The sequence below is a fragment of the Anabrus simplex genome, chromosome 3, assembly GCF_040414725.1.
Source record: "Anabrus simplex isolate iqAnaSimp1 chromosome 3, ASM4041472v1, whole genome shotgun sequence".
Classification (NCBI taxonomy): Eukaryota; Metazoa; Arthropoda; class Insecta; order Orthoptera; family Tettigoniidae; genus Anabrus; species Anabrus simplex.
Window position 1 is genome coordinate 343,228,667 of NC_090267.1, and position 72,089 is coordinate 343,300,755.

The window sequence follows — 72,089 nt, forward strand, 5'->3', positions numbered from 1 at the left end:
CAAATGTGATTTGGCCCTTTTTCCGGCCGGATGCCCTTCCTGACGCCAACCCTATATGGAGGAATGGATTCACTATTGAGTGTTTCTGTGTTGGTTGGTAGTGTGGTATGTTGTTTGAATATGATGAGGAGAATTTTGGAGTGGGTACCCAATCCCCGAGCCAGAAGAATTAATCAGAAGCGATTAAAATCTCCGACACGGCCGGGAATCGAATCGGGGACTCTCTGAACCGAAGGCCAGTACGCAGACCATTCAGCCAACGAGTCGGATATCTAGTTTTATGCAACCTGGAGCTTTTATTACATGTCTGGAATACATCGGTCCTTTCTCTAAATCGAGGTGATATAACGAGATGTGTGGTTGCCGGCGAAAAGACAGCAGGTATCATGAGCGCCACTATTAATTCATTATGGGCAACTCGAATGAAACCGTAAAACTAGAACGGATACCAAGAACACGTACCATGCAACATGCGGTTCACACACAGACCAGAAACAGGTATCGTATACGCCGGGAACTCACCGCTGCATGCCATGCGGCGCAATAGGTAACTTTTCGAGGACGCGTTCAGAGATGTGATAACGGAGAGTGCTCGAGGTTCGAATCTCGCGTAAGTAATTTTTTATTAACCGCCTTTTACCAGGGATGTGGCAACATTGCATACTTCATAGTTTCTACGGATTGATTTTTTTATTTAGCCCTGTAAAGGGCCGTTGGTATCGTGCCATATTGTGTGAAGCAGGGGTGGAGAAGGATGAGAAGGTGATGGATTTCCTCGTCACTTTTTAGAGCCATGTTTTATTGTAAACAATGTCATATTTTATTGTTATATTAAACATAACATAATTTAATTGATACGCTTTATTGCCATGTTTTAATGCATACAATGTCATAGTGTGATGTCATATTTCTTTTCTTAATCCGTTTAGCCTCGAGGGTTGGTTTTTCCCTCGGGCTCAGTGAGGATTCCCACCTCTGCAGCCTGAAGAGGAGTATCCTAGAGCGTGAGAATATTGGGACGGGGAATGAACTGGAAAGGAGAACCAGTACCTCGCCGAGGCGGCCTCACATGCTATGCTGAACAGGGGCCTTTTGGGAGGATGGGAAGATTGGAAGAAAGAGAGAAGTAAGAAGGTAGGGAGCGGCCGTGGCCTTAAATTATGTACCATCCCGACATTTGCCTGGCGGGGAAGTGGGAAACCACGGAAAACCATTTCGAGGATGGCTGAGGTGGAAATCGAGCCCCCCTCTACTCACTTGACCTCCCGAGGCTGAGTGTAACCCGTTCCAGCCCTCTTAAAACTTTTCAAATATTGTGGCAGAGCCGGGAATCGAACCAAGGCCTGCGGGGGTGGCAGCTAATCACACTAACCACACAACACAGAGGTGGAGCGTATTTTATTGTCGTGTTTAAAATGACATATTTTACTGGCATATTTTATTGCCTTGTTTAACATACAAGCACACGTTTGATTGTTATAATCAGCGTCATATTTTCTGTCAGTTGCCTTGTATTGGCATTATTGCTGTGGTTCATTGTCAATCTCTACTTGATATATTTACGTCACGTTTTACTTCCATTTTTTAAAGACGTATATTACGTCAGATGTTTACTGAACTGCTGTACGAAGTCTCTTGTATTCGTTGAATTCACACATTGTGATCGTAGAATCTTTTGATTCTCAGAGCCACAGAGGATGGTTGCCTAGTTGTACTTTCTCTTAAAACAATAATCACCACCATGACTAATCTCTCAGAGCCACAGCGGGGTCAGGCTTTGCTTACACTTGCAGTACTTGACCCGTGTTCCTGTCTTTCATCTTCCCTTTCCGACCTCTCCAGGGTCATCATGTCATGTTTCCCACACCTTCCATCACTCTTCCCTTTCTTTTAGCTGCAACATTCATTCCACAAATAATTTGACTTCCTACTTACGCTTACCGCTAAAAGAGGCTGAATACTGTATTATTTTTGCATTTCCAACAGTCACCAACGTGACCACTCATTATCACTATCCTGTATGCCATGTTGAATTGTTCTTTGTACCTATCTCCGTTTATAAAATTCTAAACTGCATTTTCACTATCCGGTCTATTGTTTCTGCGTTTTATCGATACGAGTATTGTCTTTAGTTATGTTAATGTTGTTGTTGTCTCTGACGGCCACGTCGTAAATTGCTTTTGTAACTCGTGAGACATCAGACCTATCTTTTGAGTTAATGACGTATGTGTCCACTATCTCTCTCTCCCTCGGATCAAGGAAGGGTGCATCAGTTGTCTTGGTATGTATTCGAAACGTCGGTAACCGGTACATCGAGTTCAAAAACTAACCAGTCGGCCGAATCAGAAGGAAGAAAGTGGAATTGGCAAAAGACCAAGGATCACCATCTCTACGCTCTGTCCTCATTTCACCTACAACTTCCTTTTATTCCTGGCGGTGGCTAGCACCAAGAGTAGTTCCTGCCACTAATCACTGAGTGTGAATGCCGAGGAAGAGGCTGTATTCCATATTAATTACAGTGCCAAGTGCCTATCTCGTTGCAATATGGGACGACTTAATTTATACTAAACCATATCCGATTGAAGGTGCCAATATTTTGAGCTAAACACCTTTGAATCGCTAATAGTTTAACTTTATAATTAGTATGGTTCGTATGGTACTGTAAACGCTATGTAAATTGTATTATGTAATATTTGGCACGAACGATAAAACAGAACTTCATTCAGAACGTACCATCTTATCCTATATAGTTCGTTCGTCATATTATTTTACAAAGCGTACCAACCGAGATAATTCAAAAAGTAGTATTCCAAGTATATGCGTAGTCAAACGTCGCATAATGATATTGATTTTGACTTTTTATATAGCAAATTTGGTGGTAGCGGTGGTGGCTATGTAAGATGAAATTGAGGAGTCCGGTACAAGCAAATGGAAGCAACGCCAGGCTCCGCTATGGACTGCGTGGTCGCCAGTCCACATTCCCAATTTCAGAATCGTTGGGAGTTCACCATTTTAGTCGTCTATTATGACAGGCCACGGATACCGTAGGTGTATTCTGCAGCCCCCACCAACAGTGGAAATAATAGGGTTAAAAAGATGGGATAATCGGCACCTATTGCCAGTAATCGTGATGGAAACATGAAGAAGTTCGATGAACGAAGATACCGGGCAAAGAAACTCGAAAGGTAATGAGAGGTGCGAAGGTGAAAGATACTCCCGACTTCGCAAACTTTGTACCTTTAGGGTTGTAGGAGGGGAACAATGGACCAAGGAAGTTCGTGAGGATACTAACAAAAGAATTGGAACCATTTCAGCTAGATATTTTATGGTCGCTATCTCACTCCCTCAGATTGAAAGAGCGGGACTGAGTGGCTCAGGAGGTAGGCACTGGCTTTCTGAGCCCAAGTTGGCAGGTTCAAGGCTAACATAGAAAGAAAACTTTGTGCCTTTGTAATCAACTGAGGTGGCGTAGAACGTTAACCCTGTAATTCCCTGTGTGCACCGTCTCATCCCGTGGGACCGTGGCTTCCTCACCGAGGCGCCGCTCTGTGGAATAGTACGAAATGTCCTCCTTTTTTTCCTTCATTTTCCTGAGCAATACAATAGAATGTCCCATGCAGCAGTTCGGTCATGGCCCAGTGATTCAAATTGTGATGACTCTCCTACAGCCGCTACTAGATGGCTTTCTTCAATAATTGTATATATTTCTGTTTTCTTCCAGAAGCTTACCAAACATCCGCTGTACGTTTTATTTGTAGAAAAATAGTTATTTCCACGTGGTGCAGAGTTAGTGTTCAAAACAGTAAGTCATTGGTGATTAATCCGGCACTATGGCTAAATGGTTAGCGTGCTTGCTTTTGGTCACAGGAGTCCCGGGTTCGATTCACGGAGGGGTCAGAATTTTTAACCATAATTGTTTAATTTCGGTGACACGGGGCCAGGGTGTATTGTCGTCTTCATCATCATGTCATTCTCATCACGACGCGCAGGTCGCCTACAGGGGTCAAATCAAAAGACCTGCATCTTCATTTTTTTCATTAGTGATTAGAGAGGCTTAACAAAACATTAAGTCAATTAAGTGGTGTTCTGATTAAACATATTGCAAAGTCAGCTAATTTTAAAAATAACCATTGTTGGATTTTTAAAACGAACTGGCTTTCATTGAACAATAAAAAATCCACAGTTCTAGCCCTTCAGGCAAACAACTCGATGTTAAAAACATCCCGAACTATGATGGTATTTATATTAACTTGCCTTACGTTGTTCGTACTAACATGAAACACTACCACCTTCTCGTTCCCCTCCTCCTTCTCTTCTACATTTCTCAGCATCTGCCTCAGCCTAATTCCTGGATAACTCTCGACCCTGGTTTCCTTTCCTCCACACACTTTCCCCACGTGTCTAACGATGGAATCCCTCATGATCAGAGCCTCAACACTTCCCACCTCATTTGATCCCCTCCCTTGCTGGTCAGCCCTATGTTTCCTGATAGCTGCAGAAGCTACTTCCTCCTCCCTATTCTCCCTCCCATGACCCTGTTCCACCTGTCTTTTCCTATCCTCTACTGTACATTTCCCTTTCCTACCTTTTCTCTTCCTTCTTATTTGCGCGAAGCTTGATATTTGCGGTCGCAAGTGTTAAACAGTATCAAGTGAGTTAGTTGATTACTTGTTCCAAGAACAGAAAAGATACAACAAGGAAATCAACACGACATGTTCTGGGCGATTTCCGACAAACGAGTAAAGTTACGAAAATGTTACAATCATTGGGTTGGGAATACTCGGGGGTAAGGGGACGAGCTGCTCGACTAAGCATTTTAACGTCGCACTAACACATCGAAGGCGTCGCAAAAAATGGGAGAGGGCAGGAATATGGAAGGAAGCGGCCGTAGCCTTAATTAAGGTACAGCCCCAGCATTTGGCTGGTGTGAAAAGAGGAAACCACTGATAACCATCTTCAGGGCTGCAGATTGTAGGTTTCCAACTCGCCATCCACCGAATGCAAGCTCAAGCTACGCGACACTAACGGCAGGGCCAATTAACTCAGTAAGGAGAAAAGGAAATGCTGGGGACGTTTCACATATATATTGTAGAAGGATATTAAAAGGAAGTAAGAAGACTTCTGGATTGATTAACAGGTAAAAATGAAAGAGTATACATAATTTGTAGAGACAAAAGCAGGGCAAATTTTGACATAGAAAGAGGAAATAGAATTTGTTTCGGACGAAAAAAGTATTCTTCAACATTACCGAATATTAGATTCACAGAACTAGCTGGGGGAAAGATAACATGAAAAAAATTAAGTTCGAAGAACGGTGCTAGATATAGAAACAGTTGCAAGGAAGACAAGATGCGGTAAAGCACCTTAACTAGATCATGCAGTGGGCCCATTGGGAGTACTGTACTGTAGTTGTATAGTATATTATTTGGGATATGGATGAAAAAATATCTCCTAGAAGATTGGAGTACGTGTCTAATAATCTCATTGTGCAAAACAGGTAACAGCAATGAATGAAATAACTGCAGATAAATATCCTTACTTCACATGTAGTCAAGATATTCGAGAGGATACTAGAAGTGTTAGGATTTAATTATATAAGAAAATGTAAGAAGTACATTATGAATAACATTACATCCCGCTTTTCATACTCAAAAAAACCAATATATTTTCTTTACCCCGTCTGTCTGTTGCTACGTGAGCATCCATGATTCCCGTTATTACCACTTCCTTGTCCGACCCATTGGATGAATGGTCAGCATACTGACCTTCGTTTCAAAGGGTCTTGGATTCAATTCCCCGCCGGGTCGGGGATTTTAACCTTCATCGGTTAATTCCAGTGGCTCGGGGGCTGGGTTTGTGTGTGTTGTCGCCAACATCCCTGCAACTCACACATACCACACATAACACTATCCTACATAAAATAGCGCGCAGTTACCTACACATGGCAGATGCCGCCCTCCCTCATTGGAGGGTCTGCCTTACAGGGGCTGCACCCGACTAGAAATAGCCACACGATAAAAAAAAAACCACTTCTGTGCCCTCCATGCGCCGCTCTATTTCCTCCAAAAACACACTTGAACACTCTGTTGCAGTACCCATCTACGGTGCATACACCTGTATGAAATATGTTCCACTCCCAAATTGAAGTCTGATTTTACGTAATTATTCTGTCGTTTATCGGGATAATTTTACAACATACCACACTAGGTTTTCTTTCAGAATAACACTACTATCACCGTTGCCTCCACACTTCTACTCCAGTACATACTACATCCTTTCTTCAAACCTTTCTCATCCTCTCCTCTCCGCTTAGTCTCGCTCACTCCCATCATATATTCTACGTATCTTTCTTTTCCACATAATTCACCAATTTCTCTGCCTTGTCAGTGAGAGGCGATACATTAACTATTGCAGTTGTTGTGGGATCTGGTCACAGTTCCCTCAGGACGCCGGGAACTGCGCGTCGCCTTCGGGGGACGTCATGGCATTTCCAGAGTCCTTGGTTCACCAAAATTCCATCATATAGGCTATTAGTTCGATGGGCCCAACACACCTAAACGTATTTTAGAGGGACCGCTAGCAGCTGATCAGGCTGCTCCTAACATGGAGGACAGAAGCCACTCGGAGCTGCCGCTAACAGATGCTGCTTCGTGGGTTCCAGAGGTATTTCCTACAATTAGGAGACCATCACTCCACGTATTGCAACTCGACCTCATACGCCCAAAGCCGTTGGTCTCCTCATGTGGTTGGGTTATTTACCGCTGCCCAACATTCGACGATGAGACGCTGACAGAACGGTCTAATTAATTACCATAGCGGGGTAACTGGCCAGATAACCCTACGCTTCGCAAACCTAATAGGTCAGCTTGAAGAGAACAGTAATTGACCAAGGAAGGTCGGATAAAAAGCTGAGATCGAGGAACATGGCACTAGTAAGCACAAGCAATTCCAGAGTAAGGCAAGGCTCCTTTAGTGGATAACTCAGGCTCCCAGTTTCCGAGTCCATGAGGGTTTCCTCTTCGCATCACCTCTTACGAGAGGCAGAATAGTAATATTTTGAACATATACTATGAATCCCTGCCACGGAGGAGGAGTTAAGGGAATCCGACACAAGAGAATAATGCACCCGGCCATGGAGGGTAAGAGAAGCAGACAAAGGCCAAGCTAAGGATAGTTATACTCAGTTTTTTTTATCATCGACAGTTTACAGTTGTGTGACTAAACGAGAGGGAGCGTTAGTTGCGAGCACATGATGGGGAAAACAGATAATTCACGAAAGATCGTCGACTGAACACTGAAATGCGTAGCAGCCTATAATAAAGATGAATATCACACAGGATCCCCGCACAGTTCTCAGAGTCATCGGACTCGGAGTCATTCATCATTTCTCGGAAGACACGATTTCTGTAATCTGTACTGAAAGGAAAACTCAAAAACGTGCCATACAACCTGAAGTCAACAGCAAAGATTCCTGTGTCTCACTTCTGTACACTTCCAGTCCATTACGTTTGCAGAGTACACAGGACTGAGAATTTTTTTTTTTTTTTTTTGCTAGTTGCTTCTTTACATCCCACCGACACAGATAGGTCTTATGGCGACGACGGGACAGAAAAGGGCTGGGAGTGGGAAGGAATCGGCCGTGACCTTAATTTAGGTACAGCCCCAGCATTTGCCTGGTGTGAAAATGGGAAACCACGAAAACCATTTTCAGGGCTGCCGACAGTGGGGTTCGAACCTACTATCTCCCGAATACTGGATACTGGCCGCACTTAAGCGATGCAGCTATCGAGCTCGGTGAACTGAGATCTCGTGCACATCCCTTGTAAGTCGCGGCACGTTCTATTATCACCGATCCTCTCGTAAACTCAGTTCAGGTTTGAGAGCGATGGAGACATAAACCCAGCCCACATCCTGGTACAGACAACACAAAGAGCAATAGTTTTCTTACTTATTTAGTTCTTATTACCAGATAATAATACAAATCAAGGCCTATGACTAAGGACGAGTTATCCAAAAAATTATAAGTCAGGGCTATACTTCGCCTCCACCCCACCCCATTCTTTTCAATATTCTATTTAGAACACGTGGTCAAGGAATCAAAGATGAATTTGTAAATGAAATCAAAATTTAACGTTGAAAAGTCAAAACGAGCGGATTTGTCGATCATATTTTTTTGGATTCTACCGAAGATCTCTAAAAAAAATTTTTGGTATGGGCAGAATCTTTGATAATAAGCACATTAAAAGAAATAAACCAAAAACAAAAGTAATAGAACGCAGGAAATTGTGGATTAGGAAGTAAATGAATACTGTCACTTGGGTATCAGAGTAACTGACGGTAGCAGAAATAAAGTGGACATAGAATGCAGAGTAGCGCATGCCCGGAAAACGTTTATTTGTTCATTCAAAGCTGTAAATCAGGAAGATCTTTGTGTAGAACGTGACATTGTATGAAAGTGAAGCATGTGCAATAACTAACACGGAAGGAAACAGGATAGAATATTTTGAAATGTGGTGTTACAAAAGAATGTTGATGATGAGACGGGCTTATGGAATCACAAATGAGATATGGAATCGAGTTAGTCAGAGGATAATGAATTGTGGCAATTTGAGTTTAGTCTAATTCTAGGAAGAGGGAGAAATGTATAGTAATCGCCACGTAACGAAATACCCCAGAAAGTAAATATCGTCGCCCGATGCTCTTCTTTTCTCTTTTTTGTAATGGCTGATCACTGCTGCCAACCTGCCTGGTTACATATTAAAATCACCAGACATAACCATAACAAACTAACCTCAATGTAAACACCGATAATAAATGTTTCCCTACCCTAGTAAATAATAAAAGTTAAGATGAAATAAATCAAGATATTCATAATTAAGTCGGTTTCCACGCTCAATGAGAAATTAAGGAAATAAACACCCTTTCTCACTCAAATTAATGTTACATATATCTGTCTTTATTTTGATATGCAGTAGGCGTACTATAACCATATTCTTGAAAAGAGGGGCGTGTTAAACGATGCAATTTGTTTAATAAGTCTTTGCAGTGTGATTTTCGAAAGTCCAATGACTTCCCTTTCTTTTGCGCGAACATTTCCTTCTCTCTTCAATACCGGTAACCAGTAGCCTAAGGAGAGAGATTGGGCATATTTTCAGCCTGCAGGCTGGTTATATCTTCACGGTTATCAGGAAACATATAGGAATACTAATGTGCCAAGCTACGTGAACGGAAATTAGGTCAGCTTTCAAGCTCACTGCAGAATTGAATATTAGTTCTACTATCTACTTCTATCGTTTTCACATACATCGAGGTGCCAGTATTTCGTCCCGCAAGAGTTCTTTATGTACCAGTAGATCTAGACATGAGGCTGGAGTATTTGAGCACTTTCAAATACCGCCGAACTCGAATCCGCCAACCTGAGCTAGTCATACATTCTCTCCTTCACTCGCTTAAATTAATGTTAAACATTTCCTGCCTTTATTCTGATGTATGCATTACTATAACTGCATTCTTAAAGGAAGGGGGGAGGGAATATAGATTGTATAATTCATTGCGATTTCTGCAAGTTCAAGGACTTACCACATAAGACATATGTCCTTCCTTTTAATAATAATGCTAACAGCTTTACATCCCACTAAGAACTTTTACGGTTTTCGGCATTTGGCATTTTAAACATATTTTCAGCTTACAAGTTGGTGTATCTCAAGCTTTCAACATTACGGAAACCAATGTACAGGAGCACTATGAGTCAAACAACATTACCAGATTTTTACATATATATTGGCTTAAATCACATGAAGACAGGTTGTGATGCAAGAATTGGATAGGAAAGAGGGCTAGGATTTAAAATGTAAATAAGCGTACAGACATAGCACTAGCCTGAAATGAAAATGACGGGCAAAAAAAAAATTCAGACCTGCCAACTGTGGGGTTCGAATACATCACCATCTCCTGAAACCAAGCTCACAGCAATGTGATCAAACTGCACAGCCAGTTCACTCAGTTTCCTATGTCGCGTAATAGGCCTACCACATGGGCGACCCACTTACCTGTGTATGGATCTTCAATTCTTCAATTATACATGTATGCAAAAACATTATGCACCTTAGTAAGAGGTACTTCCCTAGTTGGTTCTCTGATTGGTGCACGTATAATAAATATGTTTGGGAAGAAATACTTTTATTTTGATATTTATTTATATCATAAAGAAGTCATGTTGTCATAGCAAAACGAATATGCAACGAAGAAATGAATCCGAAGAGATAAGCATTATTTACTGCATTAAATATTTGTTTATTTACATGTTAAGCGATATGTAGTAGTAATAATAATAATAACAACAACAAACGTGTGCAATAAGGAAAAAGGAAATGAATACAAGTAAATATAAATATAATTTACAACATTTACCATTCCATGGTCACTGAATTACAAAGCAGGGGTATGAATAAACAAACATAATAAACATGAATACTAATATTTAAAAAGCAAAAAGCAAAGTCATCTCCGTACAAACCTTGAAAGCCATTGGAAGGGGGGAAGGTGAAGGCTTCCACTATCCATGACGTTGGCACTTGGTGGGGTGGGGTAGAGTGGTTAGCTCAACGCATGACCGCCTTTGCCCCCAATAGTTAACTGGTACTCATTTATCATACGCAAAACATTCCTTCCAAATTACGTTAAACCCCTGTCACTCATTATTATTATTATTATTATTATTATTATTATTATTATTATTATTATTATTATTATTATTATTATTATTATTATTATTATTATTATTATTATTATTATTCAATTGCAAATGGGAAATACCCCGGTGGCAACGGTCACTTACAGTAATGTGATAATAAAGTTAACATTATTACCCAACTACAACAAACAAACAAACAAACAAACAACAAGAGTACAAGAAGCAGATATATGGAAGGAAAATATAACAAGAATTACTGCTAGTTTAATATTCTAAATCGAGCAACATCATATACAAATTCACACACAACTTAAGTATTTACAGTGCTTAACAATTTGGCTTACAATATTATAGGTTGACCTTACTACTAGCTTAACATTATAAGTGATAATAAAGTGAAGTTAAACCGTAATTACCCTACAACAACAACATTACAACAAGCAAGAAATACTACTAATTTAACTTTCTAAATCCAGTGTCATTATATGCATATTCACACACAACTTAAGTATTTCCAGTACTTAACACTATAAATTACAATACTATAGATTGAACTTACTACTAGCTTAACACTACAAGTGATAATAAAGTTAAATCATACTACCCAACAACTACAACAACTCAAGTACAAAAAGGAATTCCATGGAAAAAAATATTACAAGAAATACTACTAGTCATTCTAAATCCAGCATCATGTACAGTTTCATACACAATTTAATTATTTCAAATACTTGCCACTGTGGCTTACAAAACTACAGATTGAGCTTACTACTAGCTTAACGTTACAAGTGATGATAAAATAAAGTTAAAAACATTGTTAATTAACCAAGAACAACAACAATTACAAAAACATGAGTACAGCAAGCACTTCCCTGGAAAGAGAATACCACAAGAAAAAGCCTCCCAGTTTCACAATCGAAACCAAGCAGAAAATCACAAATTCAGTGCCCGTAATTTACAACTTTTACTTTTCATTTTACACAAATGGTCTTCTTAAATGACTTGATACCAGAAGGGAATCTATCAAAGACTGCCGCAGGTAATTTATTCCAATCCCTTACGGTCCTGTTGACGAAGGAAAACTTGCCCACAACCGTATGCTGGTTTCTGGCCCTAATTTTATGCTTATGATAATTTCTCGATAAGTATGAGGGAGGTTCTAACCTATTCCTAATACAACTCCAAGCAGCCCTTCCGGTATAGCTCTTATAAAGACCACACAGGCGAGCTCTAGTTCTTCTAGATTCAAGACTTTCCCAATTAATGGTATTCCTTCTATTCCCAGTTACGAAACGCATCGCTCTTCTTTGAACTTTCTCTAGGGAATTTATTAAACCAACATGCAGATCCATATTCGAGAATGGGTCTTACAAAGTATTTATAAGGTTTATTTAAACCTACTAGGGTGGTGAGCACATAAATAAGAATTCCAATGAAAGTATTTTCCTTCTGGACCTTCATGCCAGACAGATATTTTTTTAACAATTTTTTTTCACTATAATATGATTTATCTATAGAGCGAAACCGCTACGCAGTGTGCGTATCATAGCAATCGAGATGGAATTGGTAATGTACTATGTATCTGTAGAGCCTATATACGACTTTTTACAATTACTTCTAAAGTGAATTTCAGCTGTGTGACAACGCTAAAAAGACTATGGACTTCGAGATTGGCATTCCTGAAGAGGGTTTTCTACACTTCCCCATTTTCACACATTGATTCAAGAGTCTGTATTGACTTGTGACAAAACCACTGTATTCTTCCGAAAACCACTGATAGGGACAGGTTTGGTTGTGATCCACCGAAAACAAATTATAATGACCAGTTAGGTAGTGATCCATCGAAAACCACTGATTGTCGCAGGGTTAGGTTAGGTTCGACAGGATTTGTAATTGAGCGACTGTTGTCATTGAAAAAACTGTCGTGACGACTGAAGGCAATAAACATACAACTGAATCCATTGGTCTACAAAGTTTTCATTCAGTAGATACGCTAGGAACTGGCGAACCAAAACCGTACATACAAAGTTTACAGGAATCAACGAAACAGGATATTAATTCGTGGTACTCCAGTCAACAATAGCTGCAGTGAACATGCTTTTTCACTATTATTGTCTGGCCCCATGGCTAAATGGTTAGCGTGCTGGCCTTTGGTCACAGGGTGTGGGTTTGATTCTCGACAGGGTGGGGAATTTGAACCACCATTGGTTAATTTCTCTGACACGGGGGCTGGGTGTATGTCGTCTTCATCAACATTTCACTATTATTGTGTAAAATAGAAACTTACTAGTTTTGACAAGTACAGTATGTTCAACAGCGACTCCTGAATGATGACGGGCAGGATGTCCAACCTCACTAATCTATGTTCCAGACTATTTCTACTTAAAAAATTGTATTTGCCCTTTAATGTGATTTTGCAATTTTTGCTGAATATTTATGTGGCTGAAATGAAGGTGGATAAGCTACATGGTCTCCTTTATATAGGAAGAATGTATCGTGGAAATTAAACTCAATTTCGGTTTCATGTACATTACAGTTTCTCTAAGATATACTGATAGTAATTCAGTCATGTACGACGACGATGTATTTCATGGTAAAGACAGCTGCCTCTGTGGATCAATGGTAGAGTGACGGCCTCCGAACCCCAAGATAGCGGGTTCAAACCCGGCAGAGGTAGTCGGATTTTTGAAGGGCAGAAAAAAGTCCATTCGACACTTCATGTCGTACGATGTCGGCATGTAAAAGATCTCTGGTGACACATTTGGTGTTTACCCGACAAAATTAATTAAATCTCAGCCATAGACGCCCAAGAGAGTTTCGGTTTACTCGGTCTGCCATCTAGTGGGCCTAGAGTATAACGGAACGTCAAAATTGACGAGCAGTCAGCCAGATGGCGTCAACTTGAAATGTCTGCACATGGTAGCTGAGGCCATACGATTATTATTATTATTATTATTATTATTATTATTATTATTATTATGGTAAAGACGAATTACTTTGCAATGCTATCTATCTTAATGGTAATGTACTATGTACCTCTACTAGTGTAGGCTACTGAGTGCATGATTCGAAGCAGTGTATCGATTCATTCAAGTGTCCGAGTGAATCGATTCACAGGAACGGCAAGCTCACGGCACACAAATCATGCACAATCGCAGCTCAGTGAGCCACACGACACACACGGCTCCTTATAGACACACTGGACACTGGCGGGGAGTCGAGCTTTCGCTGCAGCGAGCCTCAGTGAATCATGGCACACTGAAAGAATCGTACGCAGTCACGGATCAGTGAGACACAACACACACACGGTTCATTATCGGTACACTGGACATTGGCGGGGAGCCGAACTTCCTCTGAAGCAATACATACAGAGTCATGGTACACTGAAAAAATCGTATGCTATAATGGACTCTCGAGCTCAGCTCATTTGAAAATAATACCTATTCGCATTCACTGTCCTCTTCTTACAGGGAGTTTTAAACAATACATGGATTTATTTGCAGTGTTAAAAAGATAGAACACAATTCCAAAGTACCTAGGTTGTAAGTAGGTAGTCAATTACGTTATTCTAATTACTGTATTAGTTTAATCAATCAGTATCTTTATAACTAGTTGACGTTCGACAATTACTTAAACTCAGCTCTCTAGCCTCCACGCCTGGCTGAGTGGCTCAGACGGTCGAGGCGCTGGCCTTCTGAACCCAACTTGGCAGGGCCGAGCTCAGTGCGGTGGTATTTGAAGGTGCTCAGCCTCGTGTCAGTAGATTTACTGACACATAAAAGAGCTCCTGCAGGACTAAATTCCAGCACCTCGACGTCTCAAAAAAAACCTAAAAGTTGATAGTGGGACATAAAGCCAATAACATTATTATTTAGCCTACCCTATGACTATGAGTCATGCTCATGACCACTCGAAATTGTCTGTTTTATATTTGGAAGAACCACTCGGTATTCTCTTAGTTTGTATGTCGCATCATTGCACAATACTTCAATAATCGAATCACGAGGTTACCGATGTACGTGGACAGTGAGTATGTAAGTAGACTGATGCAATAGCTTAAATAAATGATGTTTAATCAGAAAACCAGTGGGCTACTGTACATCTCCTGCAGCCTGTACAAAATATGACGATTTTAGAAAAGCCTCTGCTGATAGAAAAAGACATTTTCAAAGATGACCGAGTTAGCTGGCCGTGCGTTTAGGGTCGCGTAGCTATGAGCTTGCATTCGGGGAATGGTGGGTTCAAATCCTACCGTCGGCAGCCGTTAAAATGGTTTTCGGTGGTTTCCCATTTTCACACCAGACACATGCTTGTGCTGTACCTTAATTAAGACCACGGCCGCTTCCTTCCCACTTCTAGCCCTTTCCTCTCTCTTCTATCCTCTTTGTCGCCATAAGACCTATCTGTGTTGGTGCGACGTAAAGCAAATTGACTTATATTTAATATGTGGGCTACTTATTGTGGACACAGGTATTTTTATATGTAATTCTCTCTATATATATACAGTATATGTGAGTTGTGACTTTCAGAGAACTGTGGAAAACCATTAGATATTGTATAAAATTTGAGTTATGTCAGTATTTTAACAGGCGTACAATGTTTACATCGTGTATTGGTGACAGAGTTCTGTCTCCCTCTCTCTCTCCCCCCTCGCCCGCTCCTCCTCACATTGCGCCACAGCAGTTCTAGATAATTCCACTCCGATTGGACACTGATCCCCACCTGCACATCTATACCGCCCTGTAACTAGTAGATACACAATTCCCACAATTTTGAAATGTAACTTCGTTATATCAGAAAGGACGGGGCAATCAGAAATGTATTATTTCCCAGCAAAGTTATAACATTCTTAATCTCATGGAATGGCTCTTACAATGGTACAGCTAACTCCTCGGCTTCTGTTCTTTCTTCTTCTTCTTCTTCTTCTTCTTCATCTTCCTCCTCTGATTCACTGCTTCCATGATGAATGACTAGTTCCTCCACTTCAGGAAGACCTCTCACCTCATTATTGTAGAACTCGACAATCTTCTTCTCAGTGTGTTTTACTTCATTTCTCCACATCTCTGCTGTCACCTATAAGATATATTGAAGTATCACAACCTGACAAGTATATTATAAACTCCACTTGCCTATATCCAACAAATAACATTTCCACTTGGCCTACCTGATCAAGAGATTCTTTCCACACAGCTGTAGCTCTGTCCAATCCGTGACCAGGTCTTGAAGCCACTGTTTTGTTATAATACTGTTTTGCCACAGACCATACAAATTCGATGGCATTGAAAAATGAGTGGTATGGAGGAAGTCGTAAGACAGTATGGCCTTCACTGTGCAGCATCTCGTCAACAATGTACCTGGTTTTAAAGAAACAGAGAAATATTGTTATGCATACATGAAAGTCAAATACACGAGTGTAAACAACATTATCTAAACTTATGTTTACGTGCTTCTGTACCTCTTTAAGTGACTTCGATTCATATTACACAACCTTTGCAGCTCATCTTTTGTAGCATTTTCTGGTGGAGAAACTCCATTCTGCCTTAATCATGACTGTAAATTAAAGGAAAAATAAAAATTATTTTCTGTAACATCATTAAACATCATTCAGTAGAAGGATATATTCAATTAAGTATAATTACCACTAATTCATCCTTCCTCCATTTCGTTGTTGGTTGATGCTCAACCAGCTTACAGTGATATGGTGCATTATCCATTACAATAACACAGGGTCCTATATTTCTTAATCCTACGATTAATTGCGTCTTCACCCACATCTGAAATTTCTCGCTGTTCATAGCACCATGGTAATCCTGATTTCTCTTCAAGTTTGTAGCAAATATCAAATCAGCACCTGTAAGAATTTTAAGTTTTAGTATGAAGTTATTTCTTCTAAAAAAAGTAGTACCTCTCTAAGGTTAATCATTGGCCTAAAGTGAATACCTGCAAGTCTTTTGAATAACCAAGAGATCCCTTAACAGTGGAGAAGTCAAAATCAAAAACCACGCACAGAGCTCAATGAGCGGTAAGTTATAATGCCACTTCCGATCTAGTGCCAGTCAATTTCAATCAATCAGTCACCACTGATCTGCACTTAGGACAGTCGCCCAGGTGGAAGATGTAGTTTCAGGGATAGCCCTAGTATTTTCTTCAATAATTGCAAAGAATTTGGAAATTTATTGAACATCTCCCTTGGTAAATTACTCCAATCCCTAACTCCCTTCTTAAAAAAACAAATATTTGCCCCACTTTTCATCAACTTTATCACTGTACTGTGATCTTACCTACTTTTAAAATACCACTGAAACGTATTCGTCTACCAATGTCATTCCACACCACCTATCCACCGACAGCTCGGAATATACCACTTAGTCCAGCAACTTGTCTCCTTTCACCCAAGTCTTCCCAGCCCAAACCCGACAAAATTTTTGTAACGCTACTCTTTTGTCAGAAATCACCCACAACAAATCGTGCTTCTGTCTTCTGAACTTTTCCAATTCTCAAACCAAGTAATCCCAGTGAGGGTCTCATACACAGGAACTGTACTTAAGTTGGGGTCTTATCAGAGACTTATGTGCCCCCCCCTACATCCGTACTACAAATCCTAAATACCCTCATAACTATGTTAAGAGAGATCACCTCACTACAATAAAATGAAGTAAAATAAAGTAAGAACATACCAGGTACAAAGCCATCTTTCGTTCCAGCATGAACAATAACCAGTCTTCCTCCCTCAGACACAGGTCGACGAATTACTCCTTGAACATCATGTCCAGATTTGTGTGGTTTATTCCAGGAGTATGTGGGTGACCCTGAAAGAGAAATGCACAATTGAAACCAAAGACACCTGATGAAGATAAATTATTCCAAGATTTTTTATATAGAATGTAATATATAACATATATATTCACCATTCATAAAAATTCAAGTCTCATCCAAGAAAACAACAGGTTTTGATTTCTCACTGTCCTTATTACGCGTGTATTCCCTCAGAAAACAGGATCTCTTAAAACAAATGTCTTCATTTTCTCTAACATACGCATAGGGATCACCTTTACTCCACACAAACCCCATGGCCTTCAAAATTCTTCTTAATGATGTTTCGGAACCCTTGTACAAATAAGTGTCATAATTTGCTTTCATGTGGTCGAAAACCTTTCTTACAGTTATGACTTCTCCTGTGGGAAGAAAAAAGAGAGTTACAAGGGACTCAAAAGAGCTGTATGACAATACATGCACAAAACATTTCTGGGAGCTTATCTCACCTGCGTGCCAATTTCTATAAATAATGTTGCAAAAAATTCCTTATGAAGTCACCTTACCTTTATGTAATTTATCATAAATAAACCTTGCTATCGCTTCCTTAGAAAAACTGTCTATGCCGGTCACTGGATGTTCACGCTTTCGGCGTTTACCTGGTGTAGAAAATTCAACTCCCTTCTTGAAATTTCCTATTACTTTCGGACTAAACCGAAACTACACTGTAAGAATACACACACAGAAATATATTACATACACATATACCGTAAGTCAACATGAATACACAAAGGTTAAGTCTACAAACCGTATCGAAGTCGACACAAGACATGGTATAGGCCTAGGCCTACATGATCAGGTTAGGTTAGGTTAGGTTCAGAATGAAATACTGCTCCATTTCAACTGATTGTCATTATGCCAGAAACTTATCATAGAAACAAGATAAAAACGAACACTTACCCCAGTTAATAATGCAACTCTTGCCATTAGCTTCGTATCACTACGACTGATACCTTCTTCGTCGTCTTCCTGTTTCAATTGCTCGTAGCAATGTACAAGCATTTCTTGACCTGATGCTTGTAAAGGACGTAACCTTGGTTTCCTTTTCGGAGGAGTTTTTGCAGATTTTTCTTCCTTCTTAGACATCCCAATCGAATCCTGTTCGTATAAGTATGGGACGAAATAGGAACGTAATTAATAAAATGATGTGCTCATCATTTCACACAAACTATGTTATTAAATGCATTATCCGAACATGCCACAATTCTACTTACCTGGTATTAGCCAAATAGATTTACAATTCACGCGCAATCACGTTTTCTACACTGACAAGATGTATTTTTGGGCTGGCATAAAGCACGTAGATTTTCACTTCACCATATCAGTTCAGGATTCTGCATGTCTAACACAAACGTAGGCACTTTTTACTTGTTTTTAAATAAATATTGGAATGCCCCAAGAACAGTTTTAAACTATAACATTCAACACAGCTCAAAAATTAGAATTCTGCACTCAGTGAATAGTACTCTATTTGCATAATGTGATAAGATTTTAACATTGAACAATCTTCCTCCAGAAAGAAAAGGAGAAAGTTTTTTAGCCAACAACAAGAAATAGAACTGTTGAGATTTTCATTTGTTTTAAGGTAGATATTTTATGTTAAGGTGTTATGTGTTGTAAATTCGAGCAGAACGCTTCTGGGTGTAGTGGTTTGTGGGGATTAGCTGGCACACCCGGAGCCCCAGTTCGATTCCCGGCTCAGAAACAAAATTTGAAAACTGGTACGAGAGCTGGAACAGGGTCCACTCAGCCTCGGGAGGTCAAATGAGTAGAAGGGGATTTCGATTCCCACCTCAGCTATTATCGAAGTGGTTTTCCGTGTTTTCCCACTATCTCTCCAGGCAAATGCCAGGATTGCTGCTTACTTAAGGCCTAATCAGCTTCCTTCCCTTTTCCTTTTGTCTATCCCTTCCGATCTTCCCATTCCCGTACAAGATCCCTGTTCAGAATAGCAGGTGAGACCGCCAGAGGCCTCCCCAGTTTTATCCCTCAGACCCCAAGTCTCACCCTCCAGGACACTGCCCTTGAGGTGGTATAGGTGGGGTCCTTAGCTGAGTCTGAAGAAAAGACTAACCCTGGAGGGTAATCGGACAAGAGAGAAAGAAAGAAATTTAGGCATCTCCGTAGGGATTTTGATTTTTTTTTAATTATCGCTGAAGACGAGAATTTATGATGGTTTATTAGTTAAATTATTAAACAGTGTATACTAATTGTATTATAAATTGTACTGACAGACGGACCTTTCTTAGCCCACTTTCTCACAGGTTGGCGATTCATTAATAGTCAATGCGGATCTAATAGAAACCGAAAATGGTCAAGTTCATTCAAAGTAATAATCATTATCACATCTGTTGAATCTCGTGTAGAAATAGTGCAGTAAGCAGAAGATTGTTTCAGTTTTAGACAATTGTATGACAAGAGACTTGAGATAGGGACGGGTAATTTCATTGAACAAGACGTTTTGGAATGTATTTGAGATGTTATAGGTATGTGAGTAATATTTTCTGGATGAAAAGAGATATGGGATTTCTACGAAGCTGTTGAATTTCTGAAATTATGGAATCAACTGACTTTTCTGTTTCATTATTGATTTTAAAGGGAATTATCGGAGGAAACAGCATGAGTTTGTGTAAGCAAAGTTTCCATAGTTTAATCATCGTTTAAAGGGAACTGAATTATCAGAGGAATAGCCAAAATTTGTACAGTTGAATCATCGTATTCAGAATTGTGAAGCTTATTTGAATCAATTGTTTTTGAATAATGCATGATTATTTATATTCTTATTTATATTTTGTACTAATTTGAGATCAGTCAGTTTGTGTTTTCATTATAGAAAAGGAAAAACTACTGTGGACTTGATATTTTGAGGGTAGGAACTGATGAATTTCAGTTATTTTATGGACAGACTTTGTGTAGGTGTGGTGAAAGGAATGGCTGTATTGTTAATGTGTGGACGGGTGTTATTAGAGATACATATATTGTTTGGGACTCATATTCACTTCGGGTTTTGTCAGGATGTGTTGTTAAATTTGTAACAGAATAGGTATATATTTATAGTAACAGGAAGGACAATCTGGAACGATTGATGAAAAGTAGAATAAGGGGGTAACTTTGTTGACTTCCGATTAGTCCGTAGTTGATGGATAGAAGTGATTTAGTATAAAACGAACAAACCACATGGCACAACAGCCCGGAAGGTCCATGGTCAACCAAGCGACCACTGCTCAGCCGGAAGGCCTGCAGATTTTGAGGTGTCGTGTGGTCAGCACACCTTATCCCCTCGGCCGTTATTCTGGGCTTTCTAGAACAGGGCCGCCATCTCACCGTCTGATAGCTTCTCAATTGTAATCACGTAAGCTGAGTTGACATCGAATCAGCCTTCATGTCCAGATACAAATCCCTAATCTGGCCGAATATGGAACACGGACCCTCCGGGTAAGAAGCAGGCTCGCTACCCCTACACCACGGGGCCGGCGGTGATTTAGTATAGTAAAAACATATTCTGTATAATCTTTGTCGGTAGGTTTTGGATGATTAATGCTTTACTGTACCTTCAATTTAATTATTTTGATCCAAAACTGGTCCAGAAATATAAAAATAATTCTGCATTCTTTCATTGCATTATCAGGAATTGGAGTCGGTGGTAAAATCATAAAAGCGTTTGCGTTATTGGTACATGAGGCAGTGTAGAATGGTTTATCTATTAGGGGTACACTTAAATGTTCAGAAAGAAGACAAAGGGAACTGGAGCCTATATTTTCAAGAAGAAATTTAGAAGAAGGAGACTTAAGTTTGAACATGACATTACCGAGTATTTTTCCCAGCTAGGAACGTAAGAATCGTCACTGGACTTTTATGGAATAAATATTAGGAATATGATGGAATATATTTATGTTTATTGCGAAATAATAATAGTAATAATAATAATAATAATAATAATAATAATAATAATAATAATAATAATAATGGTAATAATAGTAATAATAATAATTCTTATTGCATCAAACACAATGGCTGGGGTGGGGATATTTGTAAATAAAAACTATGTGAAAGAAAAAGACTGGTAAATTTGTCTTTAGCAGAAGGAGATAAGGTTGTAGTGAAGGCACGATATACCAGTTTACCAAGTAGGCCTGTTGCGAAATTAAATTATTTTTATATTAATGATTGGCTGAGTAAATCTGCTCTGGCTGCTGGGCTCGCTCAGTGTTTTAACTTAGCCGTGCGACACGACGATTACAGTACCTCAAGATGGTAGCATTACTGCATCTCCTGATACCGAGGTCACACAATGGTTTTTCCTCTTGATAATGAGGTATTGAACACTGTCATCTCGTGTGTTGTGTAGATATATCTTTTGTACTTACCTTCATAGTTTTGCTAAGCACCCCGGCCCAAGTACGGTACCGAAACTACAGGCTTATGCTTCTTCAAAACAGTAAAACATAACATGAGCACATGTGATACATACCCAGTCGTGTAAGTAAGCTCACTGCTGGTAGAGTGATTAATTAGTCCTCAGAAAGCTGCTGCATCAGTCTATTGGAGAATGAGACAGATGAAAGCAACTTGAGGAGAATCCTACTACTCTGCGAACATTGCCACTTGCCGTTACCAAAGGCTTTAATGGCGTTAATGAGAATACTGTGAAAACTTATTTATAAAAGGAAGTAAATTAGAAGTAAATCAAGTTTAAGAATTCAAGAAAAGAAAACAGAATAATATTTGAATTAAATAAAAGTGGAAATGTGGAGGAATCTCGGTTGTATCTAGCTTTTTATTCAATTCCAATATTATAGCTACTTTTTCGCATAAAAGGAAAAAGAACAGAGTTGTTTAAGCTACAAATGCAATTCGTTAAAACAATTTAAAATTCCTTCCATCCATTCGATTCTCGTTACTTTTCTGTAGTAACAACTGTAAATTCGATGTATTTACTAATCAACTAGTTTACCCATTCCTAGCAGCAGGTTTTGAGGTGCGAGTGAAGTAGGTCTAGCATGAGACTCAACCTGCGATCTGTTAACGTAAACTGTGGCTTCATTTTATTCTTTAACACTTGCGCTGCTATTGTTACACTGTTGACATTAAGCGTGAGTGCGTCACGCGTCACCGATGTCTCATACCATACTTCGCTGGGGTGCGTCACGAGGCACATGTGATTCGTCCTACGGAAGAAGTTTTGCGGGCTGACGGTGGATGGCGGAAGTATGATATTACTTCGAAATTATTTGATTGACAGCTGGAAGTCATGTCTAGTTCTCACGTTCCTCAGCAGGACGATCCACCAGCGCTCAGTTTAGCGGCAATAATTATTTTAGTCCACGAGTCACCCGTGCCTCGCGTAACAAGGAGCAGAGCGTTAACACCTCTTTCTGCATGTTGGTAAAGGTTGATTTACATGAGCATAAATGCACTTTTACACACAAAGAAATGTATATCCTGTGGTTACCTCACAAGATTCCTTTGCTGGCGACATGTAGTGTTTACAGTCTTCTGGTATGGGCTATGTCAAATTAGTTACTTTCATTGACCTGTCTCAGTCTCATCCTTGGCTTTGACAATACGAAAGTGCCTGAGGTATGAGTGATGCTAGTAATACCATTACTTATGCAGCCAGTCCCTGCTAAGAACGGTGTGAAAATATATCTCATAGGGTCGGTTGGTGCATGCATTTCAGTGGGCTTGGCAGACTGATATGTAATAGCAACAGCTGGCTCGGTGAGAAAGCAACGGGAAACTACCTCACTCCTCATTTCCCTAGTACGCCTCTTCAGTGACGCGTAGGCTATTTATGACAGCTGTTGGCGGAGCTGCAGAGGATCAAACCAGCCTTGGGGCTGAGTACCCAACATACACACGCCTCACAAGATGACAAGGTTATTCACTCGCTGCCATAACAGATTTCTGCCAGCCTACAATGACGGCTACAGCACGATAATACTTGTTCAACAATGTATAGCCCTATTGTCCACCCCAGTTGAGCGGGACGTCTAGTAAAACTGCGAGGCACTGGTGACTCGTATAGCAAATAGTAAAAGCTGCATTACATCCATGCGTCACGAGTCACCCGTGCCTCGCGGTGTAAGGTAGTTGTTAAACGTAGACCTATGCCATAGAACAACATAGATACCTCCTGTGACTCGCTGTCGTACTGTTAGGCGAAGTTATTATCGTAGCAGCAAAGGAATAAAATGTGTAATTTTGTCCAGCTCCACATTTATGTGCTGTACGAGTCACATGCGACTCGCAAAGCAGGGAACGTGTTAATTATATTTATTTGCTAGTTCACCGTCCGGGCACCAACATTTATTGTACATTTTGTAGGGTCACAGCGTCTACCTGCAGTTGTACTTACAACTTTATGTTACAGGAATCTCAATAATCAGTAACGACTGAGTCGTTTCACTATTCAGTCATAAACATATTTATTCATATTTAGGATACATTGGTTTTAGTTAATGAAAAGTATTCACAAGAATTATGGTGTCTCGCCAGGATCTCTTCCGTATTTTCTTCTCAGGATGCACGTTCATATTCGGCCAATTAACTTCTGTGGAAGTACACAAGGTTGAAGCTCTAAAACATATCAGAAATTACATATAAAGCTTAGTATTTCAGATTTCTCATACACTGAAGATCAATGTTTACAGAAATGGATTATCGTTGGGAATAATAAAATAGGATTTTGAACATAAATAATACAATCACAAACCACTGACGAACAACTGGTCCAATATTTTTAATATGCAGTGTTACTGTAGGTTATACACCATGTACACCTGTGGTTGGTTTCCATAAATGCTGAGGACATAATACTGTTGACGTCCTATTACTGGAACTCTGAGATATTTGTTGAATATAATATTCCTGAGTTTTGAATTTGAAGACATTCTTGAGATCATCAATAATAATTATTATGATTATTATAACGTGTGGCGTCTAGAGAGTCCAGGCGTAGGTTTTTCGACTAGACGCCCTATAGGTGAACTGTTAATCTATGAGGATGAGGCCCTTCCTCCGAGCCATCGGAATTAACCAATGAAAGTTAAAATCCTTCTACCGGTCATGAATCGAACCCAGAACCCCTTGGACTCAATTTAACCATGGAGCCGAACTGTAAGATAGTTATTCTTTACCATTTGACCTCAGATACTAGGACACAGAGATTCCATTTAAATAAAACATTCCGGTACCGAGGGACTTGGTTGTGCAGATAGGTGCGCGCAGCTGAGAGCTTACAATCGGGACATAGTGGGTTCGAACCCCAATGTCGGCAGACCTTAAGTGGTTTTCTGTGATTCCCCATTTTCACACGAAGCAAATGCATGGGATGTACTGTAATTAAGGACACGGCCGTTTCCTTCCCACTCCAAGCCATTTCCTCTATATGATTTTTCACGAGAGTTTAATCCTGATGTAAACAAAAAGGCGGAGCACCTTGGCTTTGCACGTGGACATAGACGTAGTTGATTGGAGAAGCAACCGTCGCACTCACTCGACTGTAGGACTATGCGAGCTCGAAGAAAAGTAGTACGTCGCGTTAATTTAATTTTATCTTAGTTTATTACATTTAGATAGTCTGAAGGAGTACATAATCAAATTAAAAGATGGTTGTCATATATACCGGTATATATCTATATGTTTTTTTTTTAAATAAAACAGTGATTAAAGAACGAGATATGAAGGCAGAAGGCGTGGTGTAATGCAGGAAGTCTTCTCATAGTGAGGGAAAGTCCCAAGCTGTACAGTGTGAAGATAAGGTGTTGCATCTTGCAGCAGCTGTCAGTGTCAGTATTCATAGTGAGAGAAATGGAGCAAGGGGTAGGACCATCCCGTGTAGTGAAGCACAAAAGAGGAAAACCGCTCAGAAGTGACCATAGGCAGTGCGTTGTGAATGTTTTTTAATAAAATAAGTGAACAGAATCCAGGTTTAGCCGTAAAAGAGGTAGAGAAACTAAGTGCAGAGTTGTGTGGTGTGTCGGCTAGTTCGGTTCATAACATGCGGACAGAGTTTAGAAAGACAAGGAAATTAACAACGCCGGGAAAGGAACGTAAACGACCTCAAAGAATCGAGAAGTATGACGATATTGTCAAAAGTGGTATTAGAAGGAAAATTCATGAATTTATTTTTTCGGAATGAAGCACCTACTTTACGCAAAGTATTAGACAGTGTAAATAAAGATAAAACTTTACCCACCTTCAGTTTAACTACATTGTACAGACTTTTAAAGGACATAGGGTTCCAGTTTCTTAAAAGAGAACGTAAACCTGTGTTAATGGATAGGAAGGATATTGTATTTTTTGAGTTGTGTCTTTTCGATAGATGTTGTTACAGAATTATCAACAGTTCCGTCTGACATGTCCAATCGTGCTATATGCTCTATCATGATAGGAACTCTACAAGATAAGAGATATACATTTCAATTCGAAAGCTGGTTTTCTATTAGGTTACAGTCTACCGGGCGGACATTTCAAACAGCTGTCCTAAGATAAACCTTCCTACGCGTGTAATTTTGTGCTCTAGCCTACGATAGCTTTCTTTAATATTCAGAAATAAATAAATAAATAAATAAATAAATAAATAAATAAATAAATAAATAAATAAATAAATAAATAAATAAATAAATAAATAAATAACGTAGGCCCTAATCATCAGCAGTAGATGTCCCTTCAAACCCCTCCGTTTAGTTTCACATAGCTCAAAAACTGTTCATCGTCTATTTTAGGTCATATGCGCAGCACTGTATGTCCGAACACGAGACGTTGACGGGGCGGAGGTCGATACTACACGCTCAGCGAATCACAACTCTTTCTTTGACTAAGGCGTGGACATGCCTTGTTTACATCAGGATTAAACTCTCGTGAAAAATAATATACTAGATGGGCTACTACTTCCGCTTCACAAATTCACACACGTTTTTTATCAGTATGCCATCGCCTTTAGCTTTCATTTCATACCCTACTGAAAACTCATAATTGGCACGTACTATTTACATAACCGTATGGCATCTTGATGCATTGTGTAAATGCCTGTCGCATACGGTACATATTTTTGCAAACGTAATGTTGCAGTGAGTGATTAACGGCGACTGCTGCTTGGTGTACGGAAAAATAGATAGACCTTAACGACGCCAGTGACGTCAGGCGCGGCTGACTCACCCGAAAAATGCTACGAGAACAATAGACACTTATGCTTAAGTTTTATAGACCTAGGAAGACATAAGAGAGAATACCAAGAAAAACTATGTTAGCCATACCGCGATATTATATGAGCATGATAGGTTATTACGAGCAGGCAAAAGTATTTACATTGACAGATAGCACCTGGTTCAAAGTAGTTATAAAGGTTTAAGGAGATGGTAAATGACTACACTCTTGTAAAATAGCAAAGAAGGATATAGCTCGGTAAGAATTGTAGTAATCAGCTTGGCCTACGCCTACGACTTGGTCAATGGTAAACTGTGCTGGAAGCTAACTATCTAATATCTTGGATACTGAGAAGAGCAGCAGCCAGAATGATACGAAACTTAATAACATATATTCAATACTAAAGCGAAATCAGTTGAGAGGAAACTCAGGTAATTGAATATCAGGTAGGAAATACAAAGCAGGAACAGGTGGGCCTTTTCAAATAGGATTTTTATTCTCCCAGGAATGTAGTGTACTAAGTAAAATAAAAACACCGAGCGAGATGGATTCTCGGGTTGAGTCGTGTTGCTGTTAGCTCGAATGCGGGAGATGGTGGGCTTCAATCCTATCATTGGCTGCCCTGAAAATGATTTTACGTGGTTGCACATTCTCACACCAATGCTGTGTATTAAATAAGGTCACGGGCAACTACCTTCCTAATCCTAATGCAGTGAGTTAGCAGTTGAGTCCCCCCTCTGTGGTGTAGTGGTTAGTGTGATTACCTGCCACCCCCGGAGGCCCGGGATCGATTCCTGCCTCTGCCACGAAATTTGAAAGTGGTACGAGGGCTGGATCGAGGTCCACTCAACCTCGGGAAGTCAACTGAGTAGATAGAGGTGGGTTCGATTCCGACCTCAACCAGGCAAATGCCGAGATGGTACCTGACTTAAGGCCTTTTCCTTGTCTATCCCTTCCAATCTCCCCCAGTATTCGGGACATAGTGGGTTCGAACCCCACTGTCGGCAGCAATGAAGATGGTTTTCCGTTGTTTCCCATTTTCACACCAGGCAATTGCTGGAGCTGTACCTTAATTAAAGTCTCGGCCGCTTCCTTCCGATTCCTAGGCCTTTCCTGTCCCATCGACGCTATAAGACCTATCTGTGTCGGTGTGACGTAAAGCCAAAAACCAATCTTCCCAAAACCCAGCAAGGCCTCTGATCAGCATACCAGGTGAGGCCGCCTGGGCGAGGTACTGGTCATCCTCCCCAGTTTTATCCCCCGACCCAGAGTAGTCCGTAGTTCCAGGACACTGTCCTTGAGGAGGTAGAGGTGAGATCCCTCATTGAGTCCGAGGGAAAAACCGACCCTGGAGGGTAAAGAGATAAAGAAGAAGAAGAGTTCGCAGTTGCCATCAACGCTGTTCTATTCAACATGCAGGTGAGAATAATGGCAGGCAGGCAGGTACACGTATTGATGAGGTAAAGATTGCGTTAGGAATAAATTTGATAGATGAATCTGTTCACATAACCAGCTACGTGGTAGGGCATGTGAAGCGGATGTCGGAGAATAGGCTACCTAGAATAATAATGGAGAGTGATGATGATGATGATGATGATGATGATGATATGAAGACGTAACGACGTGCCACCCAATCCTGTATCGCTAACTCAAGAAGAACAGAGTAAGCTGATCCATGAATGTTAAATATGTCATAATAAAGCGCCAAGGCGATGTAAAGACGTTTAAATTAACATCCATCACTTTCCATGTGTCCTCTTGTGACAGGCCGTCAGGGTAAGCAGAAGGTGTCACATAATTGAGAAGAATCATACTAGTAACAGTACACAAACATATTGCAGACATCAAATATTGCAGAATTTTAAAGCTCATCTATAATGTATATGTCATCCGAATCATAGAGGCGACAGTAACAGAAATTATGGATACATACTGAAAATGTCCTTCAATGAACGTAAAAATTAAATTAAAATCGCGGGTTGTCATATTATAATTATAATTTTCAGCCACTTTTAAAGTGCTTTCAGGTAACGTAAGTTGTGGTACAACATATTAGGGTATATATTAGTTATTATTCCACGGTTTTTCATCATTTTTAAATGTAACAGGCCAGTTCAAATTCATTTCAAGAAAGCTAAAGTATTTCCGTTCGGTCGAATTCGGGTGGATGAGCTGAGAGACAGGGTAGATCATGGGAGATTACTGACGAAAATACGAGTTACTGGAATAGAAAAAAGAGTGGTTGTATGGTTGGCTACATTTGCATAAAATACAATTCAGAGAATTAGAGTGGGTGAAACGTTATCTTAATATATATCTATGTATATGAAAAATAATGTTATTGGCTTTACGTCCCACAGACTACTTTTACGGTTTCAGAGACACCGAAGTGCCGGAATTTAGTCCCGCAGGAGTTCTCTAAGTGCCAGTAAATCGACCGCACGAGGTTGATGTATTTGAGCACCTTCAAATATCACCGGACTGAGCCAGGGTCGAACCTACCAAGTTTTAATTATTGTGTTGATGGTGTGCTAGTGCCTCATTGGGAGCGATGTAAGTACCTAGGTGTTAATATAAGGAATGACCTCCATTGGGGTAATCATACCATCGAGGTTGTTGAGAAACGTTACAGGGTAAGGAGACGAGATGCTCGACTACGTGGTATGTTTCGAGCTGTCAGTGGTGAATTGGCGTGGAGTGATATTAATATTAGAATAAATTTGAGTGGAGCTTTCAAAAGTAGGAAATACAATTTTATGAAGATAAAGTTGGAATTCAAGAGAAAAGATTGGGACAGGATTAAACGATTGTGATAAATTACCAAGGGATATATTCGATAAATTTCCAAGTTCATTGAAAATATTTAAGAAAATGCTCGATGAGCAATTGATAGTGAAGCTGCTACCCGGGCGACAACCCTAATTGCATCATTGATTGATTGATTGATTGATTGATTGATTGATTGATTGATTGATTGATTGATTGATTGATTGATTGATAATACTTGCTATGCAAACAATATGCTACTTCTTGTTCACTAATTGCGCATATCTGTTGGCATAGTATACAAAACGATCATTAGACACGAAATTGTAAAAAAATATTCAATTGTCTTCCTGTGTTTGTTATCCAAGACTACAAAATGAATTCGTACTCACCTTATCACTTACACATTGCCGCAAGAAATAGGCCAATAAGCAGGAATCATTTGTCTTCAGTTTTGAAGCTGAAATGCAATAAGTCAGACAGCATATTAAGACCATATTGTCACACGGCGTTGAATTCATTTATTATTTTCATAAAATGAAGAGTAGATTGATTCGTACAGGCCATAAGGGATAGAGAAATCCTTTCATGGAAAGAGTCAAACAGTTTTTGCTATTACAATTTATTGTGATACAGGGGAGTATTTCTATGACATACTTCAGAAGATATTTCTCTTAATTCAAAGTAATGTTGTCGTCATTGTCAATTTAAGAGGATGAGATTATTATTACCTTTCTTAACACTAATCTTACAAGGGAAGGCTCTCACCTTCCACGCCAAAACCTAACTTGAATGGTGTCATACCCAATATCCTAGGAGAAGAACAGATGCACAGATTTGTCCTCCTGTTTCTACTGTACGGCCACGAACTAAACCTATGAATTACGGGTATACGTAACAGGAAATTGAAATTCGTCACCACAGTTTTGATTGGGCAAGCCAGCAGCGGCTCGGCGAGCAGAAAACCGTGAGTCACGATTCGGACAGCTCGCCAGTAATGCAAAGATGACCATCTGCGCCGTGTCACCGTCTGGAAACGTAGGATTCCAGCACTGATTTCAGGGCCCTGTCGTGAAAAGTCAGCTAATTCTTTGCATGTGACCTTTTCGTAGGACACTGGTTCAAAGCTCGTTTCGGCACTAAATGTGTGACAATTGCCCAGCTAGGAAAAAGAGGAGTTGTGACTCGTCGCTGAATGTATCATTGAATGAGAAATGCCCTTTTTCATTTTCTACCAATTTGCCCCACACCCGTGGGGTGTTGGGTGCGAACAGTGTCACACATGTGATTTGTCCCTGTTTTACGGCCGGATGCCCTTCCTAACGCAATCTTATAGAGGGTTGTAATCACTACTGCATGTTTCTGTGGTGGTTTGTACCGTTATGTGTTGCCCGTGTATAAAGAGGGATTTGTTGGTACAAACACAAATACTTAGTTCCCGAGCCAGAAGAAGGAATTAATCAGATGCGTTTAAACTCCCCGATTCGGTCGGGATTCGAAACCGGGACTCTCTGAACCGAAAGCTTCAATGCTCAACATTCAACCAGTGAGTCGGACGAATGAGAAAGTCATTTAAAAGTGTAAAAACGGTTCCAGGTCGAAGTAAAACGATATTTATTAACAGGTAAAGGGGCATATATTTTATGGTTTTCGGAGACACCGAGTATTCCTGACCTTATATGAAGCAGAGGTCTTGCTATCATTCGAATAATCCTCCGGCTAACGTGACATTTTTATTCTTTGTATTTCATTTTTGGCTTTGGGGTTCAATGATCCATGCATACAGCAATCAGTGAGTATTTTGTAGATTCGAACCACTGCAATATCCTTCCCTGTCTCCCAAATACCGTGCCTCAATCAACTAAGCTATTAGATACTCTCTCGAAGCCGGTCGCATAACATACACTTAGCGATGAGGCATATTAACGTACAGTGTTTATAGGAGAAATAGCTACTCCTCTACCTTCTAGAAACAATTTCCTGCGATATTTGTTGTTTACGTGTTATGCGTTGATCCGAAATCGGATCTCAGTGATGTCTACAAGCCAATTACTATGTATACTCACGTTTCAAGGCCAGTACTGTACATGTGTACCCTGATCTAAGATGTGACGGATGTTTCGGTTTTAGCCAGCGACCAAATATTATGCAGTTGAGTGTACGTGTACTGCAAAACAATGAATACAGAGTTCAAAACCTACCTTCATCTAAACATTCGTTGACAGCTTTCGGACCCTGGGCGATGAACTCGTCATCACCTTCATGAGCAGAGTTGTAAACTTTCAAAATGTCGTCCGCGGAAGCATAAGTGTTTCCATCCATAATCCCCACTTTGCTAAAGACGCAGTACAGCAAACACTGTAAAACAAAATTCCATTAGGACTGTCCCAAGGCCTAGAACATAAAACATGATAGTCGTCAGGATTTTAGTCGCATAAGACGAAACTCATTACGATCCACAAGTACATCTTTTATAACACAAAAAAGGAAATCATGACAATACTAATGAAGTGCCATTAGAGGTTTATTAATTTTATTTGTACGAAAATTCAGTGGTAATTAATCATTGTGAACTGCCTACCGTATGCATTAACAAACATTTTCGGTTCATTTTAATGGAAAGGAGTCGATTTTACGGTAGGAAGTCGAAAAGATGTAGAACCAATACATTCAGCTCCAGGCAAAGACACAGTTTTGTAACCATTCCATCTCACTTATTATTACTACAAGGGGCCGATGACATTAGATGTTAGGCCTCTTTAAACAACAAGCATCATCACCATCATCAGTCATTACCGGGGTTATATAAATAATAATAATAATAATAATAATAATAATAATAATAATAATAATAATAATAATAATAATAATAATAATAATAATAATGCTTTTATGACCCATGAACTACTTTTTCAGTTTACGCAGACACCAAACTGCTGGTAATTTGTCCCACAGTTGTTCCTTTAAGTGCCGGTAAATCTATCTACACGAGGCTGGCATATATGAACATCTTCAAATGCCACGGCCTGATTGTGATCCGAGGCCTAACCCGCCAACTAGAGCTCAGAAAGCAACGTCTCTACCGTTTGAGCCACTCAACCTGACAGGCCATAGAAAGTATAAACCTTTACTTTTCACAACATCAGGATTGTTGATGAACTAGACTGGCAATACTTTATTTTAAGTAGTCGATTAGTGATCAATTTAGATCATATTAAAGAACTCAAGCCGCAGCACAAGTTAATTCTGAACTGAGATCTGGAAGGCGGTTCATTTTCTTTCAAGTATGCGTTACTTATTTGAACTCCATATATCCCTTTACATACTACAAACATATAACAATAGTCAATGGACAAAACTAAATATTAATGATGAACCAGTCCAAAGAATTGAATTAGTACATAGGAAGTAATTGCCCAAGGAAAAAACATTCATCCACTCATAGATACAGAAAATAAATCAACGATACTCAATTTTCCTTCCTTTACCTACCAATATGGAGACAGCACATCAATAAATAAAGGGGACAACAAGAACATACACTTGACAATTGTGCAGTTCATTCAATTTCTAAACGGAGAAATACCCGTAAACGATGGAATGTCAAAGGCTGTATCCACTGACATTCCAAGAGTCATGCAATAGCCGTATTTAAATATAATAGCCGTGACGTCTTAGAAATACCCAGACTTTTGATCTGAAACATGAATCATCATCTTTCGAACGGAGCATGATAGAGAGGGTAGCTGGATGGAGCATACCTTTGTCGAATTGGGTCCGGACATTTAACATTTCTCAATCGACCGCATCACCTGTATATCGGGAATACCTCATGGAAGTAGTCACGACCCACAGTGAATTGCGCAGTCGCCGACCACGGATGTTTAATAATCGTGACAAGCAGCGTACGGCTAGAATTCGCCGTGGTAACAGACAAGCCACACTCGCTCAAATCACAACCCCATTCAATATAGAAGGAACCAGACGCATATCCAGCAGGACAGTGGAGCGTTCTTTAACGTCAGTGGGATATGAGAACAGAAGACCTCCCGAAGTGTCCTTGTTGACATCACGACACCGGGCACAGCGCCTCACCTCGGAACGTAGCGTTGCTATTTGGATATTCGGGGACTGGCGACATGTAGCTTGGACCAATGAACCACTGTTCCTGTACTTTCCAGCTGATGTTAGAGTTCGGATATGGCTCAGGTCCTAAAAAGCCATAGATCCCGGATATCAACAACACACCATACAGACTGATGTTAGCACCGTAATGGTGTGGGGTGTTTTAACGTATCATGGGATGGATCTGTTGATACACCTAAGCAGGTCTTTGGCCAGTAAGTGTTACTTTCAATTGCTTGGTGACCACTTGCAACCCTTCGTGTGCTTCACGTAACCCAACAAAGATGATATATTCCAGCAGAATAACGCAGCGTTTCACTGGGCCCAAGGTGTCCAGAATTGGTCCAAGGAATATTCTGGATAGTTTCAACGACTGCTACAGCCCCTCGTTCTAGACACTGTGGGGTTTATCGTCCGATGCCAGCCTTGAGCGGCGAGTCTGAATGATGTTATCCCCTGATCGCACAGTTCACTAGTGTGTGATCTAGATTGAGAAATTGGTATTGGTCAGAGTGCGATCTAACGCTAACGAGGTAGTGAGCGAAAATCACTCGCGATTTTTGAGTTGCGATTTATGTCGATGTCGTGAAATTAACTTTGTTAAGGATATCGTTACCTTCAAGGCCCACACCTGCCGAAAATAAAAAATAATATCGCATTACTGAAGGTCTTGTGTGCTTCCATGCACGATGATCCTCAACGCTTCGGTTGACATCCAGGGTAGGTTCTATCACGGTGTCTTCCAAACGGGTCAACCAGAAGAAGAAAATCCGTCGGCGCGTGATAGGAAAAAGACATCTCGAAGAAAATGTGCCCTGATTTGTTTCGCGATTTGGCCTGGTTTTCGAGACCACTTGATAAAGATTTTGAGAATACAAGGTGCGCCGGTTTGTTCGTCAAGTGACCTATGTTGACCACAGCAAACATATTCACAGTGTCTAAACGGGCTGAAGTTATGATATGTTGTTAGGCTACTTGCTTGTAACTGGTAGGCTATATCAAGTGGTTGAAATTGACACTGGCATATACTGTACACTTTGTGTGTTTGTATTCTGCACGTCAATTCCTTCACATGAACAAGAGATTACTTAATGAACGTATTACGCCCCAACAACCACATATAGTGATACCGGAGTCGCCGAGGTGCCGGAATTTTGTCCCGAAGGAGTTCTTTACGTGCCGGTAAATCTACCGACTTAAGGCTGACGTATTTGAGCACCTTCAAATACCACCAGACTGAGTCAGGACCGAACCTGCCAACTTGGAGACACAAGGCCAGCGCTCCACGGTCTGATCTACTCAGCACGGCACAGCTTATTCGGAATCGAAATCGTAATTTGGACATGTCCAATTGAAACACCGTACAGACACATATTGTACTGCTGAATAGCATAAGGAATATTCAAATCAGGTAACAAGTGATAGAAAGTACAACTCTCCTCAACTTACATTCTGGCTCTGGGTAGTCAACACCTCCAACTCGATCACCTTCTCCACATCCGCTAAAACAGACAAGAGCTTGACATTTATATCGAGTAGAACTTACAGGGTTTTATCACTAGTGGATATATATCGTACCATCTCAGTTAGATATTTTGGCGGTGATGAGATAGAAAATGGATAGTAGTGGGAAGGAAGAGTATGTGGTCTTAAATAAAGTACTGTCTCTACATTTGCCTCATGTAAAAATGGGAAATGGCTTGGTTCTTAAAATGTTGCGTGATCACCGCGGACGGCGATGCATGCTCTACAACGTGTCCCCATCCTGTCCAAAAGATTCGTCAGGGTGATTGTGCTAGAGTCACAATGTTGAAAGAAAGAATCCACTACCTTTCCAACTTGATAGAGCCGAAGGAAAGTCTTCCATGTGGACACCAGGAGAAGTGGACAGTATGGAAAGCCCTTAACAGACTCCGTACGGAAGTCGACAGAACAAAAGATAATTTACGGAAGTGGGGCTTCTCAAGTGATTCATCACTTTGTGATTGCGGAGAGCAGCAGACGATCCAACATCTATGTCAGTGTGTCTTATGTCCTTCAATGTGCACTATGAAAGACATGATTGCAGCCAACCCCAACGCTATTCACGTCGCCCAATACTGGGCAAGCATCATATAGCTCTCGAATATTGTTGCTCTATGTGTGATTGTATAATAGACTTGTGTATTTGTATAGTAGGAATGTAGATATCTTGTTGCTTTTTGTTAAATATCTGTAAGTAAAGTTGATACTTCTGACACGAATAAAGAAAAGATTCTTCCACCAGCGCGGTTGAGAACTTCTGGATGGTCGTTGGTGTATGGATGTCTGCACAACATGTCCACCATGTGCTCGATGGGATTTAAGTTGGGCAACGGGCAGGCCAGTCCATTCGCCGAATATCCACTCGCTCCAAGAGTTCCTACACCTGCGCTGAAAGATGCGGTAGTGCATTGCCATGAATAAAAATGAAATCAGGTACGAATACACCCAGGAAAGACGCACATGGGGAAGGAGAACACTGCACACAATAACGTTGACTGGTGAGTGTATCCCGTTCAAAGATTTGGAAGTCGGTACGCCCATGCAACATTATGCCTCCTCACACCGTAACATTTGTACCACCAAAATGATAATGTTTGACAATGTTCATAGGTTCATTACGTGTTCCAACCTCTCGCCAGATGAGGGTTCGTCTGGAATCACTTCTCAGACTGAATCTCCTCTCATCTGCTATTCTATCCAGACATGATGCTATTCGCACTATCGCATACGGTGCCGCCGATAGGCGGGTGTCAAGGGAACACAATGTAATGGTCGTCGGGCAAACAGACAACCCATATACAATCACCGTGCCACTGTGGAGTGAGACTGGGTACGTTGCAGTCCTGTTAAATATGTTTGCAATGCACCCGCTGTTTGAAGTGAGTGTTTCGTTTCTGTATCACAATGTAGCGGTCATCTGCTGCTGTATTTGACCGTTATCGATCCTCTCCTCTCCTTCCGGCACCAGTGCCTGTGGTTCGGAATGCTCTCCATGCACGTGAAACAATATTGTGGACAAAACCAACTCCTGGGCTATACTCGTCCCACTTCGTCCTCCTTCCAGTTCCACGATGATTCTTCCGCGCGTGAAGTCACCGAAATGTTGTCTCCGTGCCATGTTGTAATGAATAACACCACCTCAGCGCCCCGTAACAGCTCGCAGATCAAACACACTGTCTTGTCACGTTCCTTCACAATCTTCATTTTGTGGGACCAGTCCCAATTGGCGCTATAGTCGCGATGACCTCACGCCAGGCTTCTATGGACGTGTGGAGACCTCTGGCAACATGTTACCTCGCTCCCATTCATTTCCACCATGTAGTTGATATGTTATATTGCTTTATCTATCTCGACCTTCAGTTTTTCACAGCAGTGCATTTTCCATTTCAAGTTATGGTGTCTTGATTTTGGGGACCACTAAAACAAATAAAAAAACCTCACTACAGTAGCACAGTAAACATTCGTCATCGGTTGAAAGTTATAACTATTTTTCAATGTCATACACTTATTAGCGTATACTATTTTATATGTTGTGTCACGTTCATATGAAATGTTAGTACGGTAATCTATTTACGTCTATGGTATGATCCTGCCACAGTAAATAACTTCATGGACGGGTGCCCAGAGTGTAGACAGCTACACAACACAGTGTTCACTTACACATCTTCCCATCGTCCCTCAAAATAGTCTCCGTTGGCCACCGTACAATTTTGTCAACATTTGTACAGCATTTCAAAGCACTGCTGAGTGATATTGGCCGAAACATCCCTAACGGATGTTCTTGTGGCAGTGATGACATAATCGGCGAAATGAAATCTTTGCTTTCAATTCCGTTCCTCTTGAACAAGCACAAAGCGAAGTGCAGGGGCGTTGTCGTGTAGCAATAGCCAGTTCTTCCCAATAGTGATGGGATATTCGATTCATGTAACGGAATCGATCCTGCAGTTAACTGTTCGGAAAACGTCTTGTTGTTTCAAGGCCTCCCCTCACAGTGACAACTCCATTAAACAGTGTACAGAATTAGAATAAGAATACCCGTCCACGGGCAATCCGTGATCTCGTGATTCTATGACATAATTATCCTGCAATGACGCGATATACGAACTGAGAGAGTGCAGGGCAGTTCTTACCAATATAAAACAGATATTTCTGAGTGATCATGACCATGACTCATAGTCATAGTGGAGGCTATAATGTTGAGTTGAATTAACTCTCGAATGTCAACTAACTTATAATGCGAAGATTCATTAACCCAATAAATGGAAGATCCTATAATTAGCCTATCTACTTCGGGATTATAATATAACTTCGTTTATAACACTGCAAATGAATCCAGCTATTACTTAAACCTCCTGTATACCCAGGTGAGAGTACTATTTGCTGAGTCCGTAATAAAGCCACAAACGAACGATTCTTTCAGTTAGCCATGACGCTTTATGTCTCGCTTGCGGCGAAACATCGGCTCCTCGCCAATGTCCAGGGTTCCCATAGTAACCGTGTGTGTGTATTGGTTCACTGATCCGAGAGTGCGCCACTCAGTACTCGAGTACCGTGAGCTCGCCGCTGCTGTGATACGATTCACTCTGACAGTTGAATGAATCGATGCACTAATTCGAAGCATATACTGACTAGCCAACACTATTTCCCACGCCACGACTCAGGACGCCTACGACGAATTCAATTTCTTCTTTACAGTCGCTCCTTGTGGATGAAATCGATCAGCTCAATTTCCTGTTAGTCAAACGGTTCAATCATCAACATGCTTTTTGCCCTACAATGGCGATACGCGCGACTTTTATTCTATCACCTGAAACACTACGCTTTGCGGACATGCCTAACTGTGTTCAGACTGCGAAATGGTTGCATTCTGCTGGTCGTGTTTTTAACCACACTTCACAACAAGCACAGAGCGAAGTGCAGCGTCGGCGTCGTCGTCGGCGTCGTCGTCGTCGTCTTGTAACTCTAGACTTTTCTTCCCACGACACTCAGTCGCGTAGACGATGACTGATCGCCTTCTTGCTGTCCTGTTTTACACTTGATCATTTTTTTCTGCTTGTGCTATATGAACCCAAATGCCTCTTACTCGGACGAGCGAAGTACTGTCAGCGCACCAACCCACAGATCACCACAGCGACACTGTGTCTAATGACAGTACTACATATTTAATATCAGCTTGATATAATGAATCGCACTGAGGAAGCCCTTCATGGGGGAGAAACATGTATGTATAGTATGGTATTAAAACTAAAAGGTATTGAAAAGTGGGTCAACAGATAACTTAACTGATGAAGTAATCTATTCATCGACAAAATAAGGTTTAAGATGCTGATGTTAAAATTATTTTACAGTATTAACTATACAACTTACCATCGCTTGCTCCTACGTACTTCCTACAGTCCTCCGCAAGTGGCCGCACTGCTTGCGCGAAGTTCTCCACATAGTCAGCAGCCTGTGAAATTATATCAACATCTGTAAATGTTCTCTTTCTGCGTAATATTACAGTACAGGATTGGTTATTACATCTATTTTTTATCAGCAGTGTGAAATGTACAAACTGCGGAAAGGAGGTAACTTTAATATTGATTACAAAACCTAGAAAATTCGTGACTACTCAATTCTATAATCTATTGCTTTGCCGGACAATTGACACAACACGATTAGAAATACGTTTGAGTGACTCGGAAATCTAGTAAGTACTGTATAATTGTTAGAGTTGCATTTCATATAATTAATGGTTATTTATTACAAAGAGAATGTTTCATTGTTGATCAGAAAGGCGACTCACATTTGAAGTCAGAATATGACAACGCTTTGTGAGATCTTAATAGGTTCCTATTTGCTTTACGTCTCACCGACACAGATAGGTCTACCAGATCGCCCTCGCATTTCGGAATCAGCTCGCTCTCATACCTACGGGACGCGATCACCACGATGCAGCAACCACTCTCTGGGCTCTATCAGCATGGCCTCACCTCGACCGTGCCCAGCAGAAGTAAATTTTCAACAGGGCCAACCTGTTGTATCTAGCCATAGTCAGTGGTAGACCGAGCCACAGGAGATCATGTCTTATGGCGACGATGGGATGAGAAAGGCCTAGGAATTGGAAGGAAGAGGCCATGGCCTTAATTAAGTTACAGCCCCAGCATTCGCCTGATGAGAAAATAGTAAACAATGGAAAAACATCTTCAGGGCTGCCGACAGTGGGGTTCGAACCCACTATCTCCCGGATACAAGCTCAGAGCTGCGCGCCCCTGCCCGCACGACTAATTCACCCGGTGTTCTAAATAGGAACAAGGCACCAGCAGATTAATGCTCTCCCGTTAGAATTGCTGTCTACCGTGGGACAAACAGTCATATCAAAGTAATTGAGCATATTATAGGTATGAGAAGGGAATTTCCTACGCTCGGATTCGAAACATCCAATCATTCGGTAATTACGTGATTCTCGCTCCCACTCTGTCACCTCAGGGTCTACGTCAATTCATTGAACTGATAAATAGAAGAAGCCTTGACTCGGTACACAACCCAGGACTTACGTTACCTTAAAAATAAAATTTGGAAATGCTACTGAAACACCACGTTTTTAAATCAGCTATCAAACATGGAAATCTCTTCAGTGGATATAGCACAATGTAAGGTCGCCTATGTTGCGTCCTGCTTATCTGCCATACTGCCAGATATTAAAGGGCAGGTATGTGATTAAACTGGTACATACACATCGCCTCCATTTCGGGGAGAGCATGAAAAGAGATGCACCACGAGGATTGATGACTTGAGTTTAATTTATTAGCAATATTTATTTATTTATTTATTTATTTATTTATTTATTTATTTATTTATTTATTTATTTACTGAAACATCACTCTAAGAGGAACAATTATGTTTTAACTAATGTCCTGGTGTTATTGAAGATTAGATTGAAGATTAAGCCACCTAGCGAATTCTCGTAATTTTCTGTATATTATCGAGTTATACATGAGAACTATGTGAACCACGCGACATTGCCGCGGTCGAGGAGGCTTTGCAGTCCAAATCAAGTAGATAGCCGGACCTTAGTTGCAATCATATCGAATGGGTATCTGTCGAGAGGCGGCTAATTGAAAGGGGAATCGCAGCATTTCGGAATCTGCAAGGAGCGCATTCTGGATTATTGACTGACATGGCTTTATAATAATATTTAACGTGGCTTGGCTGTGTTGATACTGCTACATGGTAAGAGCAACGAGAAATTACAGCCGTAACTAACTCCCGAGAACATGCAGCTGTTTCTGTGTGAATGGATGATCTACTGATGAAGAGTTTCACCCGAGTAAAATATCCCGGAAGTAAAAGAGACTCCCATTCGTATCTCCGGGTGGAGACTACATGGGAAGGGCCAATCATCACGAAGATGAATATTGACAATCTGCTAGTCGAAGCGTGGAATGTTAGCAGTTTTTATGGCTGTTGTTGGTAAGAGAATCTGGAAATGAAAATTAATAGAATATTACAGAAGATATAGTCATGTAAGTGAAATGCATTGGTAGGAAGAGCAGATTCTTGGTCAGGCATCTAGGGAATTATCAACATAAAACCAAACATGGGAAATGCAAGAGTTTGTTTAATACTGAAGTAGAGGACGCAACATTCGTTATTAATAGGTCAGATAACTCGTCTTTATATGCCTTTCATAGTCATATTATTCTGCCACCCATTCAGTGGCTTTATGAACGTTTAATAAGCGTGTTATGGTGTACCGCAGTTCGTAGTGAGAATCCATCCTTTCTGTCGTGCCATTTTTTCGTAAAAATTTATCCATATATTCACTTTAATATCCTTCATTTCTTGATGTAAAGCTTGGTAGTGTGAAGTAGAAAGCAATTGTATTCTTAATCGTAGTTCTGTATAGAATTGCCTTGTGAGTTCATAAGTTCATAAGTAGCGGTTTTTTTTTTTTTTTTTTTTTTTTTTTTTTTTTTTTTTTTTTTTTTTTTTGTCCAGGCAGAAAAATTTTAAAGATTTATGGCCTTCATTCTAATGCAGCTAAGTTATCCTTCCATAGGTGTTCCTAGATAATGTCTAAGGCGTATGCCATGATGGGGTCTGTTAGTAAGTAGATATTTTCTCTTAGCACCATGTTAGTCGCTAGAATGCTCTGCCATCTGTTGAATACATTTAGAGGCCACGAAAGGTTAGAGAATCAGAATATCTAGCAGGGAATAGTATTCTTGCGCGATAAGAGGGAATGTTTCTCTCTGGCTTGACAGGCAGTAATCAAACATGGCTGCATCAATAACATTACTAAGAATGAAAATCACATATATCACGATATTAATGGAAGTGTTAGTCGCTTAGCAACCTGCAAGTACAGAATGTTAGCGTAAGCCTCCGCCTGCAATTATTGGAGTGATCATTTAATGATTTGATTTTCTGACTGTTCAAAGTTGGATGAACATGGAGACATATCAGTTGCCATGATTCACCGGCAGCTGATTACACACAGAATAAAACGAAAATGAAGCAAATAGGTCCAGTCGAACGGACGGACGGCCTGTTTATAGTAAACTATTTCTAATATATAGATAGACAGATAACAAAATAGGGCTGTGGGTAAGCTACTATGACCACAATAGTGAGGGAATTATTGCTTTCAATGCAGACACCAAGCCCCCGTGGGGGTTCTCTTGCCTGTTTCCCTATCGGGCCCGCCCCAGGTGGCGGATACTGGGGCTCCGGACTTGTCTGGAGGGTCTGAGGGAAATAAAATACATTCTCGCGGACGAAAAGCAGATATTGGAGAAACATCTTGAGCAGTGTGACTGTTACTAGCCCAAGAGAAGGCTTGGAAGTGGAAACCTCGCCCACACATGCCAGAGAGGCATCTTAGTTATCTCTGCATGGGTGATTCAGGTGAAGTGGCTGCTGGTGATTGAGGCTCACTGCGGTGTGCTGGAACCAACAGATCACTTTGCCCTACGTAGCCTGAACGAGCCGCGGGTTCGGAACGGGACGAACCCATGACTGCCAAGTGTGAACCACGTGAGTAGGTCTAGTGAAGGTGGAACAAACCTGGTCGGGTTCGGGCCAGGGGCGGATTGCTGGATGGACGGGTGAGGAGCGTGGCGCCTGCTACGGAGAACCTGAGTTACGGGAGGATAATGTCCGGCGGAATGCCTCACCACGAATGGTGAGAACGCCGCTCAGGACCCTAGAAGGGGCAACAACCCTTGAGCACCTTCAAATACCACCGGACTGAGCCAGGACTGAACCTGCCAAATTGGGGTCAGAAGGTCAGCGCCTCTACTGTCTGAGCCGCTCAGCCCGGTATAAAACTGTGTGATAATCTATAGAGTGATATCAACAATATTAGCTTTATAACATTGACTGTAGTTATAGGGACATAGTTCGTCTCTGTGGTGTAGTGGTCACTGTGATTAGCTGCCTCCCCTGGAGGCTCGGGCTCGATTTCCAGCTCTGCCACGATTTTTGGAACGTGGTACAAGGACTGGAACGGGGTCCACTCAGCCTCGGGAGGTCAAATGAGTAGGGAAGGGAGGTTTTGATTCCCAATTCAGCCATCCTCGAAGAGGTTTCCTGTGGTTTCTCACTTCATCTCCTCCTGTCTAACACCAGGATGGAACCGAACTCCAGCCCACGGCCGTTTCCTTCCCCCTTCCCTGCCCACCTCTTCCGATGTTTCCATTCTCAACAAGGCCCTTGTTCAGCATATCAGGAGAGACGGCCAAAAGCCTCCCCAGTTGTACCCCGACTAAATGTCTCACACTCCAGGACGCAGCCCTTGAGGCACTAGAGCTGGGATATCTTGCCGAGACCGAGGAAAGCCAACCCTGGACCGTGAACGGGTTAAAGAGAAAGAAATAGAGACATACCTGTAACAAGGAAAATCTACAATGAATCAAATGCCCTCATACCAGTTGCAGGTGATCCAGAGGTGGGGGATGAGAGAGTTCTATGAACGTTTTTGTACCGTTCAGCGGCCCAGGTACGATTCCTGAACAATACCCGTATTCTAGGTCAAAAGGTGACTCTAACATTGCCCAGAGCACTAGTAGCTGCAGGCAAGACTCAACACCGCGCGTCAGAGAACTCATTATTTCAGGTTCTCACAACAGAGCAGACAACATAATGAAAATGAGGGGTTTGGATCAGCCGAAAGTCTTCTAAAAGACATCGTATGCCTGGCTAAAATTCTCACAAATTGTAATATACTGAATATAACAATACTACTACTACTACTACTAATAATAATTGTACCGGGCGGTACACCTCTACTCTGTTTATTTAAAAGTTGCGCCAGTTGAAACTCCTCTTCTGGAGGAAGGTTGAACTTTATCTATTCTATTAATTCTCTACTTTCTCAGAAGATGTCACCACGTGGAAAATTTTGAGTTTTTGAACTGTGTCACTTTTGATGTGTTTTTGTTTCGCTTGAAGTAAGAAGTGTGAACTTTCTCTTCTAGAGGACACTACTGAAGATCAACAATAGTGCGACCTAGTGCGAAATCAAAGAACTATTTTTGTTGGAGAAATTTTTATTTCAAGAGTTTGTTCTTTGTTAAATTTCTTTCTGTCATGGTTTAAGTTGGCTGTATACCCCTCTTTTTCCCCTTAGTTTGGATCTAGCCAATCCCGAATTTCTTTAATTAATTTTCCACCAATAATGTGTTTCTTTTTCCTCTATGTAGGGGTTTCTTTTCCCGAACCAATAAAAACTTTGAGGGAGGGTGTTTTATTTCCCCTAACGCCTAGAATCTTCCGCGAGAGGATATAAACTGCTGATTTTGGGGTCTCCGGGCCACTTCTGTTCCATCTTTCAGTGTATTAAGTACATAGCAGGAGGCGGGAAGCGCCTCTTTCCTCGGCAGCGATCTACTACCAGGTAATGGCCTATTAATATCTTCTTTTCTTGCTAGGTCGGCAGTTTAACTCTCGCGGCGGGTTCGAAGCGTTTTCCATCATGTAACCTTTTCCTAAAATGTAACTACTCTTTTCTTCTATTCTCTTGTAAAGCTACATTATGGGATAGAGAGTGCTAACCCTCTCGAGCTCCCACTCACATTTGTTTTGAGGTGAACTTATTTTCTCAAACTTTTCTTCGTTTATGTAATGTAAAGTGTTCTTCTCTAAGTCACCTCTGTAGTATGGGATTAGCCCTTGCGTTAGTGGCCCAGAGCCAGATTAGGTTTTAAAAGCAAAGTGTATTAGGAGTGCAAGTTCGCCTCCTCTCAAGTTGTATTTTAGAGGTCATGTATTAATCTTTTCTCACCTAATAGACCTCAGTAGGTTGGGTATTTTACCCCTGTGTATATGTCCTTTGAGGACAACTTGAAAGTTGAGTTTGGTGTGGCCTGGGAGAGGCTTAACTTTAAGAGCGAGTGGCTCTTTTCTAAAACTGAGAGTTGTATGCCTCGAGGAGGCTTTGCTGTGTAATTTGGAGCAAGGGCTCCAGGGTTTAAGTGGGGTCTTCTGCCCCTTTTGTTGAAATTGGTATATCGTAACGTTGAGCTAGTTGCTCAAGAATTGTGTTTTCAGGGCTCGAAGCCCAAATTCTTTTATCCCTGTAATTGTACATTTCAAGTTGTATTTCGGCTACTAAGTACCTGTTCTATTTGTTGTTACCTAATTTTGAAAAGAAAATATAACCTTGTTAAATTTTAAAATTTAATTTCTCTTTAGTAGCTTGAGACCTATTCACCACCCAGCACCTTCTTTCATGCTTAACTACCACAAAAACTCGGTAACAAGTGGTAGCAGAGCGTGGTTGAATGGGTCTCAATTAAGCCCCTTTTGACGGCTAAACATTGCTTTAATTCGAACTCTAACAATTTTCTCAGTTGCTGGAATTTTTTGAGTTTTTCAAAATTGTTCTGTCATCATGCCCGGCCCTCGCGATGTTCTCCTCCTTAACTACTTGCGCAAAGAGGAGTTGATATATGAGTTAACTATCAGAAACGTTCAATCTGGAGGCACGGTTGCAATAGACACTAACAAGCTTAGAGAGTCCCTTGATTTGCCCATTTCCATCCCCAATTTGGGAGAGAAAGAAATTGATGACTCTCTTTCCACGATCGTCGAGAATATTACTGGGCTAGCATCGGTAGTCAGCTTTTTTGATGAAAACGATCCATCTCCTAATCAAATTAAGCGTGTGCAAGGCAGGCTGTATCACTTTGCAAATAGAGTTAATGATCTGTTGTCTCTAAAGGTGAATGACGTTCAGAGGAAGCAAGCTAATACGCTCCTTGAAACTATTTCTGAATTGTCTAATAAGGTCACTCAATTGCTAACCGGCGAAGCTCCTCCCAAAACTGATCAACCCGCCACGGTGAATGTAGGTAACGAGGAAGAGCCTCCTCAGGGAGAAGTCAATAGGATAACCGTTGCTGCTCAAACTATCTCTGCCCCATCGAACAACGAATCTGAACGCCGTGCGTCATTGAGTAACATCCGCTCTGAATTAACTTCTTTGCCATTGAAACCTTTAACGACTATGTCACCTGGGTTCAGCAGCTTGCCTCATCCATTGGCAATGTTGCTTAGAGGTATCTCTAAGTTTTCCGTCAACACCACCAGTGACGTAATTTCATTTTTAAGATTTCTAGTGGAATTTCAGGATCATGCCCTTGTGTTTTCTCTTTCCCCATGTCAAATTTTGCAAATTATCTATCCTTATGCTATTGGTGTTCTATCTGACAAAATAGTTAGAGCCATCGCTGAGCAATCTTCTATTGAGGATTTCCATGCCCATTTGCTAGCTAACTTCATCCCGGCTAGGGCCAGGTCCTCCCTTATTCAGAAATACTATTATCGGGTACAGCGCTTGGATGAAAACCTGGCAGACTTCATCCAAGATATTAAGTTTTATACTAGGGTGTTTGCTCTTCACTTCCCTGAGGATCAAATTGTACAAGCTATTGTGGAAGGTATTTCACCATCCTATAGGTCATATTTGTGTTTCGCGGCGTGCCCGCAAACGTTCTCGGAACTTGAAGCATTGGCCGTCTCTGCGGAAGGAGTTAGGTATGCCGATTCCTTGCGTGTGGCGAAAGAACCCCCGCCTTCCTTTAGTAGCACTCGGCCTCCACCTCGCCGACCAGTCAATCCCCGTAAATGTTATGCTTGTGGGTCGCCTGACCATCTGCGGAATAAGTGTCCTCTGATCAAGTCAAGTGGGACAAGGAATGGAGCAGGGTCATCACAAGGCTGTTTTAAGTGTGGGGCCTTCTCACATATCGCCAAGAATTGCCCAAACTCAAATAGCACCCCCTCCTGCTCAACTTCTGGTGCAAATTCCAGCTATGCCAATAATAAAAAGTGACTAGTGGCGTCGGCTGAGCCGACTAATCCATATTCCCGAGACTCAGCCCCTAGTAAACAGGTTGTAAATGCAGAGAACGACCAGCCTTCAAATTCATCTTTTGAATGCCCTAAAGAGTGTCTTAGGATTGCGGCGGATACCCCCGCACCTGTTCCTTTTCTTAAGATTGAGTTAAATAACGAGCCTGTAACAGCTCTCTTAGATTCAGGCAGTGTTTGTTCCATTATTTCGGCTGATTGGTATTCTAAATTGAAATCTGTTTGTAAACTCCCTGACTATGTTTCTTCTCCTGTTCAATACGTTTCGGCTAATTCATCTCCATTAGAAATTCTAGGTTCCTTACTGGTCAAAATTCGTGTTTTTAAGTTTACATGGAAAGTTAAATTGTTTGTGGCCAAGCAATTGTCTTGCCCCATTATATTGGGAGCTGACTTTATTTCTCACACTGGTCTTGTGCTCGATCTTCGGTCTAGGTCGTGCACATTCAAATTTGCTTCTAGTTACAAAATTCCACTATTAAAGTGTAATTCTGTGTCATGTTCTTCTATTTCGCCTACCCAGGATGAGATGTTGTTAGACCTTAGACATCTACCTGAGGAGCAGGCTGATAGTATTCGCAAACTGTGTCAGTCGTTTCCCGAGGTATTCTCTGATACTCTTGGCGTTACTGACCTGATCGAATACAAAATTGAGGTCACGGATTCAATTCCTGTCCGTTTTCCACCGTATAGGCTATCTCCACCTAAAATGAAGGCTCTGAAAGAAATTATCGATCAGATGTTGAAGGATGGTATTATTAGGCCCTCTAAGTCAGCGTATTCTTCGCCTATTTTTCTAGTCCCGAAACCCCAAGGAGGCTTCAGGCCTGTAATTGACTACAGGGCTCTCAATCGGAAGGTGGTGTTACAATCTGTGCCCCTTCCCGACCTCCATTCTTGCTTTTCATGGTTTCGTAAGGCCAAGTTCTTTACTATCTTGGACTTGAATCAGGCCTATAATCAAATTCCCCTTGCCGAAGAGTCTAAACATCTTACAGCGTTTGCCACGGACTGGAACTTATACGAATACAACCGCGTGCCTTTCGGGCTCCCCACGGGGGCAGCTGTGCTCACTAGGCTACTAGATAGGGTCTTTTCCGACATCAAATTTGAGTACTTATATCACTACTTGGATGATGTCGTCGTATTTTCCGAGACTTTTGAAGAACATCTAGATCATCTGCGAGAAGTTCTCCATCGCCTTCGTAAGGCTGGGTTAACTGTCAAGTTGTCCAAGGTTGCCTTTGCTAAGCCCTCAATGTCATTCCTAGGGCATATTGTGTCACCCGAGGGTGTAGCAGTCGATCATTCTAGAACACAGGCCATCCGTGATTTTAAACCTCCCAAGGACATTAAAGGTATCGCCAGGTTCATTGGTATGGTGAATTTCTTCAGGAAGTTTATTCCTAACTTTGCTAATAGAGCGGCGCCCTTAAACCTTCTTCGTAGGAAAGGCATCAAATTCGAGTGGGGACCTTCTCAACAAGCCGCTTTCGAAGATCTGAAATTAGCTCTCTGTAATGCCCCTGTACTTGCTATGCCTGATTTCTCGAAGAAATTCATCGTCCAAACCGACGCATCGTCGTCAGCAGTAGCTGCAGTTCTTCTTCAAGAAACTGAACTAGGGAGGCGACCCATCGCCTATGCGTCTAGGACATTGTCAGCTCAAGAAGCAAAGTACTCCATATATGAGCTTGAAGGTTTGGCAGTCTTATTCGCCTTAGAAAAGTTCCGTCTCTATCTGGAACACGTCAAATTCGATCTGGAGACAGATAATCAAGCCTTAAGCTGGGTCTTAGGTAGGCCGCGTCGTACAGGTCGTATAGCCCGTTGGGCCATCCGTATTTCTGCCTTCCAATTCGATGTACGGCATATCAGAGGTACTGAAAATGTTGTTGCCGATGGACTCAGCCGTATGTTTCATAACGACGTAGAGACCCACGAACCGGTCGACAGTTCATCACCTTCCGAGTCCATACTATCTGGTGTTAATGCCATCTTAACAGATGCTCCCATGCTTTTTAGGGATATTGAGAAATACCAACGTGAAGATCCGACGCTGGCTCCGATAATGGAAACCCTTTCTTCTGGGGAACATGCTGTCCCTTATGTTCTAAGGAATGGTGTTCTATGTTGCCCTTCGAGGCATGATAAGTTGATGAAAGTTGTTGTTCCAGCGGTTCTTGTACCTATGATCTTCAAATACTATCATGAGACCCCATTGGGGGGGCATCTTGGAATCTTTAAAACTCGTGAAAAGATTCGTGAAATGTTCATATGGAAAGGTATGGACGGTGAAATTCGAGAACTTGTAAAAGCTTGTAAATCTTGTTTGATCAGTAAACCCACCATGTCCACTAAAGTAGGCCTTTTGTCTTCTCATCAAGCGTCGCGCCCCATGGAACGCCTGTATATCGATTATGTGGGACCCTTCCCCCAGTCAAAGGGTAATGCCAACAAGTTCATCTTTGTGTGTGTAGATGGTTTTACAAGATTTTCCTGGTTATTTCCGACTAAGCTGGCTACCGCTCAGTCCACAATTACTTGCCTAAATTCCATTTTTGCTTCTTTTGGTCCGTGCCAATACATTGTATCTGATAATGCTAAAGCTTTTACATCAAATCTGTTTCGTAAATTCTGTTTTGACTTGTCCATCTCTCATGTAACTACATCTGCTTATTACCCTCAACCATCTCTGGCTGAACGGGTTAACCGTAATCTCAGGTCCGCACTTATTGCCTATCATCATGAAGATCATTCTAGGTGGGACACGTCCCTGCATTGGTTAGCTTTTGCTTTGAATTCGGCGGTTCATGAATCTCACAAATTTACTCCAGCTTCTTTGATGTTTAAGTTCGTTCCCAACACGCCGCTCTCTAACCTCTGGTCTCTGAATGACATTCTGCCCGAGACAATAGATCCGGACAACATTAAAGATCTTTGGAAGAAGGCTAAAGCCAATCTTAAAGTGTCTCATGAAAAGGTTAGGGAAAGGTATGATCGTGGACGGAGACCCACCTCTTTGAAGGTAGGCGACCAGGTTATGGTCAAAAATTTTGTTCCCGCGGGCAAGCTTGCCCCCAGATTTCATGGGCCTTGTATCATTCTCGATTTTCTTACGCCGGTTACCTTATTGTTAAGTAATCCAGCCACCGAGAGGATATTTAGAGTTCACCTGTCCCAGGTGAAACCGGTGTAATTTCTGTGTTAACTTGCTCCATATTATTTTGGAAAGGATATGAAGGTTATATTTTTTTTTGAGTTTCACTTTTAAGGCATTCTGCCCCTTCTGTAATATTTTGGTTTTAGATGTAAGCCTTATGTAAAACCTGCCCCGACCCGTTAAACTGCCATCCTGTTCTTGCCACGGCCATTACCACGCTCCCGTCTCCTGCTCCACCTTACACTGTGGCTTCATAATAGTAAATGCCATGGATATCTACACGCCGCTGGCCCCTCAACCTCTCCACTAGCCCGTACCCTCAAAGAAAATGATAGTCCAACACAATTCTGCCGCCTAGCTTTAATGTTTCAGCGCCCCCGCAGCCGCGCAGCGCCGTGCAGCGACTGGGGAGGGGGATGGGCCCCCTCCTCTCCAGCGAGGACGACATGTGCACGGCGAGCCGGAGCTCTCCCCCCGGCCAAGGCTGATGTGCGGCGCACGTCCTGCTACATGCCCGCAGCCTGTATCTGTTCACCGCGGGCGCGGCGTACTTCAACACCTCTGCTCCCCTCATAGTGCGGGCGAGCGGTATCTCAGGGTACTTGAGGGGTCCGAGCGGCCTCCGTTGGACGCAAGCTGCAACGGCCGGTCTGGCCATCCGACTCAATCTACATCAACTACATGGACAGTCACCATAAGAGATAACTACATTTGGGAATTTAACAACAATATTTGGTGGACATTGCAAAACTTTTCTTCACTTTTAAGCATTAAAGGTTTATCTTCAGAAATTCAACTACTACAACAGGAAAACTTTACTGCACTTGCAACAACTAAATTTTGAAATTGCAACCAACCGAATTACTAAAATCTTATAAATGCTTCCGCAATTAATCTTAACATCAACATCAAACTTGGACCTTATTTTGGAAACAAAGCTTATGTTCTTCTGTGTTACCCCTTGGAGGAACTTTTGGGGGGGGAGGTCTGTACCGGGCGGTACACCTCTACTCTGTTTATTTAAAAGTTGCGCCAGTTGAAACTCCTCTTCTGGAGGAAGGTTGAACTTTATCTATTCTATTAATTCTCTACTTTCTCAGAAGATGTCACCACGTGGAAAATTTTGAGTTTTTGAACTGTGTCACTTTTGATGTGTTTTTGTTTCGCTTGAAGTAAGAAGTGTGAACTTTCTCTTCTAGAGGACACTACTGAAGATCAACAATAGTGCGACCTAGTGCGAAATCAAAGAACTATTTTTGTTGGAGAAATTTTTATTTCAAGAGTTTGTTCTTTGTTAAATTTCTTTCTGTCATGGTTTAAGTTGGCTGTATACCCCTCTTTTTCCCCTTAGTTTGGATCTAGCCAATCCCGAATTTCTTTAATTAATTTTCCACCAATAATGTGTTTCTTTTTCCTCTATGTAGGGGTTTCTTTTCCCGAACCAATAAAAACTTTGAGGGAGGGTGTTTTATTTCCCCTAACGCCTAGAATCTTCCGCGAGAGGATATAAACTGCTGATTTTGGGGTCTCCGGGCCACTTCTGTTCCATCTTTCAGTGTATTAAGTACATAGCAGGAGGCGGGAAGCGCCTCTTTCCTCGGCAGCGATCTACTACCAGGTAATGGCCTATTAATATCTTCTTTTCTTGCTAGGTCGGCAGTTTAACTCTCGCGGCGGGTTCGAAGCGTTTTCCATCATGTAACCTTTTCCTAAAATGTAACTACTCTTTTCTTCTATTCTCTTGTAAAGCTACATTATGGGATAGAGAGTGCTAACCCTCTCGAGCTCCCACTCACATTTGTTTTGAGGTGAACTTATTTTCTCAAACTTTTCTTCGTTTATGTAATGTAAAGTGTTCTTCTCTAAGTCACCTCTGTAGTATGGGATTAGCCCTTGCGTTAGTGGCCCAGAGCCAGATTAGGTTTTAAAAGCAAAGTGTATTAGGAGTGCAAGTTCGCCTCCTCTCAAGTTGTATTTTAGAGGTCATGTATTAATCTTTTCTCACCTAATAGACCTCAGTAGGTTGGGTATTTTACCCCTGTGTATATGTCCTTTGAGGACAACTTGAAAGTTGAGTTTGGTGTGGCCTGGGAGAGGCTTAACTTTAAGAGCGAGTGGCTCTTTTCTAAAACTGAGAGTTGTATGCCTCGAGGAGGCTTTGCTGTGTAATTTGGAGCAAGGGCTCCAGGGTTTAAGTGGGGTCTTCTGCCCCTTTTGTTGAAATTGGTATATCGTAACGTTGAGCTAGTTGCTCAAGAATTGTGTTTTCAGGGCTCGAAGCCCAAATTCTTTTATCCCTGTAATTGTACATTTCAAGTTGTATTTCGGCTACTAAGTACCTGTTCTATTTGTTGTTACCTAATTTTGAAAAGAAAATATAACCTTGTTAAATTTTAAAATTTAATTTCTCTTTAGTAGCTTGAGACCTATTCACCACCCAGCACCTTCTTTCATGCTTAACTACCACAAAAACTCGGTAACAATAATAATAATAATAATATAAATAAACGGAGACCACTTACAGCGTACTGGCACATGAGTGCCAAGAATATGGAAAGTGTCCATGCGTTCACCATTATTGACGATGTGTCTAACTTCATGGAAAGAACCTGAAGTACACGTTCTAGAGCGACGTTCATTTATACTAACAGCAGTAGGAGATAAAATTAGAGGAGGAAAGGAATAATTATTCATAGTATCTTAAAGATATCACTAAAGTACTAAAGTACATCATCCGTAAAATATTCCATGTCAATTTACGATAAGGATGGTGATATGCAGTAATCAACTTGCGCATTCATATTACGTATTTTTTTCTTATGTTCCTACTTACGTCATTTAAGTGAGATTATATTATCATATTTTAGGATAACCATGTCATGTATAATAGCCATACTTTACATATCATATTATACTCTCACTTTTATAGCCATTATTAATGTATAAAAGAATACTTTGATATTTCATTTCTTACTAGTATGTACCCGCGGCTTCACTCGCATTTATTAACTTAACACACATCTTTTTCCTTAAATAGCACTAATTACATTATTTCATTTTAATAACTATTGTTACATCCAATGCTTAAGATGTACCGGGTTGGTGGATGGTACAAATAATACTAACACAAACCGCAGAGCTTCCGGATAAACTATATATTTGTCCTTCCATTTGGAGCTGATATGTACAGTGTGTTTGTCTTTCAAACCCACGTACAGTTGACCATAAGAGAAGCACCGTTTCCGGTGATTGAGTCCTACAACTCCATACGACTACTCACACAAATAAGGGAAATGCAGATGTCTAAATTGAAGCGGGATATCCGAGGAGATCATTTGAATCCTAGAATTGAATACTACGCCCGCGGCCTGTCCAATCATGACGGTGTCTTCAATAATATTCAGCATCAGTTTCTTGACTGAGAGTCATATTCCGTCGCAGAGGGAAGGAGGATTCGTATTCCTCGGAAGGTTAATCGGTGCCACAAACATCCACTCCAAGATGTTCGGGGTTACTACACGTGACTCCAAGTTGTTCAGAAGATTTGGCATGTAGTTGACAGCCTCATCTGTATTACATGTTGTGTCGATACACTTTGAAATTTGTAAAACACCGGGTAATTCTAGTAAAAGTCGCTTGTTGATGACGTTACAACTTCATTTCCAGGAGCAAGAATTGCTCTTTGACACAGCCATGCGTGATCGGTGAAATGCGGACAAACGTTTCTGATCTCTGCGTGCCGTATATTTGTCTGGGCATCACACACATACACACATATTATGAACTGTATTTGGCTCCTCGTGTCGTTGACAGAAAATGGCTTCCTACGCCATGGACTTAAAATGGCCCCTTGACTTGCATTACCTATCTTGTGTACGTTGCCTAGCGACAGTGAATCTACGCATTTAATCCTGGTGGCAGCACATTGGATTGCCCTATGCCAACACACCACGTTTTCCGAAATTAAAATTCCCGCTTCGAGGTGCTTTCGGACCTCATTCAGTCTACCTATGTTAAACATTCCAGATCTCTGCGTGCATCTCCCCGCCCCGACGCACAATCCGGGCGGCTGTTTATCTGACATCAGCAAGTTAATACAGAGCAGCCATGATTCTAGTTGTCAAAACAAAGGCGGTTGGCGCGAGAACATATGATCATCTCACAGGGACATTGTGCGTGACGATTGGATGTCGTAAGTTTTAAGAAGTGAAAAGTTAGATTTTCATCTTAAAGAATGCTAGCCGTATGCAAGCGTGAGGCTTCACTAATCGGAGTAAGGTGTTCCGTATGTGTGGTGATTGATAATGTACCCTTTCTGCGACTTATGATAAGTCGCTCATGGGTTGCAATAGTGGCACAACTCAAAAAATACTAATGGGATTTTTTACAGACTCCAGCGTTGTTCGTAAATTTAGTTCAATGTTATAAGCTGCAAACTCGCAAGACAGTCCGATATAATCTATTAAAAAATTCCAGCAAAAGTGACACATCTCAAAATATCTAGGTCATCACTTCGGCAAGGGGATTGAAGGAGCAATTTTTAAGTAACTTTTTTTAATAACTGAACTCTGTTGAGACGTCTAGTACCGCTCGCTCTTTATTTCATAAATCAATCATAAGATTTCGTCATTTCACTACTAAGGGACACTTTGTAGAGCTACACATTTATCTCAGAACTTGATTTTCTGAGTTGCGCTAAGATGGCAAGATTGGAAGAGATAGACGACGAAGAGGGAAGGAAGAGGCCGTGGCCCTAAGTTAGGTACCATCCCTGCAATTGCCTGGAGGAGAAGTGGGAAACCACGGGAAACTACTTCCAGGTCGGCTGAGGTGGGAATCGGACCCACCCACCTCTATTCAGTTGATCTCCAGAGGCTAAGTGGACCACGTTCCAGCCTTCGTACTACTCTTCAAATTTCGCGGCAGAGCCGAGAATCGAACCTAGGCTTCGGAGGTGGCAGCTAATTACACTCACCACTACACCTTAGAGGCAGATTTATTTATTTATTCACCTTTATTTACGCAACTTATTCACCGTGTACGCCTTCTCAAGGACCATGTTCCAGTACATAGCAACTTTTTCAGATGCTTTGTACGGTAGATTCACAGATAATAAGCGTTTGTTTAGCGTTCAGATATTGTATATATAGAGAGCGGTTGTTTAACGTGCCAGTAAATCTACCACCTTGAGGCTTCGCACAAGAGCACATCGAAATATCGCTTTTATTCTTTGGGCTAATTATTATTATTATTATTATTATTATTATTATTATTATTTCTGTTTTTCACTGCTCGTGTTATGGTCTTTCTCTTCTATTGTAATCTCTTAACACGTCCTTTTAATGCTATGTATCTCGAATCGCCCTTTTTTTTTTTTTTTTTTTTTTTTTTACTTATTTACCGTTATTTATGCTCCATTTTCACGCTTACTCAAAGACCATATTTCAGAACAAAGCAACTTCTCCTGATTTTCTATACAGTAGATTAACGGAAAATAAGCGTTTGTTTACCTATATTTTTCATACCGTAGTGGAAACACATCTTTAGATCTCTCAGTCCGTGAATTTGGCCGCGCATCCCACACATACAAACACTTCCGGATATTACTGACTGACTGAATAATGCCCCTCGTGTCTGGGACAGAAAATGGCTTCCTACACAATGGACTTAAAATGGCTCCTTGACTTGTATTACCTATCTTATGTATGTTGCCTAGCGACAGTGAATCTATGCATTTAATTTTGGTGATAGCAACACACGTTTTCCGATGATTTTTCTCTTCCATCTACCTATGTCCAAAATATCAGATCTCTGCGTGTCGTACATTTCACTGGGCATCTCAAATACACACACAGCCAAACACTTCTTTTATACTAGCATCTAACCGAGGCTCAACCGCGTTTATTACCTCAACAGCCAGATGTTTTAAAAACCATTTAATTAAAATCAGATTTAATTATTTATTAACACACATGGTTCGCATTTATTACATTATTTTACTTTTAAAAATAGTATAACTCCAATGCATAAGACGTACCGGATTGGTGGATTGTACAAATAGTATTAAAACAATATAACAGAGCTTCCAGATAAACTATACTAATTGCTCTTCCAATTGGAGCTAAGATAAATAGTGTGTTTGCCATTCAAACACTTGAACGACCCAAATACAGTTGACCATAAGAGAAGCACAGTTTCCGATAAATAATAATAATAATCGTATGGCCTCAGCTACCGTGTGCAGACATTTCAATTTGACGCCATCTGGCTGTCTGCTTGTCAATTTCGACGTTCCGTTTTACTCTAGGTCCCCACTAGATGACAGACCGAGTAAACCGAAACTCTCTTGGGCGTCTATGGTTTCCGATGATCCAGTCCTACTACTTCAAGCGATTACCCTTGTACCTCGTTAATGTGGATATCGAAACTCAAATGGGAGAACTGCAGATGTCTAAATTGGTTCGGTATATCCGAAGGCATCATTTGAATCAGAGAAATGAATACTACACCCGCGGCTTTACCAGTCATGAGGTAGCTTCAATGCATTCAGCATCAGTTTCTTGACTGGAGTCCTATTCCATTTTTTTTGCTGCTTTGCTTTACGTCGCACCGACACAGATATGTCTTATGGCGACGATGGGATAGGAAAGACCTAGGAATGGGAAGGAAGCAGTCGTGGCCTTAACTTATTTAAGGTACAGCACCAAAATTTGCCTGGTGTGAAATTGGGAAACCACGGAATACCATCTTCAGGGCTGCCGACAGTGGGGTTCGAACCCAATATCTCCAGATTACTGGATACTGGCCGCACTTAAGCGACTGCAGCTATCGAGCTCGGTCATATACCTGTGCAGAGGGAAGGAGGATTCATATTCCTGAGAAGGATAATCGGTGCCACAATCGTCCACTCCAAGATGTCCGTGGTACTCCAGGTGACTCCAAGTTGTTCAGAAGCTTGGAAATTTGTAGTTCACCGAGTAATTTTTTTAAAGTCGCTTGTTGATGACGTTGACAACTTGATTTCTTGAAGCAAGAATTTCTCTTTGACCAGCCACGCGTGATCGTTGAAATGCTGTACCGAACTATGACAAAACTTTCAGATCTCTGTATGCCGTAGATTTGGCTGGCATCGCACAAATACACAGAAACTCTTCCGGATATTACGGACTGAATTTGGCTCCTCGTGTCGGGGAACGAAAATGGCTTCCTACGCCGTGGACATAAAATGGCTCACCTATCTTATGTACGTTGCCTAGCGATGGTGAATCAGTGCTGGTGGCAGCACGTTGGATTACTATAACCAAACACGCGTTTCCCGAAATTAAAAAAAAAAATCACACACACAGGGTGCTGTATATCTGACATCAGCAAGTTCGTAGAGAGCAGCCATGTTTCGAGTTGTCAAAAGGAAGCTTGTTGGCGTGAGAACATAGTTATGATCAGGTGACAGGAAGATCGTACGTGGTTATTGAAGGTCATAAATTTTTAAGAAGTGAAAAGTTAGATTTTCACTTTCGAGATTGCCTGACGTATGCTCAGCGTATGATTACACTAATCGGAGTGCCATGTGCTTGTGCCTTGGATTGATGTAGGTCTATTACATTCAAACGTCCACCAAGTACGCTAAATACAGTTTTTTACTACTGTTTGTGAAATTTATGAAGTGTTTATGGTAGGTATCACTCACATAAATATTTAAAATAAGGCAGTATTGTTGGACCTTTACGTATTCTTATATATATAAATGGTATGAGGAAAGAGGTGGAATCAGGGAAAAGGCCTTTTGCGATAATAATATTCTGTATAGAGTAATAAATAAGTTACAAATTGTGAGCAACAGTAAAATGACTTCGACAATGTTGTGAGATGGACGGCAGGCAATGATATGATGATAAACGGGGTTAAAAGTCAGGTTGTGAGTTTCACAAATAGGTAAACTCCCCTCAGTTTTAATTACTGTGTTGGTGGGGTGGAAGTTCCTTATGGGGATCACTGCAAGTACCTAGGTGTTAATATAAGGTTAGATCTTCATTGGGATAATTACGTAAATGGGATTGTAAGTAATGGGCACAGATCTCTGCACATGGTTATGAGGGTGTTTGGGGGTTGTAGGAAGGATGTAAAGAAGAGGGCACGTAAGTCTCTGGTAAGACCTCAACTAGAGTATAGTTCCAATGCATGGGACCCGCGCCAGGATTACTTGATTCAAGAACTGGAAAATTCCAAAGAACAGCAGATCGATTTGTTCTGGGTGATTTCTGACAAAAGAGTAGCGTTACAAAATGTTGCAAAGTTTGGGCTGGGAAGCCTTGGGAGAAAGTAGACTAGCTGTTCGACTAAGTGGTATGTTCCGAGCTGTCAGTGGAGAGATGGCGTGGAATGACATTAGTAGGCGAATAGGTTTGAGTGGTGTCATTAAAAGTAGGAAAGATTACAATATGAAGATCAAGTTGGAATTCAAGAGGACAAATTGGGGCAAATATTCGTTTATAGGAAGGGGAGTTAGGGATTGGAATAACTTAGCAAGGGAGATGTTCAATAAATATCCAAATGTCTTTGAAATCATTTAACAAAGGGCTAGAAAAGCAACAGATCGGTAATCTGCCACCTGGGTGACTGTCCTAAATGCAGATTAGTATTGATTGATTGCCTGTGTCCAAGTGGCTCATTGTTGAGGTTTGGCAATAACACGTAGAGCAGTTCAATGAGAAATTCACACACGTGTAGAGAAGGATACCACAGCCTTTCAATTGTGCTATAATAAGTGAATTTTCTTCTTGCTCTACTTTCTTAGATGTAACGCTTTTCGTTACTTATGGCTGTAATTTTTGTTACCTTCTGAGAGTACCTGTGCAACAACCGGCGCCCGTTGGTTGCGGCGTAGGATATGTCTACACTATTACGTGCCTGTTTTAAGAGGCCACTAAAAGAGGGTAACCCTAGGTTGTAAACTTGAGACCGCAGGGCTCCTAGCCATGTCTGACATTGCTTCCATGTACTTCTACCAGCTTCACCACATTCATCATTCTAACGGACCTCACCTCACTTAGTCAATCCTTGTAGTCTTCCGATCCAGACAGTATTTAGCTTGCGAGACCTAGCCAAATTTTAATTTTCATACCTCAACGTTGTTAGGTTTGTGAGACTTAGGGAGTAGACTTGGCCCGGATTTACGACCGAATGCCCTTCATGACACCAACCCTGAGTGGAATGGTGTATTGAAGAATTGCGTGTTTCTGTAGTGGTTGGCAGTGTGCTGTGCTGTGTGCGTAATTTGAAGATCTGAAACCGAACCCCATGAACTAATAATACAATTCTAGTTTTTTGCCCCAACATATACTTTTAATGTTTTTGGTTAAGCCGAGGTTTCGTAATTTTGTCCCCCAACAATTGTTATAGGTGGCAGTAAATCTACCGCCTTGAGGCTTCGTACCTGAGCATATTGAAATATCGCTATTACTGTTTGGGCTAATCAACCCGACCCACAGCTGAAGGCCATTACGCTGGTTACTCAGTCATAAACTGCCCATCTTAACGGTATTATTTAATTATGTATTTATTATTATTATTATTATTATTATTATTATTATTATTATTATTATTATTATTATTATTATTATTATTATTTGATCTGTTTTGCACTGCTCATATCTTGTTCTTTCTCTTCTATTGTAATCCCTTAAAAGTATTTTTAATGTGACGCATCACGAATCGATTTATTTATTTATTTATTTATTTATTTATTTATTTATTTATTTATTTATTTATTTATTTATTTATTTATTTATTTATTTATTTATTTATTTATTTATTTATGCATTTTCACTTTTTACGCTTTTTCAAAAACCATATTTCAGAACAAAGCAACTTTTCCAGATTTCGCCTACGGTAGATTCACAGAATTTAAGCGTTTGTTTACCTATATTTATCTTGTCGTTGTGAAACACGTCTTTAGATCTCTCCGTTCCGTGGGTTTCGCCGCGCTTCGCACACATGCACACAAACACTTCCGAATATCACTGACTGTCTGAATAATGCTCCTCGTGTCTGGGGCAGAAAATGATTTATTACACCGTGGACTCAAAATGGCACCTTGACTTGTACTACCTATCTTACGTACGTTGCCTAGCGACAGTGAATCTTGGTGACAGCACGTTGGATTGCCATATCCCAACACACCCTTTCCGATGGTTTTTCGTTCATAACTCGTCAATGAAAGCGAAAATGAAAAATTCGGCTTCGGGGTGCATTGGGACCGCTTTCCATCTACATATGTTCAAAATTTCAGATCTCTGCGTGCTGCAGATTTTGCTGAGCATCGCGCACACGCACACGCACACACACACAAACATACACAAACACAGACAAACACGTACTTTTATTATTATTATTACCCATGGCTTCGCTCGCGAGGATTTCGTAATTTGATATAAGTTACTTGTTCCTCGGTACTGCACTAAGACATTATCTGTTAATCCCTAAAGCATAAAAACTCACCGAAAAATTGCATTTCATTTACCCCAGAACCTCTTTGTAAACCAACCGCGTTTGTGGCATTGCCTTTTGGGGTAAGTTGACCAGGCTACAGGCAGACCTAAATCTGGAACACGGGACATGGAACTCTATGTGTGAGAAACAGTCCTCCTTTATGTCGAAAAAAGAGTTTACTTTAAAAGGAGTTTCCAAAGACCAAATTTCACGTTTGTATCATCTTATTTTTTTTATATATAATAATTCAACTCCTTCTTCATTTACTTTCGATCTCCAGCTGAAATTGATTTTTCGAAAACAAAATGTACGTATTTCTTCATTTTTAAAGGAGACTAAATATACCTATTTTCACATCTGTAACGTGTTACGTTTATGAGATATAATGTAGATATACTCATTATAAAAACTGCCCCACTCCTTGGCTGAGTGGTCAGCGTTGAGGTATTCGGTTCACAGGGTTTCGGCTTCGATTCCGGTATAGGTTAGGGTTTTTTATCACGTGTCATTAATTCTTCTGGCCCGGGGAAAGGTTGTTTGTGTTTGTCTAAACATTCTCCTCTTCATATTCAGTCAACACACCAAATTACCAACCACAACAGGAACACGCAATAGTAAATACATCCCTACACAGACGGTTGCCGTCAGGAACGGCATCCAGCCGTAAAACAGGGTGACGTCCACATGTTCGACACAGTTCGCACCCGCAAACCGACAGGTGTGGGTAAATCGGTAGAAGAAGAAGATACTCACTTTAAAACATCACCCGCTTTTTTATTCTTTTCACACCTTTAAGTGGATTTTCCGAAAAAAAAAGGTTGTTCATTTTTAAAGGAGATTCCAAATACCAATTTTAACGTCTGTAACATCTTCATTTTCTGAGATATGTATCCTCAAATAAATAACTAGCCAATGTACCCGTGCTTCGCTACGGTATTGTACATTGTATACAGATATCGAAGTAAATTACTGTACATGAAGAGAATAAGAATTTTTAAATTGCATGTCTCTTGCCGTTATCCAAGAAAAAGCATAGGGAGGTCCGCAGACGTTGTTTCCAATGTAAAGTGCGAGTTGCGGAGTTGTGATCATAAGGGCAGATCCACTTGTCTGCCGCAATTCACTATGCGTAATGTCAATCACATTTTGATGGGTAAATTTGTTTATAATCGGCGGCACCCTTGCAAGGGGGCACCTTTACCTAATGATAAAGAAAATCAGGTAAAAGGGTTTTGAAAAAAGCACGCTCCCTTGCCTTCTGCTAGTCAAATCGAGGAGGGAATTATTTATTACAATGATACACAGGCGTTGGAGGAGGTCCCCATTCCTATTGACAGTTAAAGTCGATGTGGGGAGCACTGATTACAAGAGCAGACGCCCTCCTGCTGACAGTCACTATTGATTTGTAAAATATTAATTACAGTGTCAGACGCACCCCTTCTCGATCGCTACAAATCAACTTAAATAAATAAATGTAGATCGACATACGCAAGTATATGCATGTTCACCTCCATTTACAGAATAACTGCTGCTAAACGGTGCATCATATAGAAAAACGGACGAAAAGACGCTTCGGGCTTCATTTAGCAATCTAAATGGCTGGCCCTATGATATCTCCTCGTATCTCATCTATTTAAAGGTAAAATTGTTTTAGAAACGTTGAACAGGTTGAAATTTGTGTAAGGTTTTCACACAGTGAATTACTATTCAGATACTTATGCGACAGCTTCAAACATAGAATTTGGCTCACATATGGCTACTGGGTGGAATTCGATGATCCCATCTTTCCTATTAGTGAACCAAACGATCAATTATACATGTAAAAAGTGCAACATTTACGTAAATCCAGAAATAGAGCCACATTTAACGTATAATGGATAGAGATACGATAAAAAGTCATAGGACCAAAGTTGTAGATCACTCCAAATTGAACGGAGATTGTGCCATCCGTTTTGTGATACGACTTAACGTTTAGCCATCAAATACCTCAAAAGGAAGGTCTGCACCGTCATTAAAATTCCCTTCATATTTCGATATTTTTCGGGGGGTAAAAAATAAAAATTTTAAACATCCGGTAAATTTTCCGTCGGTTACAGGCAAAAAGGCTATAATTTTGCCAAATTTCTATTTTCCAACTCGTCTTGGAGGTTGTGTTGGCATGTTGATATGGGGGAGAGGGTTAAAAATTAGGACTTTCAGGAAACTTTTAAGCCCATGAAAACTATAGTTTATCGTTTTGGAAAAATATCACCGACTGTGTTCTTATGCTGATTTGAAACTCCCAACGTGTCCCCGTCAGTGAATGTTTTGAGAATTTTTGATTTTTCTAGGGATCCTGAAGTCATCAGCTTGTCTGGTACCAAGTTTTAAGAATCTAGGATGCCTAAAATGGTCTCATTAACTCACGTCTGTGTTCACTTTTATGCCTTAATTTATATATATAGTACTGTGTGCCTTTGCTGGCAGGACCTAGTGTTTACAGTGCACTATGTCTTCTGTATGGGCTAGAATAAATTTGTTACTTTCATTGACATGTCTCAGTCTTATCCTTGGCTTTGACAATATGAAAGTGGCTGCGGTATGAGCGATGCTACTAATGCCATTCCTTGCCATTCCTTATGCTGCCAGTCCCTGCTATGAATGGTGTGAAAATGTCGCTCATAGGGTCGGTTGTTGCACGCATTTCACTGGGCTTGGCAGACTGATATGATATAGCAACTTCTGGCCCAGTGGGGAAAGCAACGTGAAACTACCTCACTCCTCATTTCCCTAGTACGCCTCTTCAGTGACACCTCGGCAATCTATGACAGCTATTGTTGGACCTGTTGAGGATCCAACCAGCCTTCGGGCTGAATACCCAACATACTACAATGCTGTTTGTTGAAAGTGAAACACCAAGACCAAGAGCTGTGACCACAATGCAATTTATTCCACATATTAGGGACATGACAAGACCCAAATGGTTACAATTACAGAACTGTACATGCACGGTGACCGTGGAAATTCAGAACGGCGTAGCGCCACCACGTGCTGCAATCAGAGCCGCTAGACGTCATGGCATGGAATCAAAGAGCGCCTGAAAATGCTTCTGGGGAATATTCTGCCACGTGGACAGACATGTTCAATGGGTGTCATATCCGGCGAACGGGCAGGCCAGGGAAGCAGTGGTATCTGTCGTTCTTCGAAGAAGGCTTGCACATTCCTCACCACATGTGGCCGGGCATTGTCCTGCTGGAATATGGCGTCTGGAACGGCCTGCAGGAGGGGTAGTGCCTCGGGCTGTAAAACACCCCTAACGTAGCGCTAGCTGTTCAGATTGCCCTCAAGACGTAGGAGGCAAGATCACATGTTATAGACAATGGCACTCCAAACCATCACACTTTGCGTTTGTCCGCTATGCCGTCTGCCGGATGGCGTTCACCTCGGCGGTGTCTAAAGCGAAAGCAGCCATCACTGTAGGACAAGTTCAAGCGGGACTCATCCGAAAACACTACATTTTGCAACTCAACACGCAGTGTCGGTGTTCACGTGCCCTCTGCAGTCTACGGCGTTGGTGTTTGCTGGTCAATGGAAGCCAGGGCAATGACATGCGTGCCACCAGTCTGGTCCTCAGAAGACGGCGTCAAACCGTCGATGCAGACATCCCCACACCTGTTGCAGTGCTCCAACGTCGTGCCAACACCGTGGACGAAGCGGTTCTGTTCGTTATGGCCAAGCGGACAAGATGGCGGTCATCTCGCGCTGTGGTCACATTGTGTCCTCCAGTACCCTGTCGGCGCTGTGTACGGCCCTCTTCTCTCCACTGATTCCACATACGCCTCACTGTTGAAGCAGCGTACCCTGTACGAGCCGCAATGTCACGGAACGACAGACCCATCTCCCGGTGCCCTATCATTCTGCCCCGTTTGAACAAACTCACATGCTGATATTCCCTCCTGTGATGTCGGCGAGGCATAGTGGCACTGAGGTACACGTTTCCACTTCGTCTGACGGCTCCGCACTGACTGAGCGTTGCGTAACACTGACCTGGCCGGTCACACACAGAAGGGCACTGCTGGGCCTACATGCAAGCCATCTCTCTGCAATTTAAATCGCTTATTATGGTTCCACTGTCCTACACGTTCTTTGATTTTGGCATGTTTCAGACCATTGCTTCTGAGTGTTTCACTTTCTACAAACAGCAGTGTGTGTGTGTGTGTATATATATATATATACTGTATAGATAGATCGCGACAAACTGAATACAATTTATTAATATGGATTATATTTCACCCGCTTCCCTAGTGGTTCTAGGGGCGTCTTACTCCCACAGTATGCTTTCCAGGTAGTCAGTCATACTTGAAAGTCATACTGCAACATACACACGTCTATTATCTCGGTCATTTTTTACAATTTATTTTTTCACCCTTTCTCACCTCCTATGTTAAAGGGGGCTGAAGTTGGACTTTAAAAATTCGGAATGTGCTATTCATCTCAGTGACCAGGAAAACTATGAATTCGATACTATTTTCGATTATTTTTATATCTCAATACCCCCTCGACCCCCACCTCAAAGTGGGATGAACTTGGACTTGAAAAAATACGGAGTGTCACTATTCGGGTCAGCGACCACGAAAAGTACGGATTCGACACTATTTTCGTTAATTTCTGTATCTAACCACTTCTAAGAGTTCTTGGGCTGTCTTACCCCCACGTGGTTTGTCTCCTGATACTAAAAATCCGGGGTCTCACTATGCATCTCAGCGCCCCCGAGAACTGTGGATTCAACACTATTTTAGATTATTTGTATATATCACTCTCCCATAACCCCCCACCACGAAGGGGGCTGAACTTTTAAAAAATCCGGACTGTCACTATTCATCTCTAGCGACATCGAAAAGAATGGATTCGACACTACTTTCGATGATTTTTATATCTCAGCACTCGCCCGTCCCCCGCTCTAAGGGTTCTTGGTCTGTCTTACCCCCACTTTGTTTTTTCTCCTGCTACTAAAAATCCGGAGTGTACAATTCACCTCGGCGACCCCGAAAACTATGTATTCGACACTATTTTCGATTAAATTTATATATCACTCTACCCTCGCCCCAACTCCAAAGTAGGGTGAACTCTTCTTCTCCTTCTTCTTCTTCTTCTTCTTCTTCTTCTTCGTCTTCTTCTTCTTCTTCTTCTTCTTCTTCTTCTTCTTCTTCTTCTTTTCTAGCCTATTTCAATCCACTGCTGGATATAGGCCTCTTCCATGTGCTTCCATCGTCTTCGGTCTTGAGCCACTTGGAACCAGCGTGTTCCAGCCAACAGCTTTATGTCGTTGAGCCATCTCTTCAAGGGTGAACACTATTTTCGATGAATTGTATTTATCACTCCCCCCACGCCCCCACCCCAAAGGGGGCTTAACTTGGACTTGAAAAAATCCGGAGTGTCACTATTCGGTTCAGCGACCCCGAAAAGTATGGATTCGACACTATTTTCTTTAATTTGTGTATCTGACCCCCTCGCCCCCCCCCTCACCCGCTTCTAAGGGTTCTTGGGCTGTCTTATCCCCACGTGGTTTGTCTCCTGATATAAAAATCCGGAGTGTACAATTCACCAAGTTGACCCCGAAAACTATGTATTCGACACTATTTTCGATTAATTTTATATATCACTCCTCCATCCCCCACACCCCATTACGAAGAGTGCTGAACTTTGGCATTAATAAATTCTGGAGTGTTGCTATTCATTTCAGCGAGCCCGAAAAGTATGGATTCGGCACTACTTTCTATGATATTTTTATCTCACCCCTCGCTCCAACCCGCCCCTAAGCGTTCTTGGGGTGTCCTACCCCCACGTGGCTTGTCCCTTGATACTAAAAATCTGAAGTGTACAACTCACCTCGGCGACCCCGAAAACTATGTATTCGACACTATTTGCGATTAAATTTATATATCACTCTACCCTCGCCCCAACTCCAAAGTAGGGTGAACTCTTCTTCTTCTTCTCCTTCTTCTTCTTCTTCTTCTTCTTTTCTAGCCTATTTCAATCCACTGCTGGATATAGGCCTCTTCCATGTGCTTCCATCGTCTTCGGTCTTGAGCCACTTGGAACCAGCGTGTTCCAGCCAACAGCTTTATGTCGTTGAGCCATCTCTTCAAGGGTGAACTTGGACTTATAAAATATCCGGAGTCTCACTATTCATCTCAGCGACCCTGACAACTATGCATTCGACACTATTTTCGATTATTTTTATATATCGCTCTCCCATCGCCCCCCACCATAAAGAGGGCTGAACTTGGACTTTAAAAAATTCTGGAGTGTCACTATTTATCTCAGCGACCACGAAAAGTATGGATTCAACACTGCTTACGATGATTTTTATATCTCAGCCCCCTATCCCCCCTGCCCCTAAGGGTTCCTGGAGTGTATTACCCTCACGTGGTTTGTCTCCTGATAATAAAAATGCGGAGTGTCACTATTCATCCCAGCGACCCCGAAAACTATGGATTCGACACTATTTTGTATTACTTTTATATATTACTCCCCCATAGACCCCCACCCCACAGGGGGCTGAACTCGGACGTTAAAAATTCCGGAGTGTCACTAAACATTTCGGCGAGCCCGAAAAGTATAGATTTCGACACTACTTTCGATGATTTTAATATCTCACCCACTCGCCCCTCCCCCGGGCTAAGGGTTCCTGGTCTGTCTAACCCCCACGTGGTTTTTCTCCTGATACTAAAACTCCGGAGTGTACAATTCACCTCGGCGACTCCGAAAACTATGTATTCGACACTATTTTCGATTAATTTTATATATCATTCCCCCATCGCCTCCCCGGCCAAAGGGGGCTTAACTTGGACTTGAAAAAATCCGGAGTGACACTATTCGTCTCAGCGACCCCAAAAAATATGGATTCGACACTATTTTCGCTAATTCGTGTATCTGATCCCCTCGCACACACCGCCATTAAGGGTTCCTGGTCTGTCTTACCCCCACGTGGTTTTTCTCCTGATACTAAAAATCCGGAGTGTACAATTCCCCTCGGCGACCCCGAAAACTATGTATTCGACACTTTTTTCGTTTAATTTTATATATCACTCCCCCATCGCCCCCACCACAAAAGGGGGTTGAATTGGGACTTTAAGAACATCCGGAGTGTCACTATTCATCCCAGCGACTCGCAAAAGTATGGATTCGACACTATTTTCGTTAATTTGTATAACTGACCCCCTCACCCCCCGGCCCTAAGGGTTCCTATGCTGTTTTGCCCCCACGCGGTTTGTCTCCTAATACTAATTGATAAGTGTACCAAGTTTGGTGAAATTGCTCCGGTGATTTAGGAGGAGATGTGTCATTTACACACCCACGCACACACATACATCGATTGTATATATAGTAAGAAGAAGAAGAAGAAGAAGAAGAAGAAGATAATATTTTATATATAGTTTTTCGATTATTTTTATATCTCGCCCCCCACTTGGACCTGTGAAAAATCCGGAGTATTACTATTCATCTCAGAGACCCTGATCTCTATGGATTCAAAACTGTTTTTAATTATTTCTATACCTCACCCCGCCATTCGCACCCCACCTAAAAGGGGGCTGATCTTGGACTTTAAAAAATTCTGGAGTATTACTTTTCTACTCAGCGACCCCGAAAACTATGAATTCGACACTATTCTCGATTATTTTTATAACTAACACGCCTGCAAACTAACATGCAAATAGGGTGCTATAGATGGCTTACCCCCACAGTGCTCGTCTCCCGATAGTAATACGTGTACAAAGTTTGGTTGAAATTGCTCCAGTGGTTTAGGAGGAGATGTGTCATTTACACACACACACGCGCGCGCATATATCCATTTTATATAGTAAGGTAAAATTTTTATACATCACCCCCTTTCCATCCCCACCCAAAGGAGTCCAAAGAGTGCCTTACACAACAGTATATTTCTTCCAGATAGTAAGTCTTACGTGTATCAATTTTGGTTGGTAGCTATGCCCAAACGTACATGCATAATCTCGCTGCTCTAGAATCCTGGAGCTGACGTTGCCATGGTTACGGCAGTTCATTTCTTTTATCCGATTCCTAGAGCAGTGGTAGTGTGGTGCCAATATCTCCGTAACGTCCGACTCGTTGGCTGAATGGTCAGCGTACTGGCCTTCGGTTCAGAGGGTCCCAGGTTCGATTCCCCGCTGGGTCGGGGATTTTAACCTTCATTGGTTAATTCCAATGGCCCGGGGGCTGGGTGTTTGTGCTGTCCCCAACATCCCTGCAACTCACACATCACACATAACACTATCCTCCACCACAATAACACGCAGTTACCTACACATGGCAGATGCCGCCCACCCTCATCGGAGGGTCTGCCTTACAAGGGCTGCACTCGGCTAGAAATAGCCACACGAAATTATCTCCGTAACGGTTGGTTTTACGGCCTTAAAACATGGTTTTCGGGCCCGATCTTACCGAGTTTTGTTCTTTGCGTCAAGAGGATTAAATTGAGCTTTGTCTCGTCCTTATATGACAAATTCGATATTTTGCCTATATTAGCCTATTATTTTTATATCTCCCCCCCCCGTGGCCCCCACCACGAATTGTTTTGAAAATAAAATACAGCCCATGTTACTTACGGGGAATGTAGCTTTCTATTGTCGTGACTCACCTTGTCCCGAGATGTTCTGGACGATTTGTTCTCCCGAGCGGCTTGGAGAATCTGTGGGTTGGGTGCCCTGAACCATTAAATGAAGTACTGAGTCCCATTTAATATGATATATATTTGAATTCAACTCTGACTTCCCAACTACCGTACATATTTACAATGTCTATTTACAGCATACTTCAGTGATGTGCCTGCTCCGGAAGCTTTTAGAATACTGACTTCCGACCTGGGTAGAGTCTATGTTGAAAACCTGAGAGTTGCCCTCTAGCTTGTCTCTAAGCCTAAGTCCGCATCTCCCACTACTGTCTGAGAGACTAAGTCTTTCCAATATCACTTCTAACGTGACTATGTCCCACTCCTCTCTCTCATTCTGAATGTAAGCACCTCCAGTCTTATTACCGACGTTCTTGACCTACGTAGAGCGTTCTCCTGTCCAAGACTAAAGATATCCCTTAAGCCTCTGCAGCTTGTATATATATCCTGGTCTGGCCCTTGCTAACTAGTGAGAGGGGGAACTCCCACCCTAGTACTAGTCTACCCCCAACTGGGATCCCTCTCCAGTAGGTGGTGCTATAGTGGTCAATCTCAGAACCACTTATTCTCTGTCTCACTCAGCCTAACTCATATCTCTCACTGAGTGGAATGTTTTGCCATGAAGTGGAGATTTTCCGATGCTCCATCCTTCCATGAGTCATGTATTCTTTCCTTGTCTCTCCCAATGCTAATTATTCTGAATACTGGATTTGTGCTTGTAGCTAGCCACTGTTCATTTACTCAACCCTTGGTCAGTTTACATAGATAAGATTACAACTCAATAACAAGTTACTCATAAGCCTTCCGTAGCAGGACTTGAAGAACAAGTAATTTCACATATCCTATTCTTAATGTTTCAAATATAAAGTAGCACATTTTACACAATTAATAACCATAATTCTTCTTGTAAGAAAACTCTTTATCCTTTCGTTTATACATTCCTAGTGGTCTCCTGTACTGGGGATCCACTAGTTCAATTCTAATCTCCTTAACTTAATATATGCTATGGGACTTAATATACCTTGGTTCGATTCCCGGCATCGGTGCCTCGCTTCTGATGACCTTAATGGTCTCCTGGCTATTGGTGGTGGCGTGCCTCGTTCTCTTATCTCGTGTGAACTTGCCTCGATAACTACTGCTTCTCGGGATTCCACAGGTGAACTGAGACGTCTCTCAGTGAGCCTGGGACTTTCCAGTCTCAAAAGCCCCGCAGGTGAGTCAGGACGTCTCCCAACAAGCCTGGGGTGCTGAAATATCACATTAACATTCTCTTCCGAGGTTTTCGCCTTACCTTCCTTATTGATTACAGTTTGTTTGATACAGATACTTGGACAATGCTCCTTCGCATCGTCCATACATTTACTGAAAGAGTATCCTACCTTTCTACAGGAATTACAACAACAACAATTACAACAATAACACCATATGAATAAACCCACTATACTCACCATGGTCCAGACTATGTATCTATATATATTTACATGTTGATACATGGCTTTTTGCCTTATTTCTTCCTCTTTTTGTCTGACCATGTTTTCTACTTCCTCTGTCTTATGGGTAGCCCAACGTAAGTCATCGATGTGATTTAACAAGTTAGTTGTTGCTACTTTATTTAACTCAGGGACCTGATCTAACCTTAATTCACTGTCTATCTGCTCACAGCAATCATACTGTAGTGCTATCATTGGCACTAAATCCTTGTCTTGCGTACTATTTATTTTCCCTACTCCCTGAATTTTACTATTTGGGCCATACAGTGTACACATAGAACTTATTTCTATTGTACCTGTACCCTTAAGCATGATATCACTAGTAGTATCTTTGCACATGCAAGTCACCTTTTTCTCTTCAGGGGACACATATATATATTTATTATTCTCTATGAGAATCCACATCAAGTCTCTAACGGGCAACACGCGTTTGGCACAATTTTCAGGCATTTGATTGACTCCACTAATTAATTTAACAACACAATTATTTTGCGTGTGCACCGTATTAATTGGAAACCTTACCTTGCATAATTTCCACATGGAAGTTACCTGTTTGCATTTGTTTAATTGTTCTTCACTCAATTGCGCGAATGTTTGTTTTTCCTTATCCATGATTACATAATTCTTTTCCTCGTTCACATACACGTAATGATTAGGGTTATTTATCACTTGAGTAGGAAAAGGTATCACTTTATACAATAAATAGGTTGTCTTATCTGTTAAGGGTGTTTTCATTACATACACTAAGAAATTTTTACTTAAAAACACTTCTGATGAAGCTACCCTGTATATAAGGTAGCCATAAGTCGACTTTAATTCAAATGGCAAGGAAATACCTCTTGGAAAATCTCCCTGCGCTTTTCTATAGGCCTTAATGATCTCATCTGGTGTAATTATCTGAGGATGTATTATCCCAGACTGAGCATTCATAATACCTTCCAATACTATACTATAATGATCATGCAACTGCATTAGAAGACCTTCAATTTCAATTAAGTGTCTATTAATAGCTATCTCCAATTCTGCTTGCCTAATCGCTCCGGCTACTTGGAGTGTTTCATTCTGTAAATACAATCTAATTTCATCTAAATTCTTACTGATTCTAAGTTCATTTGCATTTACCTCGTAGATGGTGCTGTTCATGGTTTGTAGGGTGGACTTAACAACAATCATCTGCTCTTTAGCAATTTTCATAATAGAGAGCTGCTCCTTCTCTAGCTCAGAAATCTTTCCCTCGTATCGTTCTGCATCGTCTTCGCTAAGTGTTCCAAATAACGTTTTCGCTATTGATCCTACGGCATTAATTAATCCTCTCCTTCGTCTATTCCCTTCTTCCCTTGCCACGCCTTTTGT

The 72,089-nt window shown here is 41.3% G+C and overlaps 1 protein-coding gene across 1 annotated transcript; it reads right to left on the reverse strand.

Moving 5' to 3' along the window:
- Positions 1-23,974: 23,974 nt before the first annotated feature.
- LOC136867321 (general odorant-binding protein 19d-like) lies at positions 23,975-52,715 on the reverse strand. The gene is made up of 6 exons (XM_068226711.1): positions 52,613-52,715; positions 38,939-39,020; positions 34,997-35,049; positions 31,624-31,780; positions 29,815-29,882; positions 23,975-24,085 (listed from the first exon to the last, which is right to left on the reverse strand). The coding sequence occupies exons 1-6, from the start codon at positions 52,688-52,690 to the stop codon at positions 24,053-24,055; spliced, it is 471 nt and encodes a 156-aa protein (XP_068082812.1). The 5' UTR covers positions 52,691-52,715; the 3' UTR covers positions 23,975-24,052.
- Positions 52,716-72,089: the final 19,374 nt, after the last annotated feature.

Coding starts and splice junctions, on each gene's coding strand:
- LOC136867321 (XM_068226711.1), bottom strand. CDS start 52,690: ATGAAGTTAGACACATCGTCAATAATGGTGAACGCATGGACACTTTCC. Junction 39,021..52,612: donor CACTCATGTGCCAGTACGCT/GTAAGTGGTCTC, acceptor ATAATTTCACAG/GCTGCTGACTATGTGGAGAA. Junction 29,883..31,623: donor CAACGAATGTTTAGATGAAG/GTAGGTTTTGAA, acceptor ATTGCATTTCAG/CTTCAAAACTGAAGACAAAT.